This window comes from Zingiber officinale, chromosome 9A (assembly GCF_018446385.1).
Source record: "Zingiber officinale cultivar Zhangliang chromosome 9A, Zo_v1.1, whole genome shotgun sequence".
NCBI lineage: Eukaryota > Viridiplantae > Streptophyta > Magnoliopsida > Zingiberales > Zingiberaceae > Zingiber > Zingiber officinale.
Genome location: NC_056002.1, coordinates 1,885,291 through 1,957,379, shown reverse-complemented (window position 1 = coordinate 1,957,379; position 72,089 = coordinate 1,885,291). Strand labels below are relative to the sequence as shown.

General features: G+C 37.6%; 5 protein-coding genes and 1 long non-coding RNA gene across 7 annotated transcripts; 5 read left to right on the top strand and 1 right to left on the bottom strand.

The window, feature by feature from the left end:
• Positions 1–13,241: 13,241 nt before the first annotated feature.
• Positions 13,242–14,600, top strand: LOC122020564 (24-methylenesterol C-methyltransferase 2-like). Its single transcript, XM_042578541.1, has one exon. It carries the CDS (start codon positions 13,303–13,305, stop codon positions 14,392–14,394), a length of 1,092 nt encoding a protein of 363 aa, XP_042434475.1. The 5' UTR covers positions 13,242–13,302; the 3' UTR covers positions 14,395–14,600.
• A 525-nt stretch (positions 14,601–15,125) lies between these two features.
• LOC122020565 (uncharacterized protein At4g08330, chloroplastic-like) lies at positions 15,126–16,094 on the top strand. The gene is made up of 2 exons (XM_042578542.1): positions 15,126–15,320; positions 15,410–16,094. The coding sequence occupies exons 1-2, from the start codon at positions 15,307–15,309 to the stop codon at positions 15,747–15,749; spliced, it is 354 nt and encodes a 117-aa protein (XP_042434476.1). The 5' UTR covers positions 15,126–15,306; the 3' UTR covers positions 15,750–16,094.
• A 3,893-nt stretch (positions 16,095–19,987) lies between these two features.
• LOC122020563 lies at positions 19,988–20,876 on the top strand. The gene is made up of 3 exons (XR_006122260.1): positions 19,988–20,064; positions 20,145–20,222; positions 20,316–20,876. It is a non-coding gene; the product is annotated as an uncharacterized LOC122020563 (long non-coding RNA).
• Positions 20,877–26,651: 5,775 nt separating this feature from the next.
• On the top strand, positions 26,652–28,206 carry LOC122020603 (GDSL esterase/lipase EXL3-like). Its single transcript, XM_042578600.1, has 5 exons — positions 26,652–26,933; positions 27,013–27,143; positions 27,225–27,458; positions 27,528–27,783; positions 27,854–28,206. Exons 1-5 carry the CDS (start codon positions 26,672–26,674, stop codon positions 28,045–28,047), a joined length of 1,077 nt encoding a protein of 358 aa, XP_042434534.1. The 5' UTR covers positions 26,652–26,671; the 3' UTR covers positions 28,048–28,206.
• An 11,768-nt stretch (positions 28,207–39,974) lies between these two features.
• On the top strand, positions 39,975–56,572 carry LOC122018984 (E3 ubiquitin-protein ligase UPL3-like). The gene is made up of 17 exons (XM_042576489.1): positions 39,975–41,140; positions 41,490–41,600; positions 41,740–41,856; positions 42,386–42,553; positions 42,630–42,791; positions 46,601–46,846; positions 46,922–47,043; positions 47,887–49,297; positions 51,936–52,028; positions 52,257–53,843; positions 53,935–54,165; positions 54,250–54,354; positions 55,530–55,610; positions 55,705–55,773; positions 55,855–55,983; positions 56,088–56,210; positions 56,291–56,572. The coding sequence occupies exons 1-17, from the start codon at positions 40,238–40,240 to the stop codon at positions 56,354–56,356; spliced, it is 5,724 nt and encodes a 1,907-aa protein (XP_042432423.1). The 5' UTR covers positions 39,975–40,237; the 3' UTR covers positions 56,357–56,572.
• Positions 56,573–57,107: 535 nt separating this feature from the next.
• On the bottom strand, positions 57,108–60,729 carry LOC122021396 (receptor homology region, transmembrane domain- and RING domain-containing protein 1-like). Of its 2 annotated transcripts, XR_006122545.1 has the most exons (5): positions 60,365–60,729; positions 60,036–60,275; positions 58,516–58,911; positions 57,814–57,918; positions 57,108–57,571 (listed from the first exon to the last, which is right to left on the bottom strand). XR_006122545.1 is itself a non-coding variant. In XM_042579518.1 (4 exons), exons 1-4 carry the CDS (start codon positions 60,564–60,566, stop codon positions 57,489–57,491), a joined length of 921 nt encoding a protein of 306 aa, XP_042435452.1. In that variant the 5' UTR covers positions 60,567–60,729; the 3' UTR covers positions 57,108–57,488. The 2 variants fall into 2 exon arrangements, 1 of the variants encoding a protein (XP_042435452.1); XM_042579518.1 differs by lacking the exon at positions 57,814–57,918.
• Positions 60,730–72,089: the final 11,360 nt, after the last annotated feature.

Genomic DNA, 72,089 nt, shown 5'->3' with positions numbered 1-72,089 from the left:
TGGATTAACAACCACATCGGTTGTAACCAAGTAAATCCTCGTGCCTCGCTTTTTCTTTATGTTTTTAATTTATCAGCTTACTTTATATATACAAGTGTTAGCTTAAAGAGTTGGAAGAAGGTTGTTGTTTTATTTTTTATTTTACAGGACTATCCAACAACCCCCCTTCCAGCCGGCCCAACGGTCCTACAGGAATCAATAATGTTAAGTTTTGTTTGTAATTCCGAATTTAATTTTTAAAGAACACAATAGGTTGTTAGGAAAGGTTCGGCACTTGTACAAAATTTTTGTACAGTGGAACCGGTACGATCTTCCTAGGACCAACCAATAGACCAAACAACAAGCATGGGTGAAGTGGTGGATGAGTTTGTGGACTATTTTCATGACTTACTTAGGCAAACGGTGTTGTGCACCCCTATGGACAACAATGATTTCATTGGAAGGAGAACAACAAGTACCCAAGTTAGAGACTTGATCGAGCCAGTAGGGGTGGAGGAACTCAAAGTAGCACTACACGACATAGGGCATGATAAGGCATCGAGCTCAGATGATTTTGGGATAAAGTTCTTTACCTCTGCTTAGGATATTAGTGGTCACAATTTTATTGTTGTTGTCCAAGAGTTCTTTCAAGAAAGGAGATTGCTTAAACAATAGAATCATTCTTTAATCACTCTAGTGACAAAGATGAATCATACTCCGAGGGTTGCGGATTATAGACACATCTCTTGTTGTAACGTCTTCTATAAGGTGATTGTCAAAGTGTTGGCCGGATGTTTATCATTAGTGTTGGGATATTTATTAGACTCCATCCAAGCGGCTTTTGTTCAAGGGTGGTCTATCGGAGATAATGTTAATATCTCCCAAGAGCTACTAAGGAAATATACAAGGAAAAGAATCTCACCAAGGTGTATTCTTAAGGTGGGCTTGCAGAAGGTGTTTGATACGGTTGATTGGGAGTTTCTAATGATATCCCTTGTTGGTTTTGGATTTCTCCAATAATATTATGGATGGATTAAAGAGTGTGTCACCACGGTTTTTTACTCCATATATCTAAATGGTGACATTCATGGCTTCTTTAACAAGCGTCGCAGATTAAGGCAAAGTGACCCCTTATCACGCCCTTGCTCTTCAATTTATGTATTGAAATCTTGTCAAGAAGATTGCAAGAGGCTTCTTTGAAGCCCTCTTTTCACTTCCATCCCATGTGCAAAGAGGTTGATATTACACACTTAGCATACGTCGATGACTTAATGATATTTGCTCGGGCAGATGAGTCCTCTATCAAGGTGCTAGCGGATTGTTTGGAGTTTTTTGGTGAGGAGTCTAGGCTGAAGGCAAACTCACGGAAATCACACATATATATGGCAAGGGTTGATGATAGTATGAAGGCTTAATTGCTTTATATTATTGGTTCCAAAAGGGTATGTTCCCCTTTTAGTATTTAGAAATTCGACTTGCGGTGAAGAAGTTGAGAATAACTAACTATAGGTCTTTGCTTGATGTCATTGCTAGAAGGATAAGTGTTTGGCCAAAGCACTCCCTAATCTATGCGGACCGGTTCGAGTTGATAAGAATAGTGCTTCAAGGAATAGAGTGTTATTGGCTCACTATGCTTCCTATTCCTGGTGGAGTTATTGAGAAGATAAAGAGACTGTGTCAGACATTTGTGTGGACTTCGAAACTTCTCTCGATATTATGGGATACCGTTTGCTTTTTTAAAGAAGACGGTGGATATGGACTTCGGGATCTTTATGCATGGAATGAAACCTTGCTAAGCAAAATGTTATGGGAGATTCAATCATAGAAAGACTCAGTATGGGTGAGATGGATTCACCAACACTACATCAAGGTGTGAATTTTTGGCAATGAAAAGTAAGGCCTTTGGACTCACCTCTTATTAAAAGATTTTTGGATATACGATGCAAAATTCAAAGGGATTCACGAGATATTGGGGAGACAAATATGAAGATGATTGAATGGTTTTATGGGTGAAAAGAAAAGGGTTGCTAATGTCTATGACTTCTTCAAACCAAGGGGGCCAGCGGTTGGGTCTTGGTGGTATGGAGGTCGGAGATTATGCCAAAGCAGCGGTTCATTGCGTGGCTACTAGCACCTGAAAAGTTAAGGATGACAAATAGAATGTCATATGAGGAGAATAAGACTTAACTTGCATGCTTTGCTAATGTCAAAATGAGTCGAATGATCACTTGTTCTTTGAGTATTCTATCACATGTGTTCTTTGGAACAAGGTGAGGAGATGGTTAAAGATAAGTTATGAAGTTAACTCAGTGGCGAAGTTATTTCACATTCTGGATCAATGCTATAAAGGTGCAAGTCGGCGAATGAAAGTCCAACATCTTGGAGTTTCTAGTATGATCTATATTTTATGGGAAGCTCGCAACATGTGTCACTACGATGAGATGATTCCTGATGTCAACAGAATATTTCTCAAGATTCAAACCTATATTTATTATTTCGTGGACTTATGTTGAAATTGAAATGGTTAACTTCAACTTGGGTGGGGTTCTGGTGACAAAGGCGTGGCTAGAGCAGATAGTGCGGATTATGCGGCAAATGGGGTATTTCTATGTAATTTAACGTTGGTGGCACGTGCGGGATTTGTGCAGACCGTTTGTTGCATGTACCTAGTACTAAAGCTTGTGCAGACTGTTTGGAGGTTATGTACTTCTTACTTATCCAACCCAACCATGTGGCATGAGTATTGTAGCTTGGGATGTAAAAGGTATCTTAATGGACCGGTTTAGTGGTATAAAATTGAAAATTGTAGGTAATTAATGGATTGTTATAGCAATAGTTCAACAAATTGAAGTTGAAGTAATCAATTTGAAGATTATGCATGAAAGTAGTGGCCAGTTGAATAAGAGAAGATCAGGTGCAAACAGTATTTTGATAAACTCGATCGTAGCAATAAGAGGCAGTAGGGATGATACTGGAATTACAAATTTACAATTGAGAGGAACTCTAAGTTTTTAATATGGAAGGATGAGCTTTATGGATTAAATAAAAAAAATTATATAAGTAATAAAAAATGATTGGACTGGATTAAAGCCCAAGATAAGATAGCCTTTTTAAGATTCGTCTCAAGATGAACTAGGGACGATTTTAGAAATTTGAGATGGGGGCTTGAACTTAGAGTTGGACTGAGCTTTGGGCTGAATAAAAAATAATATATATATAAGTAATAAAAAAATGGATTGGATTAAATTTATTTATTTATTATTTTTTAATTCAGATATTTAATTTTTTTTTCTAATCGATTAATTTTGGAGGTGATTTATCCGGTCCCATAAAAATTTTTCATCGACTATTAAGATAAATTGAAAAATACTCGTACAATAAAATTCATATAGCAAGTTTGGTACATCAATATGGGAATGTGGAATTGGATTCATTCTCAAACTTTGTTTTGATTGATGGAAATTGAATCAAGAATTTGGAATGAAATCCAAAAATATGGATATTGATGGGAATGAGAACTAAGCTTTGGACGAAAATATCCTTAATATATTTGTTCAAATTTTCTTTCATATCACTTTCTCTTTTATCGTATTTTCTTTCTCCTCATTTTCTCGTCATACTCTCTCTCATCACACTTTCTTTATCATTTTCTCTCTTATCACATATTCTTTCCCATCACGCATTCTCTCCTCATTTTCTCTTATCACACTTTCTCTTCTTCATTATCTTCCATACACTTTCTCACTGATCATACTTTCTCTCTCATTACACACTTTTTTCTCATTGTTTCTCATTATACTTTCTCTCTTATCATTCTCTCTCATCATACTTTCTTTCTTCTTAATCTCTCTCATCATACTTTCTTTTTTCCTAATCTCTCTCATCACTCTCTCTTCTCATTTTCTCTCATCACACATTTTCTCTCTTCATTCTCTCCCATTACACTCACTCTCCTCATTTTCTTTTATCACACTTTCTCGCTTTTTCATTTTTTTTCTATTATACTTTTTCTCTCGGCATATTTTCTCTCTCATCATATTTTTCTCCCACATTCAACTTTCTTTAACATCTCTTTTTTTTCTCTTATTTTGTTCTAGGGGTAAAAAAGTAAATTTAGATTTATTCCGATATAAAATATTTAACTAATCAAATAGAGTGATATCTATATTTATACTCATTCTTATTTTATAATACTATAATTTTTATTTCCTTGGAAACAGTCTTTTGTAAAAAGCAGGATAAGACTGCATACAATGTGTAGTAATTATAATAGAACTAATTACACTAATGCAGTAATCTATAATTGCACCAATAAATGACGAGCATGCAATAAACGTTAATAACAGTAAGGGTTAAGAAATTGTGTATCTCCGGTCGAAGCGTTGGACGTGCCGACTGTCTTTAGAGAATTGATTGCCGCCCACGGTGCAGAGGCTCTCCGGCAAAATCCTCCCAAGATCCGACAACCGCTCGCGTCGCTCGTAGGTGCACTCCAAAACGAGCGGCGCACTCGGACTCAACCTCAGATCGCGAACCAAGCCTCAGAACTCAGAAAGAAGGAAGAAGAAGTAGAAAGCAAGGGAGAAGGGATGCTTTGCTTTCTGGAGTGAGTTGAGAAGGAAGTGTATTTATACACTTGAAGCAGTGCAGAGGAAGGGACGCACACTTTGCTTCTGCTTCCTCTTCTCACGCGCGGATGCATTGTTTCGCATCCTCACGCGACGCGGACAGTACCGAAGCGCTGCTTCGCTTCCTCACGCGCGGAACCAAACTCTGGTTTGGTTCAGACTGAACCAAACTAGCAAAAACAAACCGGGCCGCCCTGGGGATTTGCACCCCCCCTTGCGCGCGTTAATCGAGCACGTGACGCCCGGTTTATGGATTTCCGGCTCGAACCCCCCAAATCCACTCGATTTAGGCTTGGCCCGCGCATGCGTGTAGGTCCTCTTATCATTGCTAAGCAAGGATGGAAGGGCTTCCTATATAAGCCCTTCCAAGCTTCTCCACTTAGCAATGTGGGACTAAAAACACTACAAAAAATGCTTTGAATTGAAAAACAAAATTCAACAATCCCCCACAAATTCAAATCATTTTAGTCAAAAACAAAAATATGTTCTGAGGCTTGGTTGCAATGAGCTTTCAGTGAAAATACCTTCCGGTTTGAATTTTCACCTAAGTACACCAATCTTATTCACATAGGTTTGAAGAGAACAGAGTCTTGATCTTAAACCTTTTATATGTGAAGATCAATTGGTAACAACTCATCACTGGCGACGGTTGAATCCTTCTGGGTTGGTGCATTACGACCATGCCACCGAATCTTGTTTCATAAGTGCTAAGGAGGGTTGCCTAGACCCCCCACACTGCGGCCTCACAGTTACACTTACATAGGTGAGTTCTCCAAGGATGTACTGCAAGCATCCTGTCATTAAGACCTTGAACTCATTAAGAGCTCCTAAGCTCATCCTTACTAGCAGTCAAGCATCTATCCAGGGAAGAGACTATGAGATTACATCTCAATCAATTTGATGCTTACGTTTCACCCTTATAGTTTGTTTGTACCACATTGAACCTACTTTTTGGGATCTCCAATCAGATAGGTTGGGTTGCCGCTATAGATGAAACCAGGACAGTCTCATTCCCTTCTTGGATCTCTTGATTTTCTCAGAATCAAGTCCTTTAGTGAGTGGATCAGCAATATTGTCTTTTGAACTTACAAAGTCCAATGACACCACTCCAAGATATACTAGCTCATGAATAGATTTCAATCTTATTCATGCATGTCTCTTCTGTTTCTGGTTATACTTGGAGCTTCTAATCTGAGCTATTGTTGTTTGATTATCACAGTGCACTGAAATAGAAGGTATTAGCTTCATCATTAAGGGAATTTCAGAAAGAAGACCCTTAAGCCAATCAGCTTCAGTTACTGTGGTATCCAAAGCACACAATTCTGCCTCAGATGTAGAACGGGTTATAATCGTCTGTTTAACAGACCTCCAAGCAACTGCACCGCCTCCAAGTGTAAAGACATAACTAGTAACGCCTTTACACTCAGCAGTGTCAGCTATCCAACTGGCATCACTATATCCCTCCAGGACTGCAGGGAATCTCCCATACCACAAGCCCAAGGATATAGTGCCTTTCAGATATCTGAGTACTCTATCTAATGCATCTCAATGCGTTCTGTCCGGACAGCTGGTAAACCTGCTCAATTTCGATATAGCAAAAGAAATATCAGGTCTAGAACAATTTGCTAAATACATTAGACTACTTATTATTTGTGAGTATCTTAATTGAGACACTGCCACACCACTCTTATTCTTGTGGAGAGTTTTTGAAGGATTATAGGGTGTTACTACAGATTTAACTTGGCTATAGCCATATTTCTCTAATACTCTCTCAATATAGAGTGATTGAGAAATTGCTATTCCATCAGTTGAACGAGTCAACTTCAGCCCTAAAATCATATCAGCACAACTCATATCCTTCATATCAAACTTACCACTTAAGAGGGTCTTAGTCTCATTAATAATAGAAATGTTAGAACCAAACAGTAGAATATAATCTACATACAAACATAAGATAATACAATTATCACCTTTCATTTTAGCATACACACATTTATCAGAGTCATTCATTTCAAAGCCAAATGATAACATAGCTCTATCAAATTTTTCGTGTCACTGCTTTGGGGCTTGCTTCAAACCATAAAGAGATTTGACTAACCTACAAACTTTGTTCTCATTTCCAGAAACTACATATCCCTCAGGTCGATCCATATATATCTCTTCTTCAAGATCTCCATTAAGGAATGCCGTTTTGACATCCATTTGATGGACCTCAAGATGATATATGGACGCCAATGCTATTAACACTCGGATTGTAGTAATTCTGGTAACAGGAGAATAAGTGTCAAAATAGTCAATTCCTTCTTTCTGTTTGAATCCCTTAGCAACTAGGCGGGCTTTGAATTTATCTACTGACCCACCAGGTTTTAGTTTTCTTTTAAACACCCATTTACATCCTATAGTGTTACACCCAGGAGGTAAATCTACCAACTCCCAAGTGGCATTAGAGATAATAGAGTCTATTTCACTTTTAATGGTCTCTTTCCAGTGTTTAGCTTCAGGAGAAGCTATAGCATCTCTATATGTCACAGGATCACCTTCTATATTATAGGTGATAAAGTCCTGGCCTAAATCCGTAGACACACGTTGCCTCTTGCTCCTTCTTGGTTCTGTATACTCACTAGATTCATCTAGTCTAGAGTGACTTGAGGAAGGTGTACCCACTACGGATAGTGGGACCTCTACGGAAGAAGGCTCATTTCTAGTAGGAATACTAGATTGAGGTGTTCTCGTCTTCATAGGAAATATATCCTCAAAAAATATAGCATCGTGAAGTTCTACAATAGTATTTGCATCTATTCCAGGAATTTCTGATTTAATAATCAGGAATCTATATGCAATACTATTTTGAGCATAACCCAAGAAGATACCATCTACGGTCTTTGGACCAAGTTTTTTCCTTCTGTGTTCAGGTACTAGTTCCTTTGCCAGGCACCCCCACACTTTAAGGTATATCAAACTTGTCATTCGGCCTTTCCAAAGCTCATATGGGGTTTTATCCCTTGACTTCATTGGGACTCTATTTAGCACATGACATGCAGTGTATAGAGCCTCCCCCCACATTAAGTTGGGTGACCCAGAACTGCCTAACATGGAATTAATCATATCTTCAAGGGTTTGATTTTTCCGTTCTGCTATACCGTTGGATTGAGGACTATATGGAGCAGTTACCTCATGGATTATACCTGTATCTTGACAAAATTTTTGAAACAGGTTCGAGGTAAATTCTCCACCCCTATCAGACCTTAACCTTTTAATAGTTTTATCGGTTTGATTCTCAGCTTCAGATTTAAAAATCATAAATTTATCTAAAGCTTCATCCTTGGTTTTTAGCAAATAAACATAACAATAACGAGAGTAATCATCAATGAAGGTAATGAAATACCTTTTATGATCTCTCGTTATTACACCGTTAAACTCACAACAGTCAGTATGAATCAATTCTAAAATATCAGAATTTCTATCAACTGATTTGAAGGGTTTACGGGGTTGTTTATATTGCACACAAATTTCACATTTTTTCTTATCATTTATAGCATGCTTAGGGATCATGTCAAGATTCATCATCCTTTTTACAGTATTAAAATTGACATGTCCTAATCTATCATGCCACAGATCATAAGACTCAATGTTATATGAACAACTAATATCAGAAGATTTATTTAAAGTAGCATTTTCTACATTAAGTTTAAATAAACCTTCATTAAGGTAACCTTTTCCAATAAAGGTTCCTAAATGTAATATTACAACTTTATTACATTTAAAGTTCAACTCATAACCAGCACGGACTAACTTTGATCCGCTAATCAAATTCCGACGGACCGCTGGAACGTGATGCACCTCATGCAGTGACAGGACTTTTCCAGAGGTGAACCTCAGGTCAACTTGTCCTATCCCAAACACCCTGGCTGCAGAATGGTTCCCTATGGTCACGGAAGTGTCTTCAATTACCTGATAAGTAAGGAAGGCTGAGCGATCAGCACAACAGTGTACATTAGCATCTGTATCAACTAACCATTCATTGAGTTAATAGATCAAGTTTAGTTCGGGTTTGAAGGTAACAAACCTATCGCTGGTGTCGTCACTAGCAGTCACGACATTTACTTGTGCCTTGGACGTATTGCTTTGGTTTTTCTCCTTGTCCTTTCACTTAGGGCAGAATTTGGCATAATGTCCAACCTGTCCACATGCCCAGCAAGGCTTAGGTTTGGTTCCAGTTTTCTTTTGAACCTTTGGGTTGGGTTTCATCTTGTTTTTCATTTTCTGTTTTTTGAATTTCTTCTTGTCAGATGAGACTACTACATTCGCCTTTGGAATAAAATCCATAGGCATTCTTGTATCATCATTTTTATGTTGCTTCCGATGTTCTTCTTTGATATTTAAGGCAATCATCAAATCTTCGAGAGAGATGTTACCTCTCCGATGTTTAAGAGTCATGCCAAAATCTTCCCAACTCGGAGGCAATTTTTCGATGATTGACAAGACCTGAAATTTTTCAGGTAATGGCATATCTCCTTCAGCAATACCATGAATTTGGACTTGGAATTCATGTGTCTGCTCTATCACAGATTTGCCTTCAACCATTTTGAAATTTAGGAATTTTGCCACAGTGTACTTTTCTAAACCAGAATCTTCAGAGTTGTATTTTTTATCCAAAGATTTCCACAGCTCTTTAGCTGAAGCGGTTGAACAGTACACATCAAATAGTGCGTCTGAGAGGGCAGATAGGATTCTCTCATGGCAGAGATAATCTCTTTGCTTAAACCTCTCTAAAGCAGCACTATGGGCAGGTTCCTCTTCATTGGGTGAAGGAGGGTCTGTTTCTATAACGGAGAATAGCCCTAGCGTAGTAAGCCAAAATTTCATTCGTTGTTGCCAACGTCTGAAGTTTTGCCCAAAAAATCTTTCGGGTCGGGCGCTAGCCTCATCAGACCCCGTTACCCTATCGTTCATCATGTTTATTGATGCTACAATCAATTCTCTAAAACTGCAGTAATTGTAATAGAACTAATTACACTAATGTTGTAATCTATAATTGCACCAATAAATGACGAGCATGCAATAAACGTTAATAACAGTAAGAGTTAAGAAATTGTGTATCTCCGGTCGAAGCGTCGGACGTGCCGACTGTCTTTAGAGAATTGATTGCCGCCCACGGTGCAAAGGCTCTCCGGCAAAATCCTCCCAAGATCCGACAACCGCTCGCGTCGCTCGTAGGTGCACTCCAAAACGAGCGGCGCACTCGAACTCAACCTCAGATCGCGAACCAAGCCTCAGAACTCAGAAAGAAGGAAGAAGAAGTAGAAAGCAAGGGAGAAGGGATGCTTTGCTTTCTGGAGTGAGTTGAGAAGGAATTGTATTTATACACTTGAAGCAGTGCTGAGGAAGGGACGCACACTTTGCTTCCTCTTCTCACGCGACGCGGACAACCAAACTCTGGTTTGGTTTTGGTTCAGATCGAACCAGAACCGGAAACCAAACTGGTTTGGTTCAGACTGAACCAAACCAGCAAAAACAGACCGGGCCGCCCGTGAGCGCAAGACCCACGGGCTGGGGATTTGCACCCCCCCTGCGCGCGTTAATCGCGCACGTAACGCCCAGTTTATGGATTTCCGGCTCGAACCCCCCAAATCCACTCGATTTGGGCTTGGCCCGTGCATGCGTGTAGGTCCTCTTATCATTGCTAAGCAAGGATGGAAGGGCTTCCTATATAAACCCTTCCAAGCTTCTCCACTTAGTAATGTGCGACTAAAAACACTACAAAAAATGCTTTGAATTGAAAAACAAAATTCAACACAATGGATCTTTCATCGGGACCTTGTATAGCGGGAGCTTCATGCACCGGTTTGTCTTTATAATTTTTATTTCCATTTTGATTTTTGGAGGAGAACCAAACGCCATCTGATCATTTAAATATATGATTAGTCCCCAGGATATAACACAGCTAAAGACGCATGATTTCATGACTGAGATATTTAGGGCTCAATCTTCAGGATACTATTATCTTAGGTTAGTGTCCCAATCATGTACTTTCAATTATGTACATATATTTATCTTTTTTTATATTCGTAGGGTCGGTAGGTCGGTAGGGGTTAAATATATGACTAATTATTTAAAAGAACTCACCGCTGGACGATTGGATTATAATTTACGACTCTGAGATCATCGTTTGGACGAAGGATATTTAAAATTGGGTTTGTGTGTTGTGTGGGTGAGACGGACAATGGGTTGACAGCGATGCACAAAATAAAATCGGAGGGGTGAGAGTGAATGAAACAAGTATATGGCCCACGACGTCCACGTTATTCACCTAAACAAACAGCTAGGTAAATCATAAAGTAAAGTTATTTTTATTCTTTTTTAATTTATCACTGGTAACACGTCTCTATCGAGAAAAATAGATTGGATTTTTTTAAACCACGAAAATAAAAACTCTCTTTTAATTTTTAAAGCCTATTTTGTTATTTAAATATTGTTTATCTATGCGGGAATCACCCTAAACTGAAAAGATTTACTGCTCTTCAATTCGTACATCAGGCAAAATTTATTCTCATGTAAATACTTCTTTGCTTCGACTCTCTAATTCATAACTATTTATGTAATTATTTTTTTTAATATAAAAAATTCAAAATAAAATATAGTTTCGTATAAATTTAACATCTTTTAATTAACATCTAATATAATTTTTATTAATTAGATAGCTTCAATCAATTATGAACAAAAGATATTAAAAATCTAAAATGAGCTATAACTCAATATACTTTAACTAAAATCATGTATATTTTATCGATTAGGAATCAATCGATTTATTGTGAGGAAACAATAAAGTGAACATCATTTAATTAGATTGTACCTCATTTTAAACTTTTTTATTCAAAAAAATGAGAGACTTTGGCTTTCAAGGTCTGATGGTTTAGGGTAGAAATCGACATTAGGAATTAGGTGGGAAAGAATGAGTATTAATGGACGATCCTATCCAAAATGGTGAATACGGCTGGTTAGGGATGTGGCTTCTCAATTGACTATGTGAAGACTCCGTTTCGCTCTGCAATACAAAGAACGTCAATATGGGCCAGAGAAGAAGTCTCGGCGTTAGCCCTCCAATACTTAAGTCAATCACCGAAATAGTAGAAAAAATGACAAACAACTGTAGCAGCAACAAGAGTTCTAGCACAAATAACACATACTTCCACCGGTGTATGGACCCCTTTATATAATGTTCTAATAATAGACGTGCACACTTCTCAAGGCATATATATATTTTCTCAATTGTCATACGAAAAGATATATCAGGAAAGTGTCTCTGTTACCATTCCTAAATAGGGCGTGCAAATCCTTGAAATTACAGTAGAAACTTCTGTCATACTATTTTGCCTGTTGACCATGTCTTATTGTCAGCGGCACTAATTCCCATAAGGATATAATGAGATGTCTCATTGTTGGACAGAGTGGGGGAGCCGCTCGGCCAATATTCCTCGCCCTGTTGCTCAAGGTTATTCTTTTCCATGATCGCTTGGGCTCAGTAGGTCGTTCTTCGCCCAACCGGACAAGTGATCCTGTCAAACTAGTCTTTGTTTAGTCATAGTTATGAACATCTGATGTCCTCTATATAGCTGTCCCGACTGGATGAACAATCTTCTCAGATAAGCTTCCGTACCGAGCAAGATCTTTCATGCCCGATCGACACATTGCCTCCTGCTCAAGCGACTTTGGTTAGCCAACACTTTTCTTCCTTCGATCGTCTTGACTTTGACCTTCATATTGATTACTGTGTTTCTCCTTTGATTTATGTTTGGTGGGCTCCTTTTATCACCGTATTAGTGTATTTTAATTAAAACTCATTACATTATGATAAATTATTATCTATTGGAGCCAAAGCAAATAAATGTCTCATGAGATAGCTAAAATAATTTTTTTCTCACATAAGGACACAGGACAAATTTCAATTGTGGTCGGAATATTTTAGACAATTTACCATTATACAGTAGCGAGTGAGTAATTTAGAAAATAATTTAAATGAAAAAAATAGAATTATTATTTAGATAAAAAGTATTGGGAAAAAAAGTTTATTTTATTATTATAAAAAAGGTAAAATATATTTTTTTTTAAATTGAAAAATATCCTTCTTTGCTTTAAAAAATGTTGTATCAGTTTAGGCTAAGACGGTAGTTACTAAAACTTATAGTAATTTTAATTAGTAAAAAATATTTTTTTAAAATAAAATGGAGCATCTTTTATATTTTTTTAACATAGTGTCTTTTTCTTTGATGATAATGGAAATAAAAAAAGTTGCCCAAAAAAAGTATTATGAAATCAATGAAAAACAGGGACTGTGTAAACAATCGGATATGTTAGGGGGTGTTTTATAAAAAGTAAAAAAAAAAACATGTGAGGTCCTGAGAATCCAAGGCAAGGTGATCTAACTGGTCCCCCTCCTCGGTCGCTATCCCATATCCAATGCAGCAGCATCCCTCACCGTCCAACAACGATTCCGTCCTATCTCACCGTCGATTACGCGCGATCAGACCCGTGATCCCCGTTAACCTCGAGAGCATGTTTTCTTGTCTGCTCCTCAAAGTGTTCTGGCGGACTTTCTTACCGCGCTCTTCTTTTTTGGGCTTCTCCTCGCCCACCATAAATCGAAACCCTAATCCTCCGCATCCTCTTTTAAGTGTTACCATTCGAAAGACGAGCAATGGATCTCTCGACGGCGATGTGGACGGCGGCGGTCGTCGGCGCTGTCGCGGTCTACTGGTTCGTGTGGGTGATGGGCTCGGCGGAAGTGAAAGGCAAGCGGGCAATGAACCTTAAGATGGGATCGATCACGCGGGATAAGGTGCAGGACAAGTACAAGCAGTACTGGTCCTTCTTTCTCCGCTCCAAGGAGGACATTGCCGCCGCGTCCGACGACGACAACGTCCCTGCCTTCGTCGACACCTTCTACAACCTCGTCACAGACATCTACGAGTGGGGATGGGGGCAGTCCTTCCACTTCTCGCCCTCACTTCCCGGCCGCTCCCACCGGGAAGCCACACGCATCCACGAGGAGCGCGCCGCTGATCTCATCGCCGCTCGGCCGGGCCAACGGATCGTCGACGTGGGATGCGGCGTCGGCGGCCCGATGCGCGCCATTGCTGCCCACTCCGGCGCCGACGTCGTCGGCATCACCATCAACGAGTACCAGGTCGCCCGCGCCCGCGCGCACAACCGCAAGGCCGGCCTCGACGGGCGCTGCGAAGTCGTCTGCGGCAACTTCCTCGAGATGCCCTTCCCGGAAGGCACCTTCGACGGCGCTTACTCCATCGAGGCCACCTGCCACGCTCCCCGCCTGGAGGACGTCTACCGCGAGGTCTTCCGCGTGCTCAAGCCCGGCGCCCTCTACGTGTCCTACGAATGGGTCACCACCGCGCTGTACCGGCCGGACGATCCGCGCCACGTCGAGACCATCCGCGGGATCGAGCGCGGCGACGCGCTGCCAGGCCTCCGCGAGCAGCACGAGGTGGCAGCGATCGCGCGCCAAGTGGGCTTCGAGGTCGTGGAGGAGCGCGATCTGGCGCTACCCCCTGCGGAGCCGTGGTGGACGCGTCTCAAGATGGGCCGCTTCGCCTACTGGCGCAACCACCTGCTGGTCTCCGTCCTCGCCGCGCTGCGCATCGCCCCGAAGGGCGTCGTCGACGTCCACGAGATGCTCTACGAGACCGCCCGCCACCTGAGCGACGGCGGCGATACTGGCATCTTCACCCCCATGCACATGATCCTCTGCCGGAAACCTCCCATCAATCAGTAATCTCTCCATCAAACAAGCTACTCCAGAACCAATATACAAATCTTCCAACTTCAACTAATTAGTTCCAAGTGTCAGGTTTCCAGTTCAGGTTTTTTTTTTCTTTACTGGGTTTCTTCATCATCCCTGTTTTAGCGTTCATGATATGATGTCTGCAATTGTGCTTCCTAATTTAATGGCAGAACTTTCAAAAACCCCCCATTTTCTCATTCGATTCCAAAGGCTCATTTCTGATCCCTTTGGGTAAGATACCTGTGGAGATTGTTGTGCTGCAGGCTTGTCAGAGTCGCTTAGTTGGCAACGCCGTCCATACGCCTCGCCGTTCTTTTGTTAAAGCCAAAAGCTTCGAAGTGTTGTGGTGGGGACGATGGCGGTGGAGCGCACTATATTCGATCTCCTTTCTTTGCACAACTAAAAGTTATGCATTTTTTTTTCTTTTAAAACTATAATTTTGCCTTTACAAAGCGCCAAATCTGCGTCTTTCTCTATTCACTATGCGTCTGTCAGTTCCTGCACACCCTGCGCCAATGTGCCGGCGATTAATGCTAGAAATTTCCAAGTTGTTGGATTGATAATTGTATGTTTTAAAAGTTTTATTATTATTATTATTATTATTATTTATTAAATTAGCGACCTTGCTGTTAAAGTTATGGGCCCCACGAGACCAACAGCCGAACAAACCATCGATGCTAGTTCGCGGACCCACGTCGTTACCTATCTCGTCGTCGAAAGCTATTTGTGGGGTCTCCTTCCGTGGAAAAGTGGCTTTGGGTGGGCCACCTTCTGCCTCCTCCTATCTGTTCGTAGCTTACCTCCGTTCGTCGTCCACCTGGTCTTCTCCTCCGCCGCCGTCCCTAACCGGACTCCGGCATCGCCGCCCAGGCAGAGCAGCGAAGCCGCCCGAAGGAACCAATCATGGCTGTATACCGGTAACCGGATTCTCCTTTTCTGCATCTCGATCGATGCTGAGCTTTTAGGATTATGTGATCTGACGGCGTCCGGTCCGCTTATTCATCAGGTGCTCTGGCTGCGGCGCGGATCTCAACCTCAGCGCCGCCCACCTGTACCCGACGGACGCCCCGTTCGAGGCCGGCAACAAGGGCACGCTCTCCTTCTCCTGGGTCGACGACGCCCTGCTCCGCTTCGATAAGGAGGACCGGATCAAGCCCTTCTTCGAGACCCCCAACTACTGGGGCATCCTGCGCCGGCGCACCCGCCTCCACTGCGACGCCTGCGGCCACCTCCTCGGCCACGTCTACGAGGACGGCCTGCCGGCGATACACGGCCCCGGCCAGGACTTCCCGCGCCCCGCCAGGTACCGATTCAAGATCAAGGCCCTCAATATCTCTTCCTATTGAATTCCTCGAGACTTTTTTTCCCACGCACAAAAATGGAATTCCCAAAATAAAAGCCTATCGGGAATCTGCTGATTCGTGATTATGTTGAAGTAGGATTCGAGTTTGTTCGATCTGGTTCATGATTATTTTGGATTTGGGTGTGCATATAGTGATTTTTTAGGGTAGAAATTGATGGTGATTTCTTCGTTTTTTCCTCTTATTTCTGCGTCTGAGTTTTACTTTCCATATCGTGCTCGTTCAAAGAGAGCCCCTATCGTATCATGTACTCTTAACATATTATGATTGATTCGTGTACTTTTGCATGACAATTGATAAATTTCTTCAGTTATTTTCGTCTCTTGGTTAGATATTGTTTCTTTCATAAAAAGAATTTGAAGCAATCAATCGAAGACATCAATTTAAAAAAAAGGGATACAATGCAAAAGATAATTTTCTTGTCATCCTGCCGTTCATCTTTCCATTTTCATATCTATCCCTTTAATTGATCATCCTTATAAGAGAACGAGGTCTTTAGGTGTTTGCATTTGAAAGAATTAAGTGAAAGTATGATAAGTAAAAAAATCAATTCAAAAATCAGAATGGGCAAATGATTGCTTATCCTTCATTTTTTTTTTATCTTCTCAAATTGAGTTTTTTCATAAGATTTCATTCTTGATCTTATTTCTCCAGGTTCATAATCTACTTTGAGTGAAATCTGATCTATCTTTTTCTCTACTGCTCTCTCATATTCACACCCCTCCCCTTTCTCATGCACAGTTTTAAAATTATTCATGCTTTGTATCTTTCCTCTAATCGCATGTTCTCCCCCACTTTCTATCCTTTCTCTCATTTCTTCATCAGTAACTGATGCTCCAACAAGTTTTTGACGTTTCAATCCCTCTTTTTTTTTCCAACAAAAAATTCTGGAATCGACTAAAACTCAGTTAATCATCTCTCTGTTACAATCTGCTTAGTGGAGTATAATGGAGATTAGTAGTGGTCATTGCTATCTTTTCTTTAATTTTGATTAATAATCCTTCCACTTATCATCTCAACTAAATTTTCCTTTCATCCATTTGTATAAATATATACCAATGAAAAGATAAATTAAACCATTTTTATCTGTCCACTTGTCTATCCATCCATTTTCATTCATGTGTAATTTATAAAACTCAATGGCATTGAAATATACTTTGAGATCACAATTCCTTCATTTTTTTCATCATCATGTTCACTTGTTACCATTTAACTCATTCCTTTAAGAGTTAGCCGATCAAGTGAAAACTAAGATGCTGTTCTTGTCTTGTTCTTATATCGTTCTTGCTTTTAGTTAAAAGTTAAGATACCAACTAAGATGCTGTTCTTGTCTTGTTCTTATATCGTTCTTGCTTTTAGTTAAAAGCTGAGGTATCTTATTCGTAGGTGCATTTTATCACTGAAAACTCGTATGATCATACTGTTGGGAATGATATGTGAAAGAAATGCTCGATTCTAGTTGTGATATTGATCCAACACTAGGAATGAGGAAGAATTGTCCACGGTGAGATTCTGAAAAATGTCTCATTTTGCACTGGAAGGATAAGATACATGTAGAATAAAAAAGCAAATAACAAACTGGAAATTAATTAACACAATAATTAAAGAATTAACTTGGCATCTACTTGGATAAGCTGTAAAGATTGCATCTGATATCATCAACTAGCACACCAGATTCCCTCTGTACCAGCATGTGTTTGGCTCATGCTACTGAGCCAAACTTAATCATATGATTATTAAATGACTTGTTCTGATTGCTCTATCATAAAGGATATAACTAACCCTTGTTTTTTCTGATTATGGTATGTAAATGTCACGCTGAGCATGTGGATATAATGGACAAACTCGGACTCATTCATTAATTTAATCAAGAATTAATTACTTGTTCAATATTGCTTCAGAAAAACAAGAATCTTTGAATAATTAAACATCAACATGTGGATATGTCACTAATCTTTTCACTCTGACTTCTTCAGTCAATAATGATAATAATTCGAGTTATGACTTCTATTAAGATTGTTTTGTTAATTATGATGCTGTTTTGTGATTACGATTGACAAGGCAGGTTAACTCTAGTTGAAATAGGTTGTAAATAAGCCGAGCTAAGTTTTATGTTATTTAAAAGTTTCATCAACCTTGGATATTAAAAAAAACCTTATTAAGCCATTTCATAATTAGAGCATACAAATCAATATGAACGTGTTATAACATCCACATGATGTTCAATTCTTTGAACGCAATTAATGAGTAAATTTTATATTAAAAAATTTAAAAATTAAGAAAATAAAGTTTAGATATAAAAATAAAAATTAATAAGTGGATAGTGGGATTCATATATAATTAATACTAGTGATCGTGCATGTTTTGAAAATCTGAATTATTTGGGTCTTTGAAAATCCGAATTGTTTGAATTTTTTAGTGTCACCCTTACGGCTTCCCTATGAAAACAATTAATTTAATTTAATATTATACTTATCTTAGTAAAAAAAACTAAGAAAAGTATATTTTTTAACATTGTCGGCATAAAATATTTATAGAAATTTCTTTGATTATAATGTTGTCAATTCTAAGATGTGCGACTAAAGAAAACTATATTTTTTTTATATAAAACAATCAGAGAAAATTAATGATGAGAAAATTCATAATAATATACCGCAGTTGAGTTTCGAATTTTATGTCACTAATTGTTTCGCTTGTGGAATTATTAATAAACCTTGGAATTATTTTTAGTATAAATAAAAAAAAGGATATTAACGTAAATTTATTTTAGGCTTTATCAAAGTTAGTTAGTAAAAAGGGAAGATTTTTAATAAAATAATAAGATTAATGTTAAAATGAATATGAGTGTGTTAATAAAAGAGAGACGTTAATATAATAAATATATGATATGTTATTTAAAAAGATGATATATATTAATGTTTAAATTAATACGGATGTCCATAGTAATATAATTGTCATTGTAATTTAGTCAAATCATTAAGCTTTTAAAAAATATATACATGAACATTAAAGTATGTGCTCAGTTGGCTAAAGGATGACAGACGATTGTGATTTATCTTTCTTCATATAACTTAAGGACGGATTGTGAAAGATGTTACATAATCACCTTTTTCTGGCTACAATTAAAGTAAATATCATGGAGATGTTATTTATGTCTTTGTTTCTTCTTCTCCTGCGCTTGAGCACAACTATCGTTTAAGGTTTGGTGTCACTTGTCCTAACACATTTAGAAATTGCGAGAAACTTTGAGGTGAGTTTAAGAACCCTAAAATTGAAATCCGATCCACCACATCGCTGCATTTTCCCCTTTGATCGACAAGCTCACTCGGCAGTGTCATGTTGCTACTTCACATGCAGTGATCACGACTATGAATTGCAGCCGTGAGCTGGCGACTTGGGTGGGAATCGCAGCTATGCCTAAATTGCAACTGTGAACTTGGGCTGAAAGGGAGATCATGGCATGGTCGAAATATTTCAGACGTAGATTTATTATTTCACAAATAAATATTTACATCGTAGATATTGTTTTATTAAATATTTTAAATTATATTATGAATAAATAATTATTTTAATATTTTTACGGTAGAAAAAAAAAATATCTACTGCTCTGGACCTGTTCCCTTTGCATCTTTCGTACACAAACCCATAAAGACTTCACTGCTGCTTTCTCTTCCACCACCGCCGTTGCTGCCTCTTTCTCTCTCGTTGCCATGATTGACAACCACAGGCCGTCGCCGCAGGATTCGAACAAGAACGGCAACCACCATGACGTCTCCGACCACCCCGCCAACACCCGAGCGGTCTCTTCCTCCTCCCGTGCCTCCCCTTCCTTTGCCGCCACCTCCTCTGCGCAACCCACCGCCCCCAAGGGCCACACTATCGAGGATGTGTGGAACGACATCAGCCTCCACCACGACGACAGCCACTGGCGTCGCACCCACCCGCTCCCCCATCGCTCCCTCCGCACCATGATCCTGCAGGACTTCCTCTCCGGCCCCCTCATCCGCCCTCCTTCCGCGGCCGCCGCATTCGACTGCCCTCCCTCCGCTGCCGTCCACCCCACCGCACTCAGCCTCGAGATCCACCTCATCCCGCCCGATTCCATCCACTCCGGTTCCGCCGCCGCCGCCTCCCCCTCGTTCGTCTTCCCTGCTTTCTCCGACACCAACCCGCCCCCGTCCCCCATCGGCCTCTTCTCCCTCCTGTCCAAGAAACACCCTCCGACTACGGCGTGGTCCGCCGCCACAACCGCATGATGAAGAACCGCGAGTCCGCCTCCCGCTCGCGCGCCAGGAAGCAGGTCCCGTTCGACCCACCACCCGTTCGACGAAATGCCTCCCCGAGTTACAATTAACTTAATTCGGCAATTGCCCCCTGCAGGCCTACGTCAACGAGCTCGAAGTGGAAATCTCGCAGCTTCAGGAGGAGAATTCCCGGCTAAAGAAGGAACTCAAGAAGGTCATTTCGTTATCACTCATCATCAATCTCAATGCCGGCCACTCACCAACTTCACTCTGTAATTAATTCCCCTCTTTCTTTCTTTCTTTGCAGCTACACAAGGTGATGGCCTCCAAGCAACAATTCCCCTCAAAGAACAAGCTGCAGAGGAGCTCAACTGCATCATTCTGAACAACTCTGCAACCATTCCCAAATGTTAGATATTTTAATCATCACTCGTTCCGATCGAAGAAGAACTCGCCCAATGTGAATGTGAATGTGAATGTGAATATGAACACGCAGAGCACCTAAATATATATATATATATATATATATATATATGTTTGTATAATGATTAATGATTGAAGCCCTGGTCTGGTCCGGAGGAGGAAGAGCTTGTGTGTTTGAAGATATGTTGCAGGAATGGCAACGGCCGGGCCATGGGAGGCTGCCGATGACGGTACGTAGCCTGAGAAAAGGCAAGCTGATAATGCGTATATGGAGTGATGGGACGTGACGTGACGTAGTTACATGGATTCTAGTACTGTTCCTCTTTGTAGGGTTCTTGCTTTGTCTCTCGGTTATTTAGGCATTATGATCTCTATAATTATATTATAATATGCTTCGATGGTCGGAATAATTACTTTATTTCTATTTATCATTTTTATTGCAGTATTTACGGAACAGCCTAGTAAAACTTTTGAAATATTTAAAGGGAAAAATGCATATATATGATTTATATATTTATAAAAAAAATACATAATTATTTCTTATCGTACGCCCATAGTCGGCCGGACTAAGTTGATTCTTGAATTTATTATATTTGTTGTTAATTTCTTTGAGTAATCATAGATTTAGATCATCCATTGTTGTAAATTTAATATTTCAATTAGTGTTTGAGGGTATTATATATATTTTTTTAATTAATATTAAATATTTAATTTTTGAATCATTGATTTTAATAGTAATTAATTTAGTCTTATGAAAAAATTTTACTGACTATAATTTAAAAAAGGACATGATTATATTTGATTGTATTTAAGATGAGGTAAGGAGTGCAATAAATTAAATTTAAAATGTTTTGAGGTACCTAGAATAAATAGCAAGTCTTGACCCAAATTAATTGATAATCTTAGGTACTTTAAAATTACTTCAAATTAGAATTATTACACTTTAGAGAATTTCTTAAGTATAATCATGTCCTTGGATACTTTATCACGGGTTCATTAGAAGACCTAGGTTTGTCATATCATCTATCAATACCATTAAAAGATTCTTACAACTCTTTTACTTCACATCATGTCAAGATTTTAAAATTTAAGACAATTTTAATAAAAATCTATAAAACTTTACTGATGACATTAAGTATCTCAAAAATATTTTAAATTAAGTTCATTTAACTCTTACATTCTCTTAAATGTAATTATGACTTCAGCTATAAATTTCACAACTTAGATTGAATGTTTGACCATGAGCTCATTAATATTGACTTAAACATCATTAAAGGGTAATTTTAAATGTTATATGACTATCAATCAATTTCGATCAAAATTTATTAATAAATAAATTTAGACATCTTAGAAATACTTTAAATTAATTTCATTATGCTTCTTGTCTTATTCTTAGGGGGTGTTTGGTTGATGGATTTGGGAATGAGGGAATGGAATTATAGTAAAAGATAGTGTTTGGATTGTGGGTTTGGAAATGACATTTTGGGAATGATTACTAGATTTATGGGAATCAACCAAACTCATATAACTTGATGGGTTTCATTTCCATTCCTATTCCCATTCCACCCTATTATCAAACCCATACCCATAGTCATTCCCATCATTTAACCAAACACCCCCTTAGTGTATCTTTGGAGTTATGGTATCATAGTAGGACATCTAGATTGTCATCCAAGTGTCGTAGTTTGAACTCTAACTACGACGTATTTATAAGAATTTTTTCTCTAAATAAGGGCGTAACCAAAGGATGTTGGACTTCTTGGCTAGCCGCCGCGTGGACTTCCCGATTTATCTTGATGATCGGTGGGAAACTTCCATGAAACTATCAATGAGGCTAACTGGATTATCATTTTTTTTTATCTTATCCTTAGTGTCATCCAGACATCCATAGTTTGATTCACATTATAGTATATTTATAGGAATTTTTCCTTCAAATAATGTGTAACCAAAAGATGTTAACTTTTGAACTGTCTGTCATGAGTATTTTTTGATTTATCCGGATGACTGATAAAAAAAATTGACTAATTTAATCATGTCAGGACTAGTTAAGTTAATTATTTTTTAATTTATCCGGATGACTGATAAAAAAAATTGACTAATTTAATCATGTCAGGACTAGTTAATTTAGTTAACTGAATTTATTTATTTATTTATTTTTATTGTAATCATGTCTCGTGTATGAATTGAGAAATTAAAATTAAGGTATCAAATTTATAGCAGTCGACAGATGTATATGTATTAGGATAACTCGATTGATGATTTAGATTTATAATAGCTCAGAGAAATTAACAATTAAGTGGTTCGGTCACATCCATAAAATGATCAAAAAGAGATGGATGCAATTAATAGTTTAATAAACTATAGGTTAATTGTGTTAGGAATTTAGGATGCTAATAAATTGAAAATAATTTATATATTAGAGAAACAATAAATTGACTAAATACCATAAATTGCAAACAAGTTTGGAATGATTCTCATTGAATTTATCATATTAGAGAGAAGACATGGCTACCTTTTTAAGATGAAACAAAACAACAAAAAATTAAACCCCATGAGGCCATCTTTTTTGTGAAGCCTTTTTGTGGAATGCATTCGCTGTACCATTCCTTTAAATCCAAGGGAAATAATATGAACCAGATAATATTAAATACTTGAATAATAACTTAACGTTTGTGCCATAGTGCCGGACTAAAATATATTTAAAATGTTTAATATATATATATATATATATATATATATATATATATATATATATTATTTTGTCCATTTCAGTATTCACTATGGAAAACTCGAAAGGCTGCATTTATTTATTTAATAATTTATAAAATGTTTTTAATTAATTAAACTGAGTCAGGAGATGCCACGAGAAAACGACAAGAAAGGTCAAACTTACTTTTACGGCGATCCAACGTGTAAAGATCTCAGTATCTTCAATCTTGCATTAGATTCCTTAGACAAAAGGAAGTGGTGGTCCACTTTAACAAACTACGTGCCGATTGCTGGCTGCTTCATTGAAATTATGCTTGCTCTAAAATTGGACTTCATAATCAATTTCCATACCCATAGAAACATCGTTATTTAGCGAGGGCCGAAAGTAAAATCCTTATCACCAAAAAAAACGTATTCTATTTTTTTTTTTTTCTAAAATACCAATTGTTTTAGATAATTTTAATATCGATTAAAAAAGTATTTAAATAATAGTTAAAACTATTTTAATTTAATCATTTTTTTTAGTAGTTTGGATTAAAGTTATATATGTGATGGGCTTCAATAATACTACAATAAAAAAGATATTTTTAAAATATAAAAAATAGGATGAACAGCGTATATGAATAGAGCTATGAGATGGGCTGATTTCTAGTAGGATGGTGGGACAGGTTAACCTACAGTGGGCCGACCATTTAATGAGATGGGTTGGGTTAATCAGTTATCTCGACGGATTAAGAAATTTCTAATCAATTCAAGATCAGTTACAGATTAACATGGTCAATCCATGAGTTTACTGAAAAAAATTTATAGAAAAAATTAAAAATTTTAAATTTGATTATGGATTTGATCATATACTTTGAAAATAGAGATACGCTTATATTTTTCTGGTATCTTAGTCAATTTGATTATGGATTTGATCATATCATAGCCTTAACTTTCATGAGGCTAGAGAGACAACTGTCTCAGGGCTCAGCCTAATGAAGGACCTATTTTTTTAATTATATTAAAAAAATGAGAGACATGGACCCTAAATGGTCGTTAAACCTATTCTCATGACTCCGAGGCATACACCGATGCATGACTCTTCTTTGCACGCAATTGCTTCTCCGGTGTTGCTCTTCTTTGCACACGATTTCTTCTTCGGCGTTCTTTCTACCAAGGCACAGATCCAGGAACAAGAGGTAATCATAATCTTCTTCTTCGACCATCTTCTTCGTCTTGCAACACGTGACACTAATTGTAACCTAATCATGCAACAAGGATCGTTTGTGCGACCTAATCGCGTCGATTCTCGCAGTGGCACACTCGACGCAAGCTGGCGGTTGGTCTTTGCTCGCTTGACTTAATTGCGTAGCATGGGGCTGTCGCACGCTACTTCAGTCGCTTGTGCGAACTATGACCTAATTGCATAGTGGTTACTATTTGTCGCCTTACTAATGCCTACGGGCACCGCATTAGTCTCAGTGTTATAGGATACACTAAATGGGCTATTAATGTTATAGATTGAGAAAGAAAGAGTTCGACAATTGAATTATGCAGATTTGATAAATGTTTTTATCTCTAAAACAACTAGACGAGTAGGGTTTATATAATTATTTTAAATATTTATTAATTTTTTTATTAATTTAATATATTTATTTTTAGTTTATTTATATATTTAGTATATATGCTATTTGTAAATTAAATTTTATTATTATTGATCGTAGCAAAAGAATCACTTTTTAATATGCGCTTCAGGTCCCGTCAAACACAGGTACGACTCTAGATCATATACTTTGAAAAGAAAGATATGTTTAGATGCACCATTTGCACCATGGCGTGCTCAATGTTTGTAACAAATTAAACTTTGCAGCAGTATCAAATTTTCAACTTATTTATTATTACGATATGTATGTTTTCGTAAATATGCTCTAGGATAATAAAAACGTTGTTAGTTAATTTTTAGCTGAATTATATAATTGTAACGTCCCGGCTCGGGCGGGCCCCACCTGAACCGAACCGGGAACGCTACCTGAATTACCCATCGGGTTGATGACTAGCTCCACAGACCACCGGAGGTCCTTTCAGCGTGCTTTGTCCTCACTCGCACGCACCCTGGAAAACTTCCCAGGAGGTCACTCATCCTCAGATTTCTCCAAGCCAAGCACGCTTAACTTTGGAGTTCTTTGAGTTTGGGCTTCCGAAAAGGAAGGTGCACCTTGGTGATATGGATAGTACCATCTAACCTTTAAGCCATACCTTAACCAGAATCTTTAGAACCGGGGTATTACAATCACCCCCACTTAAAGACACAACGTTCTCGTTGTGTAACCACGAATCACAACACAGACAAATCCCAGAATCTCCCTTGCTAGGTGGTGCCCTGGGTGCTCCTGCCACAGGCGCACTCACGGTCGCAAGGTTGCTCTGATACCATCTGTAACGCCCCGGCTCGGGCCGAACCGGGAACGCCACCAGAATTGCCCATCGGGTTGATGACTAGCTCCACAGACCACCGGAGGTCCTTTCAGCGTGCTTTGTCCTCACTCGCACGCACCCTGGAAAACTTCCCAGGAGGTCACCCATCCTCAGATTTCTCCAAGCCAAGCACGCTTAACTTTGGAGTTCTTTGAGTTTGGGCTTCCGAAAAGGAAGGTGCACCTTGGTGATATGGATAGTACCATCTAACCTTTAAGTCATACTTAATCAGAATCTTTAGAACCGGGGTATTACAATAGTATTCTTAATATTAGATATCATATCGAAAGATGATGAAGTTGTTTTCAAACCTACTTGCTATCAAACTCATAAGTCCATTAAAATTTTAATTTTAGAGGTTTTTTTTTCCCTCAACCGGCAAGCTAATACAAGCTCGTCCCTAGATGGTCGCTAATCCACGTGGTTCAATCTATTTGGATCCGTCTTTAAATAAATTGATAAAATTTTAACATAACTCGTTTAAATTATTTGACGGGGTAAGATCAACCCGATTGATCCAACTCAAATAAGGGATGATATGTTACACGATCATCTACGAGCAACTAGTCATCGGGCAGGTCAATTCAATGAATCCAACTCAAATGCTGCATCGTAAAAGATGAGTTTTTGTTTTTTTACCCTTAACAGAAGAATTAAATTGTGCTATAAAAATGAAAAAGGTAAATAAAAATCTATTAGGTATTAAATGCCAATAGGTAAATTAGGTAGGAAAAAAGACATTCTGAAGACTGAAATGAGATATTTTACAGCGAGAAAGTACATTTTAGAAGTAAAATGAACATTTTAAAGGCCAACATGTAAATTGTTTAATAATAATAAAGTATTAAACATAAACACACAAGCAATTGAGTTTGAGCTATCGTTTTCTTCCGTCGCACATTACCTTCCACCCACAAGTTTCACAAAACACACTGTTTTTTTATATTTTATATCCGTCAAGAATGTTTCCTTCAAGAAAAGTAAATGAATAAACACAATTTATTTCATAGATCAAAATATAAATAAGGAACAGGCAGTGCCACCGATTACACACTACAAACTGAAACAGGAATCATGAAGGGAGCAAGGACTACATCGATCTCTATTTGCTGTATGCTCATCCTTTTGCTAGAGAACTCTCAAGCCGAGACTAAGTGGCAAAACAAAACAAGAACTCCGGCGATTATCGTTTTCGGTGACTCAATAGTCGACCCGGGCAACAACAATGCGATCGTCACTATGGTCAAGTGCAACTTCGCGCCGTACGGGAAGGACTTCCCCAGGGGTCAAGCCACCGGCAGGTTCAGCAATGGCAAGATCCCCTCAGACATCATGGGTATGCCAAAATCTAGCCTCCATGATAAGTAACAACTAATCATTACCTATAATCACTCATCAATCGTATCTTGTTACAGCTTCTAATCTAGGAATCAAGCAATACGTGCCGGCGTATCTCGGAACTGAGCTCAGCGCGTTCGATATCCTCACCGGCGTAAGCTTCGCCTCCGGTGGCTCGGGATACGACCCCCTCACCAGTGAACTAGTGGTAATTGATCACATCTCTATCTTGAATTGTATGTCCTCGTAAGACCTTGTACGCTACTTACTTCATGTACACTTGATTCAGCAAGCCATATCGATGACTCAGCAACTGAATTTGTTCAAGGAGTACAAGCAAAAGCTGAAAGAGATTGCAGGAGAGAAAAGGGCAAATGCCATAATCTCCAAGAGCCTCTACTCTGTGATCACGGGGACTGATGACCTAGCCAACACATATTTTTCAACCCCTGTTCGAAGCGTAGAGTATGATCTACCTTCCTATATCAAATTTGTGGTGCAATGTGCTTCGAGTTTCTTGCAGGTGATGACTATGTTTATGCTTTTCGGGTTTATGCTTGAATGATACTAAAGAACAACCAATCGACTCTAGGAACTTTACCACTTGGGGGCTCGAAAGGTGGCCGTTACCGGAGTTTCTCCGATTGGATGTCTACCGTCACAAAGGAGCTTAGCCGGAGGAATCGAAAGAGAATGCGTCACTCGCTACAACGAAGCTGTCCTCATGTTCAACTCTGTTCTAGCAAAAGAGATCCAGAGGCTGAATTATACTCTGCCGGGATCAGAGTTTCTTTTCGTCGATATGTATGACATTTTTCTCGATATGATACAGCACCCAAATGCTTACGGTAAATTCGATCGATCTGTGCCTGCTACTGCATTCATTGATCAGCTCTTACAATTTTTCATTTGGTGCAGGATTCGAAGAGGTAGCGAAGGGATGCTGTGGCACAGGGATCTTTGAGGTCACGAAGACTTGCAACAGATTCACAGCGGGAGTCTGTGAAGATGTTTCAAAGTACCTATTCTGGGATGTCTATCATCCAACAGAAAGAGGCTACAAGATCATGATACAAAAACTTCAAACAAAGTATAGTCCATTCTTTAACTGAAAGCCAGTGATTAGTCATGCATGGACACAATTATACAAATGTATCATCTTTACTACAAAAATATTATGATGGCAATCTTCTCTGTCTCTCCCTCCCCCTCTCTCCATGATTTTGTTGGATGCTCTGAGATGATTTAAAATCCAGGTAACTTTTAATGAATATGTATGATTTGTTGGGTTTTTCGGGTCACGAAAATCGTTTTTTCGCGTCGCGGAAATCCCGAAACCCTCTAGCCATTGGATCCGTGCGAAAAAAACTTTCGAAAATACGAGTATGAGTTTCAAACTATGATCTACAGTAGATCTACAAAGGAAAACCATTTTATACCTTCGATGCGTGCCCTCGCAAATCCCGCAAGTCCAAGGTACGCCGGATCTCGAAGTTGTCAACGTAGACAACTCTCTAGTAGTATCCACACGAACAAGATGTGTTCTCTAACACACAAGGATGGAGAAGAGAGCACCACAAGTGTGCTAGCACTCTCTAGGGCTCTCGGGTAGGATTGGAAGAAGAAGAAAGGAATAGAAGAGAACACACTCCTCTAAAATCTCTATATGACTTTCACTAACCTTTCTTCTTGGATTAGATTCACTCTCCTTTCTTCTCCCTTGCTTGAAACCCACGACCAAGAGAAGAGAAGGAGCAAGAAGAGAGCTTAGGAGGAGGAAGATCACTTGAATGAGAGTTACACTTGCAAAATGAAACTCTTTTCATCTAATTAAGTGGTTTGTAACCTCCATGTGATACCAAGAGTCACAACTCTTGGTAACTCCCATGAGGTGACACTTCACTTAAGTAACCATGATGATGTGGAGCATCATCATTGGTCCACTTAATGCCAACTCACCAATGAGGTGGCATAAAGTCAAGTCAAACTTGACTCTTCATCTTCCTCTCAAGTCAAGTCAAACTTGACTTAATCTCTCTCATGGTTGATCTAATCTAACCATTTAATTCAAGCCAATTTAATATAATGAATCTAATTCATTTAATTAAATTGATTCAATAAGTCATAATCTAAATTAGACTCATTGAACACATGAATCAACTTGAGTCCAACTCAATTAGCCCAATTAGGATTACTCTTAATCCAATTTGATTCATCAAATGAATCTAATCCTCTTGGTTCATCATATGAACCTAATCTCCATCCACTTGTTCTTTGTGTGTGACCCAATAGGTTCTTGTAACGTTGGCAATGCCCCTAAACTCATTTAGAAACATAAGTAATGAGCGGTATCTAGCAATACATCATTACTACCCAAGTTACAAGAATGTTGAGATCCAACATCACCTTGTGACTACTAATTGTGACTCCTCACAATATATGACAAGTGTCCTTCTATCCTAGATATCTAGATTGATCAATGTGAGGCATAGACCGTGTCATCCTCTAATCAATCTAAATCTTGAACTCCAAGTAGACTCACTCAATCAAATGAGCTCAATATCTCATATTGACTCAGTTGGGCATGGACATGCACTTCGTGGTCTCACTCTATCAAGAATACCGATGTCTCTCCCGTCATATAGGAGGGATAGATCCCATCTGCATCACTCACATCCCTCCGCATAATTTGTTACATACCCAGTAATCGCCTTTATAGTCCACCCAGTTACGGGTGACGTTTGACGAAACCAAAGTACATAACTCCTTATGTAGGGAACCATGGTGACTTCAGGTCTAAGGACTAGTAGTCATACTAATAGCCACATGAGAAAGTATATGACACTCATATAACGATCCATGATATTTTCTCATGACGGGTCATTCAGTATACATTCTCCAATGCATACCCATGTGTCAACTTGATATCTCTATATCCATGACTTATGAGATCAAGTCATCGAGTTGATCTACATGCTAGTCTTATTGCATTAACATTGTCCCTGAATGTTAATACTCGACTAGGAATGGATTAAGAGTAGTGTTCCCTATATCATCTCACTATCGGTTCAACTAACCGATTGATATAGGTGAGAACCTTCTACTCAAGGACGTTAGTATACTTAGTTTATTTGGCACCAATACAAGTAAGTATAATAACCAAAAATCAAATGCCTTTATTTATATAGAATATGATACAACAAGTCTAAAATACAATCATCAAATGATTGGCTCTAGGGTTCTAGCTAACATGATTCTGCTTGAAATTGGGAAAGATGGCGCGCTGATTAGCTGGTCCCGATGTTGATTGCAAGAAGACTTTGGGAAGAAGAAATCTGGTGCTGGATCGATCCTGCATGTCAAAAAGAAGAATTGGGAGAAGAAAATGTCAGTAATCGGGCCAGGGAGAGATCCCAATGCGCTGACACTCCGACGTTCAAGTCTGACAGAAAGAAAAGGATGAAGAACAGTGGTGACGAATAGTGAACTCTGATAGCGAAGCATACTTGTGCTTTTGGAAGAAGACCCCTTATACAATGCTATTTGCCCTATCCACATGAATATTATTGCATTACTAAAATAGGATCCATCAAATTGACACACTATTGTCTTTGCCAAATAAGACCTATCACTTCTGTACTTTACAAGGTAGAAGCTTCCGTCGTATGGATTGCACAGGGAATATTCTCTTGATGCTCTGACAACGATTATACAAGTTACTAAAAAGGAATATTAGGTCATCGGTTAATGGACTATTAATACGCTTTGATGGTAGACTGACTGAGTCCCCTATAACATCCTGTCGAACCCTGTTCTCGAACAGGATCGGGACGACTAAGGAATATTGATCATCTCGAGGACTTGACCTTTCTAAGGATTCGACTTTCTTGAGGACTCGACTTTTCTGAGGATTCGGCTTTCTTAGAAATTGACCTTTTTAGGACTCGACCTTTCTTGAGGACTCGACCTCTCTGAGGAATCGACTTTCTGAGAACTCGGTCTCTCTGAGGACTCGATCTTTTTGAGGACTTGGTGGGCCTCCATTGAGCCGGGAGCCTTTGGGATCCAATCGGACAAGAGATCCGATTAGTTAGACTATTTGGTTGAGTTGTATGACCACGTTAGTCCTGAGTGTTGACCCTTCCTTAGTTTTGACTGCCACCTCAGCCAGCTTTCTTGATTTCGACCTTGACCTTGGGGGCCCTACTTCATTCACCATTTCAATGTAAACGCATAGTTTGTAATGTAAACCTGCATCAGTAAAAAAGTAATGGTAGAATAAATAATAAATCAAGTAGAAAATCATTTAATTAAACGGATTCAATTAGTATTGATATTATTCAATCTATTTAATAATTAAAAGTTTATGATAATTGATATGGGAGGAAATCAGAGGGTGTCACATGTTAAGGAAAAGTCAATAGTTTTGCTAGGGTGATAGCCAAAGTTAACTTAAGGTAGTTCCTTGACAGCAGGCCGTTCCTAACTTCATATCACTCCTAGCTCCATGTTGTTCTCAACTCTATATCATCCTTGACTCCACGCCACGCTCAGTTTTGTGTAATCTTTGTATCTGTATTGTTGCTCGCGGAAGATACATATAATGTAGACATTTGCTCCAGAAGAGGTGGGCAACGTAGCCATTAATTTCAGGAAATGTAGGTAACGCAAGTGTGGATCTCGGAGTAGGTGAAGAACGTGAGAGCATAAGTAAGATCGCGCGCTCCTACGAGGTACACGGGCATGCATCTAGACTTCCAGAAATCCTAAACCACACCATTCTTCTTCTTCATTCTCCCCGACCCAAAACTTACTTGAGCATTAGAGTCGTTGGGAACCCCCGACCATCATTCTAACTATCTCTTTCTTGTTTTCTTTCATTTAGACTTCGGCTAATCTCTTCATCGGTCCCTGTTGTTCCTTGGTGAATGACGATAAGTCAACATCAACGCCAACTCATCGACAATTCATTCGTCAGTGGTCTCAAGCAGGATCAAATTGACACCGTTTGTATGAAAACTGAGTTAAGACACGAACTGAGACGTTGAGATGGATGACACCAGAAGACCAAATGTCGTCACCATGGTAACAGATGATTTCAACAAGCTAGTGGCTGCCATAGTTGCGGCGATGTTGCAAGGCAATCCCAATAGTCAGCACTGCTAGTACCTAACCCTCCACCATTCAAGATGTTGACTCGAACAATTAAAGCGCCACAAGCGTCTCATCAAATGTTGACTCGACCAACTGGAATACTCCAGGTTGTGATCCCCACTCCTGTCGAGAGATCAGCCTTGAGGGCATCACCCTTGGAATTCTCTGGCAAAAACCCCACATCGAGATCCTTCGAGGGGAAATGTGTTGGTGCAATCGACCTAGGATTAATCAGGGTTCGATCATTATTTTGATGTGTGTGTCAAAGAATTTAAGTTAGATTTCATATTGGTGGAAGGAAGCTGAAGGAAGCGGACTTCAAGGTAACATGAAGGATGACACGGAAAGGAGTCGCGGGCTCTGGTGCATCTGAGGGACGAAGGTCGAGGAAGAGGGCTTCAAGGGTGACTCCGGAGAAGATGAGTGTGAGTGTGTAACCGGGACCAGTTGGCTGTTGGAAGTGATAGTCGACCGGGGAGCGAACTTCTGCATTCTATTCGCTCAGCCAACAGCGACCAGTCGACTGGTACTTTTATTAGTCAACTAATAAGTAGCCATTGACAAACCGTTGGCACTGCTAAGTAGCCGTTGGCTACCTCCAACGGTAGCACCAGTAGACTAATGGAAGTGTCAGTCGACTGGTGACGAGATGAGTTGATATGATGATCAACTCTCTTCTCTTATTTATAGGTAGCTTTGGGGCATGAAGGAGGTTACTGATTATTATTGAATCACTCCTTTGTCATTGTCCAAAGCTTCCAAGTCATTGCTTTAGTTTTTGTATTTCCGCTTGCACACTAACATTTTGTAGATAAGCAATCGAGTTGGATGTGACCTAGCTATCCAACCCCTCTTCTAGCCAGCCATCGATCTCCTACAAGTGGTATCAAAGCGAGGACACTCTTCAACGGACTAATTATCGAGAAGAGCACTTCATCAAAATAGTCGGTTCAAGCATCCATCTACCCAAATTCGAAGGAGACTTCTCTTGGTGGAAGAAGAGAATAGAGATATTCTTCGAAACCGATTTTGATATAATGCTAATTATAAAAAATGGTTTTGAGATGCCTATGGATCAAGACAATAAGTTAATTGAGAAAATAAGGTGGAACAAGAAGCAAAGAGAAGAACATGTAGCAAACTCAAGAGCATTGCATCATCTTCTAAGTGTTCTTCCCCAACAAGAAATAACAAGGATTGGAAACTATACAAGTGCCAAAGACTTGTGGAAAAAGCTAGTGGAGCTTCATGAGGGGCCATCAGAAGTAAAATTGGCAAAAAGAGACCTTCCCTAATCTCAACTCAACAACATTAAGCTTGAGAAAGGAGAAAATGTATCAATTTTACATTCTAGAATTAAGGAAATTATTAATGGACTAACAAGTGTAGGTGAGTCACTTTCAAATCAAGACATGATGATGAAAGCTCTTAATGCCTTCCCAAGAACCATAAATTGGATGTCAATAATAGACTTATTCTACATTTCAAAGGATATAGAGAAGTGCACTCTAGATGTGTTCTTCTCAATAATGGAGCTTTACGAGACTCGAGTTGAAGGGTTAGATGGAGAAACTTATAGATCAAGAGAAGTAGCCCTTGTGACAAACAAGGGAAAGGATAAGAAGAAGAAGTCTTCATCCCCACCATCCTCCGACTCCGAAGAATTAAACACCTCAACGGATAGTGATCAAGAGGTGAATATGGTAATAAAAATGAGAAGGATATTTAAAAAGTTTTCAACTAACAAATCTCATGCTAGGAAGAGATCAAGAAGTAAAAGTAAAACAAGGAGGGTCATTTGCTATAATTGTCAAGGAGAATGACACATTAGGGATGAATGCCCCCTCTTAAAGAAGAAAGAAGAAAAGAAGAAGGAAGAGAAGAAGAAGACAAAAGAAAAGGGGAAGAAAGTAAAAAATCTAAAGGCTTGACATGGGATGATCTATCATCATCGGAGGGAGAAGAACACCATGTCTACCATTTTGCCTTGATGGGAATAGAAGATATAGTCTCCACTTCATCCAAAAAAGAGGAGGAAAAGAGCTCAAGTGAAGAAGAAGGGAGCTCAAGTGAAGGGGGAGGACAAATTTTGGAATCAGACATCTCGATAAATGAGATATACAATCTTCCCCCTTATGTTTAAATTAAAATTATTAAAAGTATAAATGAGAATTTGTTCAAGGCAAAAAGGAAAAATAAGTCCTTGAAAAATGATATTTGCATGCTTAAGGAAAAAATTAGAATCCATGCCTATTAGGGATAATGATATGCATGCTTCTTCTACTAATTCGAATAATTCATGTTTAGAAGAAGAAAAATAGGAAATTGAGGGAAAAAGTAGAATACCTTACCAATGCTCTTATAAAATTTAAAATTGGATCCAAAACCTTAAATATGATCATTGGGAGTCAAATGGCAAGTTTTAAGAAAAATGAGTTAAGATACAATGAACTTAACAATGAAAAGACCTATCATTGTCTACTTATTAGGGGCAATAAAAAACTAAGACCATAGATAGAAAATGAATCTCCAAGGAATATTTGGTTAATCCAATTAGAAAGAATTTCTATTGGGTGCAAAGTCAATCCTTAAAGGTTGATTTTGGGTTAGTCAACCATTGAAATCATAATTTAAATCTTTGAAAAATTATTGACTTGAGATCTTAAGGGGGAGCAATTAGGCTTGATAGAAATTCATGATAAAGAGGGCTAAGTAGAGGTTAACTTTATTTCATCTCACAATGACTTTGTATTATTTTCTAAACATAGATGTGAGATGATAGGATGATATAAATAATTCACTTATGCTTATGACATTTTGATGAGTTATGAAATGTATCAATTTTTAGTGATCATAGGCCAATTATGGGGAAAACAAATGTTTAATTAATGGACATCTTGCCCATAGATCATAGTTGGACATTTTAAATATTTTAAAAATAATTCTATGTTTTACTTACTGTGGTATAGTTATTTTGAAACATATTAATTCAAAACAAGTTTTCAAATTGATACAAACTTGAGTGACTTTCAAGGTGTTTGAGTTTTTATCAAAACTTCAAAAATATGATGAATTTTCCTGGAAGCATATTTTTCCTTATTAAAGAACATTATAAAAAATATGTGTTCAAAATTTCATGATTTTTCAAATTTTCTAAAATTTTCTATGCATTTCTGAAGTTGACTTTAGAAGGCTGAAATTTGGATTGGTAATGTGTTAGTCAACTGAAATAGATGGTAGTCGACTGGTAGCAATTTTCCAGCACTGTCAAGAGTTGGTTTTGGTTAACTTAGAAAACTTTGATGCCATGGTATGCATGATTGTTTAGTGCAATCTTTTGATGGTGTCAAAGGGAGAGAAATTGAAAAGTTTAAGTTAGAAACTTAATTCTCCATATTTGGTAAAACTTAAAAATTAAGTGATATAGCATATGTTAAGGGGGAGCTTGGATTTATACTTCATGTTTACATTTATGCTGGTAATTTTTAAGTTGTTTTTATGTCTAACTTAAACATATTGTCATACAACAAAAAGAGGGAGATTGTTGGTGCAATCGACCTAGGATTGATCGGGGTTCGATCATTGTTTTGATATGTGTGTCAAAGAGTTTAAGTTAGATTTTATATTGGTTTGATATGTGTTTGAGTCATGCAGGACTTGGTGAAACACACATAAGGAGTTTGGTGTGGCTAAGCTTGGGAAGCTCATCCTATGACTCGGCTCCATGAGATCGATGAAGGATTGTGCATCTTAGGGATTGCGGATGAGGAGCAACAGAATGAAGCCAAAGGAAGAAGACTTCAAGGTAACGTGAAGGATGACACAGAAAGGAGCCGCGGGCTCGGGTGCATCTGAGGGATGAAGGCCGAGGAAGAGGGCTTCAAGGGTGACTCCGGAGAGGATGAGAGTGAGTGTGTAATCGGGACCAGTCGACTGTAGAAAGTGACAGTCGACTGGGAGCAAACAGAAGCATTCTATTCGCTCAGCCAGCAGTGACCAGTCGACTGGTAAGTAGTCATTGGCAAACCGTTGTCACTGCAAAGTAGTCGTTGGCTACATCAAATGATAGCACAAGTCGACTGATGGAAGTACCAGTCGACTGGTGCCGAGATGAGTTGATATGATGATCAGCTCTCTTCTCTTATTTATAGGTAGCTTTGGGGCATGAAGGAGATTACTAATTATTGTTGAATCACTCCTTTGTCATTGTCCAAAACTTCCAAGCCATACTCTTCTTCCTACTCTTAATCTCCATCTTGCAAAAGAAAAAGAGTGTTTTGTGAGAGGTTGTACTCCATCGAGAAGGAGTAATCTCTAACCGGAGATTGTCGGTGGTTGATCCGCCGAAGGATCAAGGGTTCGTCCATCTCAAGGACACACCGTGGAATAGGAGCAAGTAATATCTGAACCACGTAAAGGAATCGTGTTAGCATTTGTATTATTGTTTACCTTCATTGCTTTATTTTTTTTATTTTCGCTTACACACTAACGTTTTGTAGAGAATCAATCGAGTTGGAGGTGACCTAGCTATCCAACCCCTATTCTAGCCGACCACTGATCTCCTACGAAATGTTCTCGTCCCTAGTGGAACGGAGGGCCTTCAGGGCCCTCCATTTTAAAAGAATATCATTTAGATGAATTACCACGATATTTCTGAGATATAAACCTCCTCGTATTGCAAGGGTCGAACGCATATCATGTATGTCTCCACCGACAGACATCCGTTTACGGGTCTGAACTTCCCTGACTTAGAACATAGTTGAGATCAATATCCAATGCTAGATGTCAACCTCCCCCTCAGTCGAGGTAGGACACATAAGATGGGCACATCACATTAATGAGACACAACCTTAAAAAAATACTAGCGCACTTCAGACTCGAGGACTAAGACAGATTGGCCATTGTGTGCATTTAATAGGTGTAGTCATATTTAATGCGCAAATGCTATTTTAAAACACGTTTGGGGATTTACCATGTGGTTGTTATAGTCGGGACAAAAAGAACCACCATATTTGACTACACAACAATCCATCAAGTCAGACTTTCACCTCCTTCGATTAAACTTGAAGGGAGAGACTAGTGATATAGTGTTAGATTTTGAGGGATGTCCTAAGACAATCGCTTTATGATTTTACTATTTATTTGATAAATATAAATTTACTATTTAAGTGCATATTATATATTTGAATATTTTTAAATTTATTTACTAAATGTTCACAATACAATTTATAGCATGAGAGAATTTGTGATTGGATCACAACTTGTGATTATATCTACATGTGTAATTATGAATATATTGAAATTTTCCTAGTTATCGAATTGGTACATTCGGACATCATCAATTCTATAAGATTAACACAGGTTATACTTCTTGGTTCGACCAAACAACTATTTCTCACTAGCCGAAGACATTAGGATGTCGAGAGTTAAACGTTGATATTAGTTATGGTAACTAGTTCATTGGAATGACTTGCTGTAAAACTTCATATGATTCTCTACATATATGGATATGTTTGTGAAGTTCTTACTATAGTTCGAGTGCAAGTTTCCTTCAAATTAAGGTATATAAGTAATCTTGGTTATGAAGACTTATACTTTGACATTTTAAATAAACATCTCTTGAAGGTGTGGATCCGAGATGATTAAGTATAAGTTGAAGTATCCAAAAGTATTTGGATATCCCACAGAGGCTTTATCGCTCTTTGTGAGAAGACGTATATCCTATGGTCATTCGTTAGAATTATTACTCAAAATCTTTGACTAAAATATCACATATTAAGAGTATGAGAATCTTGTACACATGTATGAGTAATTTGAATTCTCATAACGATGAAATATTACTTGGGCTAGGTGTGACGTAGTCAGCTTAATGGGAGTAGATACGTTGACCATGTTCTGAACCAAGTAGATATAAGACGAGTGAAAAGAAACGAAACACGACTCACTATAGTTGCTGAAGGGTTCAGAATTAGTTTTGAGATTAACTGTGATTTTCCAGTTAATTGGAGATCATGATATACTAGGTGTCACTCATGACTATTTCATAATTAAGTAGTTAATTATAGATGGTTAAGATAAATCGAAAACTTATTGAGTCACACACACTACGAGTCTCTAAAAGATGTAAAATAAGTTAGAGAATAAATTTCTCAGATGAAGAGATAAATATTTGGTTGGACCATACATAAGATAAATATGAAAATATTTGTCGAAATCGAAGCACAGATGAGCCACATCTCTTATGAAATAATTGGACCCTATTTGGTTTAGTCATGAACTAATTTAGTTTAGCCATGAACTAATTTAATTTAGTTGTGAATCAAACCAAGGGGTTAATGTGTTAATTTTTGATTAAGATATAATTGATTGGATTTGGACTTTCTAATCCAACTCATTAAAGAACATTATATATTGATATAGTTAAAAAAGAATTAACACACAATTCATTATTAGCTTGATTAAGTTTTGAAAACCTAAACCCAATACTTTTCTCTCCCTCTCCCTCTCTCTTGCTGTCAACCACAACAAGAAGGTCTCCTTTTGTTGTCATGAGCCACCCAAAGAAAGAAGATCTTCCTTTTGCTTCTTCTTTCTCTTCTTGATCTTTCTCTTTTGCTCGTGGTTAGTACATTCCGAAGGTGAAACTTGTTCTCTTTGAGTTGCCTTGAAGAGCTTGGCGTGGATACGAATAAAGGCGAGGTTCATAATGTCGCAAATGGTTAATGTCATTCTCGTTATAGGTCATCCGTAAAGTATATCTAGAATAATTGTTATTCGATTTCATTTTATTTTATGATCTTGTCTGCGCGATTGTATCTTGTATGCGAGTGGTGTGCGTGATGTAATAAATTAGTTTATTTATCGTTAAGTCTTTCGCTGTGCATGTTTATGAAACGTGTTTTTAGCATGTACCGCATCAGACATATCCCAACATATAAGGTGTAATTAGAGGATGTCACGTGTTAAGAAGTGAATAATCCTACTGAAGTGGTGGTCAAATTTAATACAAGGTATCTCCTCGACTCCAGGTAATTCCCATCTTTGGATCATCCCTAACTTCATGCCACTCCTTGCTCTATGTTGTTCTCAACTCCGCGTTGCTCTTGATTCCGTGCGATCTCAGTATCCATACCATTGTTCGTGGAAATAAGGACAACATAGCTATTTTCTTTGAAAGAGATGAGCAACATAGTCATTTATTTCAAGAAACGTGGGTAACACAGCATGAATCTTAGAATACGTGGAGAATATAAGAGCTTAACCATAACTCTATAAAAGTTCATCCACTTCTACGAGCATAGGAATGTAGACACATATCTAGATTTTTAGAAAACCTAAATTATCATTGTTTTTCTTCATTCTTCCGGGTCGATGATTTACTTAAGCGTTCTGTAAACTTCAGTTAATTTCTTCATTGGTTTCTATTGTTCCGTTGTGAACAACAATAAAACTGACATTAATGCCAACTCACTCCTGATTTTTTCCTCCGCGGTCTCAGACATATCAATAATTAAATATATAAATATTGTTTTTCCATAATTTGTATATTATAAAATCAGAAATAATGACCTGAGCACTAGTACTTTGTTGTGCATCTTAGGGCATCCGTAGTCGTAAACCTCTTAAAGAGGTTTAGATTTTGATATAGGTTTATAAAAAAATTATAAACTCTACTTATATAGTGATGGAAGGATTCATATTAAGAGATTTATAGCATAAATTATATGCTATAAATTTTTCATTGCAATGTCCTTAGCACATGAGCGGCTGCAAAATAAGTGGGTTGGTCGGCCCACTAAGAGCCCGCGGAGTAGCAACGCGAGCTCGGAATGAGTGGATGCGAGGCGTCTGCGAGCTTTTTAATCTCCCTTCCTCTCTCGCTGACGCTTCTCGACCCAACGACCGAATCGGGCTCGGCCCTTGAAATCGATCCGCTGTTTCGCCTCGCCTACTGGGCGAACCACCCCAGAAACCTACTCTCCATCGCGTCAAAGATCTCCGCCGATCTCCGTCGATTTGTGGGATTCCGATCGATCGCTCTCGCAAAGCCTCACCTTTCACTTTCCTTTTAGCGTTAGATCGCAGATGACCGCGGCCGAATCTTGATCGGCACCGCCGCCTTGCGGCGAGGGAGGTTTTCTTCTTTGTATGGAAACGCGCAGCCGGAAGCGGGCGGAGGCCTCATCGTCGGCGCCTTCTTCTCAGACCTCTCCTGTTACCCGCCGCGCCAAACGCTCCCGCACCACTGTCGCTTCCTCTCAGGCTCCCCCTGCCCTGTCTACGCGATCCCGCCGTTCACAGAACCTGCCATCATCTCCCCCCTCGTTGTCGTCCTCTGCTGCCGCTGCCACTGCCACTGCCTCTTCCGCTGCTGCTGCCGCTGCCCTACCCATGGACACCTCGGCTGGAGACTCCGTCGGTCGTCGCCGCCGCAGCTCTGGCAAGAGCCATCAGTCTGGTGACCGCGATCGGGATGCTGCCGACAGGGGAAAGGAGGCGGGAGCGTCAAGGTCGAGAGAGAGGGATAGGGACGCCGAGAGGATGTTAGGGTTGAATTTTGATGGCGGAGCCGATGATGATATTGATGGTGAGGGTAGTCTAGGTATCCACCATCAGAACCCGACATCAACTAGCAGCGCCCTTCAGGGGCTTCTTAGGAAATTGGGTGCTGGCCTTGATGATCTATTGCCGTCGTCTGCCCTGTCAGCCTCTTCTTCGCAGCAGAGCGGGCGTCTGAAAAAGATTTTGGCGGGTCTTCGTGCTGATGGCGAAGAGGATAAGCAATTTGAGGCACTGAACCAGCTCTGCGAGATGCTGTCCATTGGAACTGAGGATTCTCTTGGGTCGCTAGCGATGGACTCATTTGTGCCAGTGCTTGTGGGACTTCTCAACCATGAAAGCAATCCCGACATAATGTTACTCGCTGCCAGGGCCCTCACCTACTTATGTGATGTCCTGCCTTCATCATGTGCGTCTGTTGTTCGATATGGTGCTATTCCTTGTTTCTGTGCTCGCCTTCTCACTATAGAGTACATGGACTTAGCAGAACAGGTGAGTTTGTATGTTCCATTTAGTATATGATAATAGTTGATTAGGCCATCACTTATTTGCTTGATTGCTTGGAAATATAAGATAGATATACCCAATTTGATTTGCCTGGAGCATCAAAGCACAGGAATGATGCTTAACATGGTTCTGAAATTTTCCTAGGCACTCCTTTTTAATTTTACTAATGAGTTGGTTTTGTGATGTGAATCATCTTCTTTGTACATCTGTAGTGCTGTGCATTGGCCTGTATTCTTTGAAATGTTGGAAACATAAATTTGGTAGGATGAAGAACATGTGCTATGAACCAGATGATGATAACTTCTTTCATCTAAGTTACTTGTATATTTTGCAGTCACTTCAAGCTCTCAAGAAGATATCACAAGAACACCCAACAGCTTGCTTACGTGCTGGTGCACTTATGGCAGTTCTATCTTACCTAGACTTTTTCTCCACAGGAGTTCAGGTAAAATAAGATCTGTCTATTTCAGACATTGACTATTATTTTATTCAATTGCTGGCAGGTTGTATTGTATCAGTTTTTTGAAGTGGCTGTATTTATCTTACTTTTGTGTTCTATCTATCTTGTTGATTCCACATTTTAGAGAGTGGCTCTCTCGACTGCAGCAAATATGTGCAAGAAACTCCCATCTGATGCAGCTGATTTTGTCATGGAAGCAATCCCATTGTTGACCAACCTCCTCAACTATCATGATGCAAAGGTAACATGAATGTTTAATTTATCATCACAAAAGAAGATAGAATGTTGGTGTTGGGATTGTTATGGCTTATTGATGTTGATGTCAAAAGGGTGTCAGGGCTTATTTTGTTTGTGATTTTCTTTTTCCAGTTTGTCATTTCAGTAAATTAAGTTTAGTTGTTTTGTGATTTATCCCCCAGTTTTTCATTTCAGTTAAATAGAGAATCTTAGAAACTCTACTCCCGTTTTTACAGCTAAGAAAATTCAAAAAACTGTCGGCGTATCAAAACAGAAACTATATGTACACAATTCTGTGGATTTGGTTGAAAAATGATTAATATTGTTAGTCAATTAACATTTAATAAGAAAATGCTCGACAAATTAATACATATAATATATAAAGCACATTAGAATGTTATTTTGTACTTATCTTCTCATATTTAAAGATATCATTTAAAAAAATTTAACCTGCAAATTGTGTTCTCAATATTTTTTCCCACTTGATGAATGTTTATTTACTGCTACTGAATGATTGCTAATTCTGATGGAAGGTTGTAGAACATGCTTCTGCGTGCCTGACAAGAATTGCAGAAGCATTTGCATTATGTCCTGATAAATTAGATGAGTTGTGTAATCATGGATTGCTTACACAAGCAGCAGGACTGATCTCTCCCAGTAATTCAGGAGGACAAGCATCTCTTAGTACTTCTACATATACGGTAGGCATATTGCTTTGAATTACCAATGAAGACTGATTCAAGTTTATTTCACTGGTACATATATTGTCTATTTCAGGGTTTAATTCGTCTACTTTCAACTTGTGCTAGTGGATCTCCTCTAGCAGCTAAAAATCTTCTTCTTTTAGGAATTAGTGGCACACTTAAAGATATTCTTCTCAGTTCTGCACTTGTTTCTGGTTCTTCTGTTACATCTGCCATGACTAGGCCACCTGAACAGGTATCTCTCTTTCATTCTACCTAACTGAAAGCATTGTATTCAGTGTTTCAAACATGGCCAACAATTTCCTATTTACTTTACAAAATTAAATTATTAAAAACATGGATGGAGTGAAGAATATCATCTATCAATGCTAAATGATTTCTCCATGTAAGACTTTTCATAGAATACTATATTAGTTAACTTTTGTGTGCAAATAGATCTGAGATCACAATTGCTACTTTAATTTTTAATGTACTTCTATGATTTTGCCAATCATCTCTTCTTTGTTTTGATACCCCCCTCTTAAGTTGTTGACTTGTATTGGGGAAGCTTGCTAAAAGCTGCTTATTTGCACACTTGGTGTTTACGGTTAGGATTGAGTTTTGGAAAATTATTCCCTGCTTGAAAGGGAGCCTTGTGCACTGAGGAACCAAATTTTATAATTGTATCTGTCTATAAATTTGCAATAATATCAGTATTTTGTGGGAGTTCAATCACATTAGACCCTTTCAATTTAATTTTAGAGTACCTGAGACTGAGAATTGACAATTTATTACTATGTTGATCTAAATATTTATTTGAAATGATCTATTCATCTAAGCAGAAGATGAGAGTTGCAGAGATAAGAATGTTAAGGTGGATGTGTGGACATACGAGGATGGACAAAATAAGAAATGAGAGCATTAGAGAGAGTCGAAGTTGCATCTATTGAGGAAAAACTCCGAGAGATACATTTAAGATGGTACGAACATATACTTAGACGACCAATAAATGCTCCAGTTAGGCGATGTGAAACTATGATAAATATGCATATCAAACGAGGAAGAGGAAGACAAAAAAAGACTTAGTTAGTAACAATAAAATAAGATAAAATTTATTTAAATATAGATGATGATATAATAGGAGATAGAGCTCAATGACGTAAAAGGATTCATACAGCCGACCCCACCTAGTGGGAAAATGTTTGGTTGTTGTTGTTGATCTATTCATCTAAGCATGATTGACCAATAAACATTACTTATCAATTGGATTCTCTTACAATGGTCTTCTCTTTTAAGGGGAAAAGATCTATGTAGAAGAAGAGGGAAGCAATAGTGTGCTTTTGATGTGTTATCAAATCTTGTTGTGACTTTGAATGCAAACACTTTGATGCATGGATTGAAATATCGTGTCGAGCTAGTCGAAACATTTCGTTCCGCCTGTCGATCGACATCGGTATGACCCAACACCAGCCCAGAGGCAGTCGCGGAGAAGTCGCGCGACCCTCGTGACTGCTCCAGAATGGTTGTGCGACCCCAGTGGCCATTCTGGAGGGATTGCTCCACCCCAGGGGTCATGCCCGAGGGGTTGTGCGACCCTCGCGGCCGCACTGAGGTCGCAATGTGTTGGATTTTTTTTAATTAAAATGGAGAGTTTTTTTAAAAAGTAAAACTGAACTTTACGTTGATTATCTCAATCAACTCATAACTATGATAGGATAATCCAAAGAGGCTTAATTAAATTCTAATAAAATTATCTAATAAATTATATATTTTATTTATTTTAATTCTAAAAATATATAATAAAATTTTTATTTATTTATTTATTTATCTCCTAACTATGTTATTATTTTTTTAATGGACCCACTCAACCCCTAACTTAAATAAATAGCAAAATATATTTCCTAAAATTGTATCCCATTAAAATATATAAAAATTTCTAAGAAAATTTTATATGTATCTAAAATCCTCCGTCGGGGTAGCAGTGCTCGTGGGTCACCACAGCCATGATTTTTTTTTTTTGGTTTAGTTAATTTTTTATTTTTTAAATATGTATTTTTAATAAATAAACTATTATTAATAATAGTTATAAAATATTAAAAATTATTTCAAAATTTTTAATTAGTTTTAAAAAATTAAAAATATTTTATAAAATAATTTAAGATTTTCAAATAATTTTATAATTTTTTTTAGCTTTTTAAATGCTTTTATAATTTTTTTTAGCTTTTTAAATGATTTTATAATTTTAAATTTAGTTTTGAATTTTGAGAATTACTTATTTTTTAAAATATTTTTTATAAAAATTTAATAGCCATTATCTTATGAGAAAATATTGAAATATAAATTCAATATCTCAAAATATACAGTATATTTAATAATCAAATATTAATAAAATTAATATATATTTATATTTAAAATTTAAAAAAATATTGAAATTATATTGGCACAGCACGAGATACCAAAATTATTGAAACCTCGGGATGGATCGAGATTTTAAACCTTGCTTTAATGTGGAATATAAATGAGACTTTCAACATACAAAAATACATGGTAAACTAAAAGAACATGTGGTAGACCACTTGTTGGATCTTTCTAAAAATTTTGATTGAAAAATATGTTTGCACTATGTGGAATTGGAGAAAGGAAATTATATTGCTTCATTGTAATTAACCATTACACGAGGATATATACACTCATAATAAAAATCTAAACTTAGAAGTACTAATCTGGGACTAAACTTACTACATTACATCTATTAACTGAATGACATTAATACTTCCCTCAAATGGATGAACAAATACTATGTATCTCTAGCCTATTACATACACTAGAGGAACTCTAAAACTTGAAGATGAACTAGACACAACAATAATGAAACCAGAGCATATTACTCACACATAGGTGAAACAAAATTTTGGCATGCAACCAATGATCCTTTACCTAGAAGTTGTGAAACTCTAGAGATAGTTGGAGCATGCAAGTTATGATCCCTTTGCCCTCAGACCAACAGACACATTGATTTGATAGAACCGAAAGATGAAGAGAATAAAGTGCAGCTCAGTGCATGAATTTCCAGCCAATGCGGTGACAGATGAAGAGAGAATATCAATAATGTTTTGACTGGGCTTCTTCCTGAAGTGTTGATTACATCTACATGCAATAAACTAAGGGAAAAGCAAAACACTTGAAGTTCCTAGAAGGAAGATGGACATTACAATCCCTTTGCTAGACAGCAAAATGTGAATAAGACATTTTCTTTGATTAGGTCTTCACTGGAGGTGGATAGCATAGTTCAATAACCAAATGAGAACAAAACATTTTCTTTATTCAAATCGTTGATGGCTCTGAGGTGGCACATATGCCACATGTAAACATAATGAAATTGAATATGTCGAAAGAATGAAAAAAGAAAGTAAGAACAATGTTTTGAAGTGCTGGAAGGATTCCCTCTTATGGCATGACCATATCTGATCAATGGACAGGCTGCTTGACTTGATGAAGGACATCGTCTAAGGGTGTTGTCTCCTTGCACATTGTAAATAAACTGAAGCCCAATTTTCTACGAGGATATTGGATGAATTTAACCTTTGATGTTCCAAGAACTTCTATGTGATGAGATGAGGTTTATATTAAAGTTTATCAGAGAGTTTGGTAGATTTCTATAGAACAGTTAACTATGATTAGTATCACTTTATAGAGAGAACATGTTGTTCACTACTCTCTACTGATTACTTTGTTTATCTTTGGACTTGCTATGTATTCAAATGTAAACTAACATATACAGTTTAGTTTTTTCTATGTTTTCTAAAAAACTCCTTGATCTATTGCTTTCCTACTAGATCTTTATCTGTTGGTTTCATTTTTTTTAGAAGAGTTAAGTGATCACCTAGCATCACAATGTAGATGTTCTCTCTCTCTCTCTCTCTCTCTCTCTCTCTCTCTCTCTCTCTCTCTCTCTCTCTTTTGATTTAACCTTTGGTTGTAATTTCTTTCCACCGTTTGCCTCCCTTGCTAAGGCCTCCATTCTAGACATTTTGGATATTAACTTAAACTAGTGAAATTATTTAGGTTTATGTGACAGTGAACCTTGTGGATGAACTTCTGCCATCCTTGCCAAGTGGAACAGTTTCTTTGCCAATGCTCGCTAATGTACTTGTGAAAGGAACAACTATGAAACATTCTGCTAGCACTTCTAGCAAGCATGATGGTTCTAGTGAAACTACTACTGAAGTATCAGCTCATGGGAAATTATTGCAAGAGCAACCTGAACTTTTGCAGCAGTTTGGAATGGACCTACTTCCTGTTATAATACAAGTACTGCTATTGTTTTGTGTGAACATTTTTTTAAAAGCCTTTTTGTTCCGCACATCTACAACTTTTGTTGTGCAGGTGTATTCTTCCAGTATAAGTGGTCCTGTTCGTCATAAATGTTTGTCTATTATTGCAAAGTTGATGTATTTTGGCTCAGCAGATATGATCCAGACCTTGCTCAGTGTTGCAAACATATCTAGGTATCAGTGTTCTTAAATGCATTATGATTTAATGTGAATTGTTGTATATACCTGGGATTTTTGAAGCTTCTCTCAATTATAGCCTAACCTTTATTTATCTAATCAATTGTACATATACTTTTCATCTTGTTTCAATCATCGCCAAAAGTTGAGTGACATGTTAATTTTGCTTCCCTGTCGTGTGACAATTTTGCGCTGTAAACAAGTAGATGGCTTGGCTACCTGTCATCTGAAGTTAGAATGTATATGTTCTTCTCAAACATAGCACAGCTTTTAATTTCTAAGTATTTGTACATATACCTCTCATCATGTTTCAGTTATGGACAAGTGCTGAATGCCACTTTAATTCTGCTTTTGCCTGTTATGAGAAGCTTATTTGCACTAGGTAAGCAGATGGAGTGCCACCTCCTATTCCCACATGTCGTGATAGATTTGCACAACTTATATAAATAATCTTAGGCGTGGAACGCTATCCATTTGTTTACAGTGAAAGAATTACCACATGGCAAGTCCCCGTTGACAAAATTCAAGTGACAATTTTTAGCTATAATTTCTAAGGCACCACTAATGCAATTTCCTTTCCTCACTGGTCATGCTAGATGGCAAGTCCACAGGCAAAAATAAGTGCACACTGAACGAATTTCCCCATAATTGAAATAAGATGAGAACTATATTTATCCAAGCGAAATCATATGTCAACTTATATTTGAAAGGAGCTTGAAAGTTCACATCATACAAAGTAGTTACTACTATAATTTATGCTTAAACCTTCTTTGTTGACTAGGTTTCAAATTTGGTAACTTGGCTTGAAAGCATAACAAATTTCGTTCTACTCAATTGCAGTTTCTTAGCTGGCATTTTAGCATGTAAAGACCCACAACTCTTGATTCCTGCTATTCAGATTGCAGAGATTCTTATGGATAAGCTTCCTGGAACATTTTCCAAGATTTTTGTGAGGGAGGGGGTTGTTCATGCTGTTGATGTACTAATATCATCAGAATCTTTAAGTGCGGTTCCTTCTCTTCCGCCTATCTCTGAAAAGGACTGTGATCCTTCACTTGGAATATCTTGGCGTTCTCGTCGTAATCAACGACGTAATGGTGCTTCAAACATTGAAAACATCTCACCCAATGATCCAAAAGGATCTATACCAGAAGTTTCTAGTGCAACTTCAGGCGAATCACTAATGGAAAATACGAATTTTTGTGGTACAGTTAGTTCTCTAGCCAAGTCTTTCAAAGATAAATATTTTCCAGCAGACCCAGGTGCAACTGAAGCTGGACTCACAGAGGATCTCATTCATTTGAAAAATCTTTGCTCTAAGTTAAACTCCATCATTGAAAATGCAAAGAGAAAGACCAAAGGTAAAGGTAAAGCCTCTGGGGTGTCCTCCTTTGACTTATCTGCTAGTAATGAGGAACAACTAAATGAAGTGATAATGGAGATACTGACCGAACTTCAAAAAGGTGATGGTGTATCTACTTTTGAGTTTATTGGCAGCGGTGTTGTTTTGGCATTGTTAGACTATTTTACTTGTGGCACATTTGGAAAAGAGAGAGTTTCTGAAGCTAATTTGCCAAAGTTTCGGCAGCAAGCTCTTCGAAGGTACAAGTATTTTGTTGCGACTGCACTTCCTTTGGAACTTAAGGATGGTAGCAAAGTTCATATGAGTATTTTGGTCCAAAAGCTTCAAAATGCTTTATCTTCTTTAGAACATTTTCCCGTTGCAATAAGTCCATTGGCTAGGTCTAGCTATGGAAGTGTACGCTTCTCCTCTGGTCTAGGGGCCTTATGTCAACCTTTTAAGCTGCGTTTATGCCGTGCACAAGGTGAAAAATCTCTTCGTGATTATTCATCAAATGTTGTGCTTATTGATCCATTAGCCAGTCTAGCTGCTGTTGAAGATTTCCTCTGGCCAAGAGTTCAGCGAAGTGACTCAGCACATAAGTCATCATCATCAGCTGGCAATTCTGATCCTGGAGCTGCTGCTACTACTGGATCTGCTGCTCCTACACCATCAACTCCTGGACACCGTCCTTCAACCAGGTCTAGATCATCAGTTATGACTGGAGTTCCAGCTACAAAAGATGGTTCAGAAGTAAGTGCAAGTTCTTCCAAAGGGAAGGGTAAGGCTGTCGTGAAATGTAGTGCAGATGAATCAAGAGGACCACAAACAAGAAATGTTGCCCGCAGAAGAGCTGCCTCAGACAAAGACACAGAAATGAAAACTGCACATGGCGAATCTACCTCTGAGGTCGGTGTATTCTATCAGAAATTGGATTTTATTTTTAGGGTATCTCACTTATGGCAATTCAGATTATATCACACATTTTACCCCTAAGAATTCCACGCCAGAGAAAGAGACATAAATGTTAATAATGGCAAACCTGTTTGTTTATTATTGGGTTTCTTTGGTTTAATAGAAAGTACAATTGAATACGTCAGTAGACTCCTAAGAGGAGGGATCGATAGCATTGACATATAAACTTTCTTAAAGAAGAAACAGAAAATGCTGAACAAACAAAATAAAAGTGATAATTTAATAAATAAAATCAAGTTTTGCCCTCGTGCACAGTACTTGTCCAAGTTTTCACCCACAATAGATGAGCTGCGTATATCAACCCTCTCCAAGCTTTCACCCACAAAATACACAAGATCCTACAACAAGAAGGAACCATTTAATGGACCTATAAAGTAAATTAACCTCTAATAACTAATATAATACCAGAACAGACATCTACCAAATTAAAAGAATGCTCACCTCCATCATTGCTGATCCAAAAGGAAAGAATCAACGAATCTGAATCTCCGTAAACTCATGAAAGGGAACTATGTGGGGAGAAACTTGCAATCATACACGGAAAATTGTGTGATGAATAAAAGTGACTGATCACAAGGTGATGCACAATTGAACATGTAGGAGAGACATGATTGAGAGCAGGCATCATGAGGAGCTCATGGTGATGAGATTGTGATTTGAGCTGCTGGTGAAGATGATATCACTATCAGGAGGGGGAGAGGTTGACTGATGGGAGAGATTGGAAGAGGGTACCCAGAACAAAGTAAGGGTTAAAACCCAAATTTATTCTAAACACAACCAGCTGGTCTGATTCTGGCTAACCTAACCCATCTGGGTGCAACTGCAGTTAAGCCAAACTGAACCGCACACTACAACCTCCTTTGCAAACCCAAAATTCAATCTAATTCCATCCTAGTAGAGCCCTCCAAGACAAAATTTGATGAGAACTATCCCTATTTGAATCCCAAATTAAGAAAGAAAATTCCTAATACCTAGGTTAGCAGGAGAAAGGCTTAACCTTCCACTATGCATTTCAACTTAATTTTCATTTTCATTATCAGAATTATATAGCATGGTGGTCTGACTAAGAGACAGGATCACATTCACAGGTGTGGATCGCTAACATTTAAGATTTTCTTGGATTCATTTTATCTTTTTATAAGAGGATATGAGAAAACTTGGAATAAAAGAGAAAGGAATTATTTTGAGATAAAAACTTGCTAGATACCTTTGCTGTCAGTATGCTGCTAATATCCTTGCTTGATGCTGTATGATATTGTCACTATGTCACTTGTTGTAGCATGGTGGAAAGAGACGCACATGATCAAAGCAATGAATGATGATAATTAACGTTCGTCAAGGATGAAGAGATCCCTTGATCTCCTTACTTTCAATGAGTGGAGTATAAATTGTTTGGGAAAAGGTAGTGAGAAAATAAAATAAAAGAGAAAAGGATTATTAGGAAATGAAACTGGCCTGATATCATTGTTTTGAATCATTACATACATAGTCATAAGAACCAAATTGAAGATTGAACCAGCCAAGATGCATGCGTTCTGTTTCTATGGTTGAACCACTGGATCAACTAATTGGACTGCACATTGATCTGAGAATTTATTTGGTCGGGCATGTTAGTTGGTTCAATGAGTTGCAGTTTTTACCAAAGGAGACTTGGACATTTATTCTTTAAGAAAGAGAATACCATTTTTGTTGGTATATAGGGTCAAATTTCACATTTATCATTATATATTTTAAAGTTTTTATAGATGACAATGGTTGAATGTTTTGAATGAACTTAATTAATCTTTAATAATTTTGTAATAGAGAATACATTTTCAACACAAAATATAGGTCAATTTTTCATGAAACTAAAAATTTATTGTGCAATGTATTTTCATTAATTTTTTTTATAAAAAATATTAGTTTAAAAATACAAATAAAAAAGTTTATGATATTTTATATGCTTCATTATAGAAAAATTCACCTCTATAATGGTAGAGAGAAACAAGGGTGGTCACTAAGAATATTTTTTTGAACTGTGTAGAAAAGGTGATTAATTTTTAGCTATGATAATAGTTGAGATTTTGCCAATGTCTCTCTTATTGGTATATTTTATGGATCCTCCTGATTAGTGCTGTTACTATCTAATGGGATATGCATAAACAACATGGATGTAAAAGTTAATCAGGTAATAAAGGATGGGTTTAGAATGCATCCTTTTAACTTTCTGTGTGCAATTGCTCTCTATTTTCTGAGTTATGTTTAGCTTACACTTTTCTGCGCACTTCATTTAATTTATTATTCTCTGTTTGGCATTAAAAATCTTAAATAAAAGTATTATTGGATGTACTAAAAGTGCCTGTCAAAAATAGCATCCTTGAGGAATCGTGATACTAATTGCTTAAGCGGTTGCTCAACTAATTACTCCCTTAGATATTTATATTTTGCTTCAATCCCATGATTATTGATTGCTTATCTTTGTTACAATTCTTTGGCATCTCTTAGAGTGTTATCCTGTGGTGACTCTAGTTACTTCTTTTCTCTTCAATTCTACTGAATTATTTTTTAATAAAAGTAGTGGTGGTATATACAGGATGAGGAGTTTGATATGTCTCCTGTTGAGATGGACGACACACTTATGCTTGTTGATGATGACATCTCTGATGAGGAAGATGATCATGAAGAGGTATTTCTAAGATATTTATTTCTATTTCATCATTTTATGAAGTAATTTCCCTCATTTGTACTGATTTGAAGTCTATATATTTTTGCATCTCTAGGCATAACAAGTATCAACATAAAGAATTGAAGCTGTTATAGTCTGAATAGAATATCTGTGGATTTCTATATGTTGTACTTTCATGTCTTGTTATGTAGTTAAATTATAATGATGCTGGAAATTGTTACCTTTCAGGTATTGAGAGATGACTCTCTTCCTGTCTGCATACCTGAGAAGGTACATGATGTCAAGCTTGGAGATGCCTCCGATGAAGGTGTGGCAGATGGTTCAGCAACACATAATCAGGTAAAAACAATATCCACTTTGAGTGACAGGTCTTCCACAGAAAGAGCCACTGAATCTTCTGAGTTCCGAAGGGGAAGTGTGTTTGGTTCAAAGGGGGCAATGTCATTTGCTGCTGCTGCAATGGCAGGGCTTGCTTCAATAGGTGGAAGAGGTATCAGAGTTGGCCGAGATTATCGTGGACTTGCATCTGGTACCAGTTCAAGTGACCATCAGAATAAACTGATCTTCACAGTCGGGGGAAAACAGCTCAGCAAGAACCTGACCATTTATCAAGCTTTCCAGCGCCATCTTAATCTTGAAGAGGAAGATGAGAAACTCAATGGATCTGAATTTCACAGTGATGACAATGGCTTCTGGAGTGATATATTTACAATAACATACCAGAAAACTGTTGGGCAGATTGACAAGACTTCCCAAGGATGTTCAAATTCTTCAAAATCTTTAAAAGCTGCATCTACTTTGGATTTCATTAGTAATAATAATTGTCAAGGAATGTCCCTGCTCAATAGCATCTTGCAAGGGGAGCTTCCTTGTGATCTTGAAAAATCCAATCCTTCATATAATGTATTAGCATTATTCCGTATCCTCAATGTTTTAAATCACTTGTCAACCTGTCTGAGAACTCAGTCCACTATTGATGATTTTGCAGAAGCAAAAATCTCTAATTTAGATGAACTTTATAGAATTGGTCCAAAGGTGTCACCTGAGGAATTTGTGAATAGAAAGCTAACTCCAAAGCTTGCTCGGCAAATGCAGGACGCGCTAGCCCTTTGTAGTGGTAGCCTTCCTCCATGGTGTTGTCAGTTAACAAAAGCGTGCCCTTTTCTTTTTCCATTTGACACCAGGAGGCAATATTTCTATTCAACAGCTTTTGGTCTATCTCGAGCATTGCATCGACTTCAGCAACAACAGAATTCTGATAATCAGAATTCAACAAGTGAAAGAGAGGTTCGAGTTGGTAGGCTGCAAAGGCAAAAGGTTCGTGTAGCCCGGAATCGTATCTTGGACTCTGCCGTAAAGGTTATGACAATGTATGCTAGTCAGAAAGCTGTCCTTGAAGTGGAATATTTTGGTGAGGTAGGCACTGGATTGGGCCCAACATTGGAGTTCTATACCCTTTTAAGTCATGACTTGCAAAGGGTTGAATTGAGTTTATGGAGGTCTAACACTACATCGGAGAGTTCTGCAATGCTAGTTGATGGAAATGGAACAGATAGTAGAGAGAGTGATGATAGTTTACGAGCAAAGAAAGCAGTCAAGGATTTGCCTATTGGAGGACGCGATATTATACAAGCTCCTCTTGGTTTATTCCCTCGTCCTTGGCCGCCTAGTGTGGATGCTTCTGATGGTAGTCAGTTTTCAATGGTTATTGAGTATTTTCGTCTGATTGGTCAGACTATGGCAAAAGCTCTACAAGATGGTCGGCTGCTGGACTTGCCGCTTTCAATGGCATTCTACAAACTTGTATTGGGCCAAGTAAGTCACTAAGTTGAAACCTTATATCTCAGTTATATTACATGCAAATCATTCATTAGTTTGGTTAAGATGAACTTACTCTTTAATACAGGAGCTTGAATTGCATGACATCCTCTTATTTGATGCTGAGTTTGGAAAGATATTACAAGAATTGCAAGCCCTTGTACTCCGCAAACAATTTCTGGATTCAAATCCTGGTAATAACCAAATGGCAATTGCTGATGTCTGTTTCCAAGGTGCCTCAATTGAAGATCTGTGCTTAAATTTCACCCTTCCTGGTTATCCTGAATACATTCTTAAAGATGGAGGGGAAAATATAATGGTACTAACTAGAAGGATAGAGTTAATTTCTCCTGTTTCAATGTTTGGCACCATTAGATGAATTATTAATCATTGTTGCTTTTAGGTTGATGCTAACAACTTGGAAGAGTATGTTACTCTAGTAGTTGATGCAACTATTAAGGCAGGCATTATAAGACAGATGGAGGCGTTTAGAGCGGGTTTCAACCAGGTAATAGCTTTTGAATACTCATTTCTTCGTGTTATTTTCCATTTTAATTCACCAAAAGGTCTTTACCTGATCAAATTGGTTGAGCAAAATAAGATCATACCTAAAAACAGTGAGGGTTTCAAAGATCAGATCATAAGATAAAGTGTTGGACTATAAGATCCTAAACTTATAATTGTTTTTGGAAAATATATTTGGCATTTATAATATAATTAAACATTGCATCATTATAGTATCTCAAAGCATGATTATTCATAAAGTGGATAGATGAACAATGTAATCTAATTATTACTTTGTTGTATTTTATTATATTTCACACGCATTAATTTTGAATATTTAGATTTATTATGAACATGTCAAACATTGCTTTATTGTGATTTCAAGAAGCATAATAAAAATTTATAGGCAAAAATCAAAGCTGTATCAAAAACATCAAAAGGACCCCTCTTGAAAATTATCAATTTTTTATATCACTTGAAGCTTTTTGCATTGTTGATAGTTCTACATATTTTCCTATCAGTTACTCATTCCATTATAGAAACAGAGGCATGTTTTGCATTTTTTGTATCTTTGATCGTGGTGGATTTCCATCACGGATTTAAGATTGCGTTTTGTCAAAATCCAGATGGTAGATTTTAAAAATGTTATGGTGGAATGGTGAACTGCATCAATATTGGCGAAAGCAAAAATAGTGAATCAATGAGTTTTGGTTATCACTCACCAATTATAGCAAAAAGGTGATTATACTCATCCTAGACGCCCCTCACGGCCCATCTACTGGTTATGTAAAGGGAGGTAAATCACGGGGTCATCTTATAGCCGACCATTAAGTTGGCTAGGTTTATTTTTCCTGAGGGCATGTGTTCCTCGGAAATTGATCCCTTGTCCCATTGTAGCAAATAGAAGTAATGACTCACCAATGCAAATATTGAATAAAGTAGAAGTAATGAAACAATGAGTTTTAGTTATCACTCGTTAGGTTCTGCCACGCTATCGTTGGATCCTTCAAAAGACCTATGAGAAATACGATGCTTCCTCGTGAATTACTAGTCTTTTATGTTTTTCACTGAAACAGCAGTCAGTAATAGCAAACTTTCAAAAATATATTTATGGTTTTTATTTTAAATTTGGTTAAGGTAATCGTTTCTATTCGTACCACTTTGTTCCTATTTTTTCAGGTCTTTGACATCTCCTCTTTACAAATATTTTCGTCACATGAGCTCGACATTCTAACCTGTGGTCGTACAGAATTGTGGGAGGTAACTTGTCCTTGTATAACGAGTAGATGACCAAGTTTGCTATTTTTTTATTCAAATTGTTAGGAACTAATGGAATACCAACTGCATTCTGCAGCCTGACACTCTAGCTGACAATATAAAGTTCGACCATGGTTACACTGCCAAAAGCCCTTCAATTATTCATGTAACTGAATTGTAACTAATTTTCTCATAGTTGACTTTAATCATTGATTTATTTATTATTTTAAATTATTGTATCATGCAGCTGCTTGATATAATGGGAGAATTCACAGCAGAGCAGCAACATGCTTTTTGCCAATTTGTAACCGGTGCTCCAAGGCTTCCACCTGGTGGTTTAGCTGCATTAAATCCAAAGCTGACCATAGTTAGGAAGGTAATTCCGAATCATCAAAACACATTGTGGATCTTAGGCGTGATGATTTTTAACATTCCGATTTTCTTGCTGTGGTTCATCATCTAAAAATTCATCTATGCCAGCTTTCTTCGGCGGTAGCAAACTCTACAGCAAATGAGAATGGGGTCTCTGAATCAGTGGATGACGACTTGCCTAGCGTTATGACATGCGCAAACTACCTTAAACTCCCACCCTACTCAACTAAGGTTTCTTTTCCATAATTTAATCATCTAACTGCCAAGTAATACTCCTTATCTATCACTTCCCTGATGGAATCTCTTTGCAGGAAATCATGCACAAAAGAATCCTTTATGCCATCAGCGAAGGCCAGGGTTCCTTTGATCTCTCGTGAGCTTGAAAAAGATCCATGAGCGAAAGATTCAGCTTCATCAGGAGTCTGTTAACTGCTGAATTCGGTGAATGTGACCAAATGCCAGATGATTTATTACCTGACCGAATCAATTATATCTTTATTTTCAGCCTTTCAATATTTGTATATTCTCATCTATAGATGTAATTACCCAACGATACCCTTTTATTAGTGAGGATACCATTTTTTTGCGTTTTATTCTTTCTGAAAATGCTAGTTTTTTCACAGCTATGAAGTGAATTCAGTTCTTCAAGAATGACTGCAGATAGAGCATGCAAATAGAGAGGCTTGTTTTCCCTTTACATGGCGGTGAGCACTTGCCTGTATATATATGAATATCCAAGAATTTTAGAGGCCAAAATGTAATTGATTGTAGTCAAATGTCGAGATTGACATCTCTCTGGAGAATGTGTTCACTATTCTATAGTCTAAGATAAGAGGGAACTCATGTAATTAAAAAATATGTTGAAGAACAGAAAACCATTATCTTTTGCCTTAGTGCTTTTATTTATCACAATAATAATAAATTGTTTCTTTTGCTATCGAATCCTCAAATATTTAAAATCATCAAGAAGATTAGAAATAGAATAAATTAGACAAGTAAAATTTAATACTGCATCAATGGTTATCTATCAAAAGCCAAAAAGGGATATTTTTATATCTTAAAACTCGGCCTCAGAGCAAAAAGTGAAACTGCATAAACAAGAAACTCCAAGGCCTTCAATACCCACGCTAAGAGGTCTCAACTGCTTGCCTTTGTTTCATCAAAGAATATATTTCCAATCCAGCGTCTACGAAGTCATTACAAGCAAAAAAAAAAAAAAAAAACAGGTTGCAAAGAGAACAATATCCGCATTATTCCTCATCCTTCCAGTAATTCACACAAACAACAACTGGATGCGAGATGCTCAACTCCATGGCGAAAACATTTGCCCACTTAACTTAGTAAGTTAGGTGAACAATCAGGTGTCAACTCTGTGCCTCTGCTGCTCTCCTTTACAGTAAGAGGCCTGAGACGGTTTAACCAGCATCATCTTTAGGATCACAAACCTTATCCGCTTATAGTCTTGATATACACACGGAAAGTTATTTTTACTCGAGTGGAAAACCATTATCATGAGCGCATATCATGTTTACAGACTGGGCAAAATGTTCCCCACTTGGTTAACCATGAATCCACACACACCAAATGGAAGTCTGCAAAAGTGTGCTTAACAATGTTACTGAGCAACGAGTGTTTATGATAATAAAAAGCAGGTGTAGATTTGCAAACTAAAACGATAGAATTGATTTCTGAGATAAAATTAAGAAAGCAAGTAGAGAAATGAAGAGAAAGATTAAATTAATCAAACGCATAATGCAAGAAAGCAAAGCATTCAGTAAACATAGTTGAAAAAGACCAAAAATAGAAATTGAACCGGATGAGTGATGTGTCTCACCGGTTCAGTGGTCAGAACAAGGATCAATTGGTCGAACTGCATACCGACTCTGACATTGACCCAGCCAAGTCAATTGGTAAGACCGACCTAGGTCAATTCATTAATCTGCAAATTTATTGATTTTATTTATAAATTCATCATTTAAATAACAAAAATAGTTTGATTCTAAACATCAAATGACTCAAGGCATGAGTAAAGGATCAAAACATGGAGGACTAACAACATAGAGCTTAAGAAGATACGAAATGAGACGTATACCATTTCATAAAAATTTAAGAAACTAATTAATTTATTTTAGCAAATGGTTTAATGTACCCTTCATGCCATTACTTCACAAAGGGGCATATTTGACATTTTGATTCCGTGATAAAACCAGGATGATTTTTGAAAAATCATCTGATTTTTTTTTTTTTTGTTTAAAAAAATCATTCAAACCATTTTCCCCCAATTTTTTTACCTAACCAATCTATAAGCAAAACCAACCTGGAGCGCAACTTGGTTCCACTTTTTTCTGATTCAACCATCAGGTTAACCCAGTTCTATCACTATGGTAGTAAAAGCCAATAAGGATCAATATTGAAAGACATTTTTGAATGGTTCCAGCGTGCAAAGTAAAGCCGAACAGAAAAAGATAAATCTCTATTTGCCAAAGAAGGAAAACTTATAAGCAATTTGTATCGAAGGCTAATTACAAAAGTTTACCGTGTTGACAAGGAAGAACTCTCAGAGACTCTCCATCTTTGTAATCTTCAAGGCAAATAGCACAGGTCTCGGCTGTTCGTTTGCTACTTAAGAATGCAGTTCTAAATGTGAGGCAGGGAAGTAGCTCGACTGCTTCTTGTTTCATGCTTGCAGGTGGGTTTTGTATTCGATGCCGAAGAAGCTGACAGTTTCTAGCCAACATAAATGCAGCAAGTACTATTATTATGAATACCAGAGATGCAAAAGATATAACCAGGATGGTTCCAGTAGCTTCATCCATGGAGGATCCTATGCAACATTCCCCTTCTTCCCCACGGGCATGCTTCATCAGAGTGTCACCTGCGATCTTTGAAACAAAAACTGCATGTATATGTATGCCAGCTGAATCTCCAACCACTGCAGCACAGAAACAAGAAAATGCATAAAAATTAGAGGATAGTATAACTGTATAAACGGATAAGACATAGAAACTGCATAAAGGATACATCTAGGCAAAGTAACATTTTAAAAACAGGGTTGTGTTTATGCCATCCATCGTGAGACAAGGAACCACATTGCATATTCTATGCAGTCCCCCTCCTGCAATTGCTTTGGAAGGAAGGGTCAAGCAATTTCAAATGTTGCCAGCATCAGAGGGCACCTAAAAATTGAAACTGTGGTTGATTCCAACCAGTTTATATTGAACCAAATCAAACAAACCCACTAATAATCACTTGCCTTAAAGAAGCACCGCATATGCAGGACAATGAGTCAACTGCATGCCACCTATATGTGTTTTTTTTATTATAAAAAAAAACATATTTGGTGTATTGAAATTCAAATGACTTAGAAATTGATTGTTCATTCTTAATATCACATATCAAGTTGTGAATCCCTACACATTGAAGGAATACTAGCAATTTGAAACTGAAGCTATGACCATATCAATCAGCTTAAACATACAATCATGCAACTGTATAGTAGATCACACTCATGTACTTACGATTACCATGAACAAGGGAAAAAACATCAGACACTTATAATTAACTATCATGCAACATTAACACAAAATGAATTCAGCAAATAATCAATTGTTACTAGAACAATAATATCAACCTAAATATTTCCTCACACTAGGCTTCATACCCACCAGTTTTCTAGAGTTTCTGAATTAGAGAGTTAACTCAAAAGAACACAAGGAATGTCTTAGAATCTAGACCACCATTATTCTCCAAAGTAACTGATTACACAATGGGTGATTCTTCCATCTCCTTGTTATTTATCTCAACAACTTGAGAATGCACCTGAAGGTACTAGATTATAGAGTTTCTAAGAACCTTGGAAGTTGTCGGTCACAGGTTACAAATCCATCCTCATTTAAGCAGTGCGTGCTTCTGTACGCATGAGCAGGCATCATATACACTTCAGATGCATCCGACATATACAATCGATACGATACACACTTAGACATCTTTGATGCGAAACCACAGAAGATCCATCAAAGAAAAAATGGGAAAGAAACAGGAACATTGGGCACTTACTGGCGTACAAGCTGTTCTTCTCCTGGTCATCGAATATTATGGCAGCCCCAAATCCAGCACCCTGTGCGTTCCTGACCTTCTCCTCGAAGCTGCACACCCCCCTGGAGATCAGAACGAACCTCGAATCTCCACCCCTACCGTCGCCGAGGGCCGTCCAGTTATTCCTGAGACCAGAGCAAGCGTCGAGGGGTTCCGCAACGTGCAGAGAGCCGCAGATCCCGAATCCATCGACCGGAACAGCTGCAGAAGCCGCCTGCTGTTAGAGAATTCTCCGCGTTGCCCTAACCCTAGCATGGAGAGAAAGGGAGAGAGAGGGGATGAAGGATCACCGAAACGTGCAGGGGCGTCGAGGAAGGTGAAGGAGAAGGGCTTGGAGCGGAGGTGGACGAGGGCTTCAGAGGATCGGAGGAGGGATGAGAAGCAGCAGAAGAGGAATAGGAGGGAGCAGGGGGAGAAACTGGCGGCGGCGGCGGCGGCGGCGGCTGGGAAGGAGGACGTCGGGCCACGGTTAGGGCGACGGTGAAGAGTCATCGGCGGCGAATCAATGTGGGATTTACACTGCGTCTCGTGTCGCCGTACTGTCACCGCCGGCGAGCTCGACGCGCCGCCATCGGAGGGAGTACAGTTGGTGGTGTCGGAGAACGCTAAAAATTTCGAGGGGTCGATCGGGTTGGATTACGAAAATAGTATTAATAAACCCACTGGATTACGAAAATAGTACTACTTAAATCAATAACTTCCAATTTTATAAATTAAAATCTGATTATTTTTTTAAAAATAATTTATTAATATGATTTTTATTTATAATATAATTAAAATTATTAATTTTATTTTGAATATATACGTGTGGTAAAATAGGTGACTCATTCTGTCCATGGGGAAATGAATGGAGTAAACATAATTATCCTCTTCATAAACAATGAAAATGACAAGCTGGGGATGTAACTTCGAAGTTGACGTGATGAAGACAACATAAAAGCGTTAGTACTGGGTCAGGAAAGGGTTCTTGACATTGACCCTCCGAACCTCAAGTCAGTCTCTGACGATCTCAAGAAATTGAGAATTGAAGCTAAGAGATGTAGAGAATGAAGTTGCGCAAACATTTCCCTGTAAATAGGAATCTCCTTTTATAGTGTCAACATGATGTTCGTGCACACCTCTCAAGGCATAGACACGTCCTCCTTGATGTCCTAGGAAGAGATAAGTCAAAAAGTATCTCTGACTCAATTCTTTAAGTAGTCATGCAATCCTCTGAGTCTGGAAGCTTCTAAAGTATGATTGTCTGCTGGACATTGTAGAAATTAATAGAAGGAAAAATTAACCATATTATTAAATCCAAAATTGATTGAGAAATAAAGAGTACAAGGTCTTTATATAGTTAATTATAAGAAAAAATCTAAATCCTAAATTGAAAAGGTAAAAGATTAAATCTAAACCCTAAATTGAAAAGGTAAAAGACTAAATTACCCTCAAGACTATAAACAAATAATTCTAATAGATTATATAATATAAATTATATAATCTAACATCCCTCTCAAACTCACGGTGATACAGCCAAAAACATTGAGAGTTTATCAGATAAAAACCGGAAGCGTGAAGTGGAATGAGCCTTGATAAGCATATCAGCAATCTGTAGTTTTGAAGGAACAAAAGGCAATGTGATGGTGTCAATCTGAAGATGGTGACGAGTAATGTGACAATCAATTTCAATATGTTTCATCCGTTCATGAAAAACTAAATTGCGCGTAATTTGAATAGCACTCTGATTATCACAATATAATGGAGTAGGTTGATGAATAGAGATACTCATATCTGCAAGCAACCAACGCAACCAAACTATCTCACAAGTAGTTAAGGTCATGCCACAATACTCAGCTACTGTGGAAGATCTAAAAATAACATCTTACTTTTTACTCTTCCAAGAAATGAGGGAGTCACCAAGAAAAGTGCAGAAGCCAGTGGTAGATTTGCAATCCGTAGGATTACCAACCCAATCCGCATCAGAGTATGTACGCAGCTCAAGAGATGAAGTAGAAGGAAATAAAAGACTTTGAAATTGAGTGCCCCGAAGATACTTGAGAATACGAAGAACAACATCTTACTTTTTATTGTAGTTGGTGCAGTGACAAATTCACTAACCACATGAATAGCATATGTAATATCTGGACGAGTCACGGTGAGATAAACTAAGCTTCCGATAATAGTTCTGTACAAACTAGGATCCGACAAAGGTGAGCCATTAGATGGAGAATATCGAGCATTAGTCTCAATAGGAGTATCAACAACCCTATTATCAGTAAGACGAGCACACTCAAACAAATCAAATATATACTTTGACTGAGATCAAAAATAACCTTTCGGGGAATAATCAACCTCAATGCCCAAAAAGTAGCGTAGTATACCTAAGTCTTTCATAGCAAAACAATGAGCCAACTCAGACTTCAAGGAAGCAATTCCATCAGAACCATCACCAGTAATAATCATGTCATCAACATATAATGATAAAAGAATACGACATGCACTCGTACATCTGACAAACAATGCTAAATCATGATTACTAGGATGAAAACCAAACGAAGTAATTACTGTAGAGAATTTCTGAAACCAAGCACGAGATGCTTATTTGAGACCATAAAGCGCTTTACGAAGCAGAACAGGTGAGTTTATAAATTAAAATCTGATTATTTTTAAAAAAATAATTTATTAATATGATTTTTATTTATAATATAATTAAAATTATTAATTTTATTTTGAATATATACTGTGGTAAAATAGGTGACTCATTCTCCTTATGGGGAAATTAATGGAGTAAACATAATTATCCTCTTTATAAACATTGAAGATGACAAGCTAAGGATGTGACTTCGAAGTGTGAAGATAACATAAAAGCACCAATATCAGATCGGGAAGGGGTTTCGGCGTCCGAAGTTCAAATCAGTCTATGGCGATCTCAAGAAATAGAGAATTGCAGCTAAGAGAGTAGAGAATGAAGTTGTGCATACTTTCCCCTGTATATAGGAATCCCCTTTTATAGTGTCAACATGATGCTCATGCACGCCTCTCAAAGCATAGACACGCCCTCCTAGGTGTCCTAGGAAGAGATAGGTCAAAAATTGTCTTTGACTCTATTCCTTAGGTAGTCATGCAATTCTATGAGCCTGGAAGCTTCTAAAGTACGGTTACCTGTTGGACATGTCCTGTTGTCAGCGGTACAAACTTCCAAAAGGATACGATAATATATTTAGAGGGGTGATGTGCGGTCGGACAGAGTCCGCTCGGCCGGGTTGCTCCACTCAGCAATGCCCATCAAAGCTACCGACTCGTCTCCTTGCTCCCTGTCTGTCGTTAGTTATTTCTGTCTGACTGAACGCGGAGCCCGGCCAGCGAGACCAGCTGCTACTTAGCTCTCTTTGCAGTCAGAAGACTTTTTACTTGTTCGGGAAATATCCAACTTGTTTGTCTCAAAACTTGCAATGTCTGCTTGGCCATACTTGGTCCGCTCGGCCTTACCTGGTCCGCTCGGTCCTACCTGGTCCGTTCGGCCAACTTTGATATCCCGCTTGACTTTATTTTCCACGTCACCTGTTCCTCCTTACTCTAACCCTTCTTCGGTGGGACCCCTCGTCATTACCGGATCACATAATAATTGAGACATTTTAATTATTCTTAAGAGATTGTTATTTTAATAAATTATCCTAAAACTCCTAATAGCAATCCCTGCGTCAGAAAAAATTTATTCTCACTTCCTACATGTAAATTTTTTTTTGTTTCAACTCCCTAATGTATACCGATTTTCCTAATTATCTTTATTTATTTTAGGTAAAAAAAAGTCTAAAATTAAATATAATTTCTTAGCGCATTTAAAATAAAATTTAATATATTTTCTATCAACTTGAGCACAACTCTTTTTCTGCCTAACTAATCGATTGATATACTTGATTCTAATTAAATGATGCTGAATTTAGGAGGAATTATACTTCATTTTAGACTTTGTGTACCTATAAAAAATAATGAGGGATTATGTTATATAGAAATAATAGTATAATTCCTCCTAAATTCAACACTATTTAACTAGAATCGAATATATCAATTAATTAGTCAGGCAAAAAAAAAGTCGAACTCAACTTGATGAAAAATATAATAAATTCTAGTTTAAATGTACTGAATTTAGGAAAAATTATATTTCATTTTAAACTTTCTGTACTTAAAAAAATAAGGATAATTAGATAAATCAATGTGTATCAGGGAGTTGAAACAAAGAAAAATTTATATGCAAGGATTGAAAATAATTTTTTTTTACACACACGAACTGAGGAGAAAATTGAGTTTGCATGAAAGGAATTTAGGATAATTTATCCTTATTCTTTTAAGGAAATATGTGGGGGTAAAGAAGAATTAATGGGTGTATTGAAGCATTACTTGCACATCTCCACCAAAGCCCACGTTGGAGTTGCTCGTTAATAGTTTATTAAGCTTAATGGATTTATCTTCTAAAATAAGAAGTGTTCTGGTTGTAGAAGTACAATATCAACAAACAATCTGATGTTCATCTAAGTTTTTATTGGAAGTATGATCCAAATATTAATTTTTAGCATATTTCTATAATCAAATCTAATTTTGATTCTTAATATCCTCTTTTAAATTTTGAAAAACTTATTCACATGTAACAACTCCAACACCATGAAAAGTTGCTCCTCAAGTAGTTCCAACTTCCAATTGGGGTTTCGATGAGCAGATTCTGATATCTTTAGATGGCAACTTTGCTGGTGGTGCTTAACTATGCACTAGCTAGAGACTTGGTGTTCCTCAAGAAAGAAGTCCTGATAAGACAAGGATAGATTATTTCAGGCAGCACAAGTTGTCATCGAACAATCCACACAAATCGACTAGGCTCAACTAGTTGGGGTTGGCATTTCCACTCCGAAAGAGAATAATTGATCATGTGGGATCTGAACATGATATCTCTTGCTAATCCTCCCAGAGTGTGAGCCCACTGCAAAAGTAGAAAAATATGCTTCGTTTCTGTACCTGTCATGAGCATTAATTGTTGGATCTAGAGGTAGTAGTAGTAATGCCTTTGGATGCATAATTGGTGGGGTTTGATTATGTAAATCATCTACTCGATTTTATATATCGTTCGTTGGATATATGTGAATAGAGATGAGGTAGAAGAGGGAAGAAGTTCCATTATAAATGAAAATTTAGTTCTAGTAGTTTTAAGGTATTTTTGTTATTTTATATTGATTCATATGCTTTGATGATGTGAACAAATGCATGAGGAGAAACTTTCTTTTACGCATGGGTGAATAAGATGGATATAAATCCAAAGTCCGGATTGCATTGAACCAAGTTGACTCATGTGCGAGCACGATCTGTGTGCGTCAAATGCCGGGCCGGTCTGGGTAAAATTTACCCAAGTGGAACAACTAACATTATATGGCAGTTGGGTACCTCTCAGTTCGCCATGACCATTAGTGCTTGGTGAGGATCACGGTAGGGCGATTTTATTTCAAGGCAACTGTGTTCATTGCAGGCCAGCCTCAGGCTCACTCGGTCGTTCAGCTCGACTTCGGATCAGACGGTCTCACACTCGACCGATCGCCCATTAGTTCGCGTCGAATGTCGGACCGGTCTGAGTAAAATTTACCCAAGTGGAACAACTAACATTAACTGGCAGTTGGGTACCTCTCAGTTCGCTATGACCATCAGTGCTTCATGGGGATCACGATGAGGCGATTTTGTTTCAAGGAAACTGCGTTCATTGCAGGCCAGCCTCAGGCTCACTCGGTCATTCAGCTCGACTTCGGATCAGACGGTCTCACACTCGACCGGTCGCCCATTAGTTCAGTCGCCCTTTCGCTCGTTCAGTTGCTTTGCTCCTCTGCCTGATCAACCACTCACTCGCCATGTCTGCTCGCCTATAGTTTGCAAAATCGCGGTCCAGATCGTACGATCCGGAAGCCCAAAATCGATTCAGAATCGTGCAGAATCATTTTTGCAGTAGGATCGCAGCAGGATCAATAGGATCGGAACAGAATCGGTAGGATCAGAATAGGATCGGAGCAGAATCGGAGCAGGATCGGTGGAAGCTTTGAGAGGTCATAACTTTTGACTCGGATTGAACCACGGGGCCTATAATATATCAAATCAAAGCTCGTTCAGAGATCTTTAATAAATTTCAAAGTTTTCAAACCCAAAAAATATCATTTAAATCCTTTTCGGATGTCTAGAAGATTTTATATTTTTTTATTATCTTTTTTTCATCTTATTAGGGTTTCAAATTATTTAAACATATGTTTAATTATATTTAAGTTAGTTTTCTATCAATAATATTCCGTCATTTCTTTTATCCAAAATAATGAGTTTTTGGATATCTATTGTTTAGTATTATGTGACATCAACTAGTCTTTAGAAGATTATTTCCAGCATTCATATTTGAATCAAAGGATTCAATAGCTTCTGTTATATACGTTAGGTGCTTTGTTGACTTTTAAATTGAATTATCTTATAAATTAAGGAAATATTTTTGACATTGAATATGTTATTATTATTGTATTAATAAAAATTTTATATTCTTTCATTTTATAATATGAAAATATAAATATTATTACTATGTGAGAATGACAGTTGAATTACAAGTTAATTTAAATTTATACATGTAGTAATGTAATTTGAGGTGTTGAGTATAAATGATTGTATATATATACAAAATTAGTTATTTATTTATATGTAAATGAGTTTTTAGGTATTTTTTTCTAATTATTAACCATGTATGATAAGATTTTAAGGGTTTTTGGTAGGATCGTACGATTATACGATTCAATCCTGACCGATCCGATCCTGACCCTAAATCGATTCTGCGTAGGATCGCGATTCTACAAACTATGTGCTCGCCTGACGACCCTGACCGGCCTCTCTCCTGATCAGCTGCTCTATCCAGTCAAATTTGCTCGGTCTTACTACTCGGTCGGCCTATCTTCCGTGCGACTGGGACGTGGGATTGGTCGCTCACCCGCTCGGCCTAACTGCCGCACGACCACTCTGCACTCTTCCCGATCGACCAATCTATTGCTTGTCCGCATGACCCGTCAGTCCGCTCTGATTTTGTTGTTCGAAGTTGGAGCTCAATCTATACTCAATAATTAGTAGAAATCATCTCCCGTTAATAATATGAAATTAATTATCAATTCAGGTCACCAACATCTTTTGTATCATGTCTTAGACCGGCCTTCTGAGTTTGGGTCTTTATATGAAATATCGAAGAGACGTATTCTGGTGTAAATATGCATTGTAAGAGATTTTCGATCATATATGAATTACAAAGATCTATAAAAGTTAAAAGCTTACAGGACCAAACCTACTACGATCTTGCACATGTGTCACTCGAGTTCATTCGACAACGAACTCAACTTGCTTAACCTGTCTGCTAGTTAGACATGTAGCGATTTGAGATCTCACGATCAAAAGCGTGATATCGTAAGCAAATAACTTTGTGTATATTTGGATGCAACAAGAAAAGAAAAGGGCGAAAAGTAAAGTAAGTTCTACAAAACTAAAGGGGTTCTTGTTATCATGGCCAGCTCAAATTTTCAAATGCTGTTGGAGGATAAGGAATTAATCATCTGCTACCTCAAAAGTTTGGCTTGCATGGGTAAGACTTACTCGTAAAGCAACCGCGAAAAAAAAAAAGGGAGAAGAAAAAGAAAAAAGAAAATTTTAAATTTGATCGAATGATCCCCACTCAGAGTTTCGTATCCATAGATCTACTTTAACATAATGGGCGCGACTCTACTTGATTTCCCTCCCTTGCTAGGAAGACAAATTTGATAGTAAAGATAATTACATTTAAAATGTTTTTTAAAAATAATATATTACTTTGTAAAAAAGTTAAATTTTTAAAAAATTATTTTTGGTAATAAATAACATGTGAATCTATGGATTAGTAAGTAAAATAATTTTTTCCTTTTTTTAAGATTTCTTTTCAAATAGTATATATTGCCAAAAAAGGTACGTAAATATAAAGAATATTTTCTATATAAAAAAAACTGACCCTTGACCTTTTACATAGGCGAAGAGAAATGTGACAACAATGCTCCTTTTAATTTTTAATATCTCTTTCAAATAACAAAATTACAGATTTGATTTTATCATTTTTCTATTAATTTTTTCACCGCTCCCTTTCTCTTTCTTCTTCATTTCATTTCAGTGTTCCTCGTGTAACTTGTTCTCATATTTAATTATTTCTTTTCCTTTTTTTTTTCTGTTTTTTGTTTTTAATTTAGGTATCTAAATCTTGGATGTAATTAATCTTGAGCTAGACAACTCAACTCGACAGACCCACTACTAAATATATTAAGCGTAAGTGGAGTTTGACATGGCACCCCTAAGCTACTAGCAGAGATGGAACAAGAAAAAAAATTTCCGGGGGTGAATTTAGACAGATACTTTTTTTATGCGGATAAATACTAAAGAATTTTTATTTTAATTTTGTTTAAGTAAAATAAAAGCCAAAAAATAATAAAAAACAAAACAAAAGGGAGTTGAGTTGTATCGCACAACACAACCTTCTTCTCCAACAGCCTTGAATTGTATCAAAGGATGTAATCTTCTTCTAAGACTACTGGAGAATGAGTTGTGTGGTATGTGCCCTTGTAGGCTAGGCAAAGTAATTATTTTTGAAAAATTATTAGATATTTTTATTTGAAAACTAGTTGTAAATATTTTTAAATTATTTTTAGAGAAATTCTTTGAAATCACTTTCATATTTATTTTGAAATAATAAATTGCAAAGTAATTTCAATTTCTATCTTAAAACTAATTTGTAAAATTTAGTTTTACAAATAGTTTAGGTTGCAAAATCATTTTTAAAATATTCAAAATCTTTTTGAATAGTCAAAATTTCTTTTTTAAAAAATTTTACTAACTCCTTCCTCCAATCTACCTGCAAGTTTTTTTTTACTTTGCACAAATTATTACTTGTCTATTTATAATTTATCTTACCTATCTATATTATTTTTGATGTCAAAAAGGGAGGATAAGAGTGAAGTAAGAAAAAGATAAATCTATTGATAATCTTAACCCTAAAATGGTCAAGAGAATAAAGTAAATTTACTTGATTTTAAGTTCTCTTGAATCATGTTTATTTCATTTTTACATATCTTTTACTAATTTTTAAAGTAAGTTGTCATTGCATCAAAAAAGGGAAAATTATTGATGCAATTTGCACTAATAATCTAACTCAAATTTTGATGAATGACAAGTGAGTTAAGTTAGGTATTATTGTAATCTAACCTTGTTACCGAGTGTGCAGGGTTGAGTAATTTGACAGGTCAAGAGGACCTGACACCGGGCAGGAAGTCCAGTCAGGATGTTTGATTCCCAAGTGGTGAAGTCTGGATGTGCGATTCCAATAGGAGATCGAGATGTACGATTCCCGAGTAGTGAAATTCGGATGTGTGATTCAGACAGAAAGACCTAGTGGGTTTGATTGACGTCAAGGAGGTAACTTGACACATGGTAAGTAAAGGTAAGTCACTAGAGAAGAGTAACTAAATGAAGGCGCGTCCCGATTAAGAGGACAGTAGGTGTCGATCAAATTTAGGTCCATTTCGGAAACCTAAATTGAGACCCTAACTAGGTCCTGGTCTAGAAGATAGAGTTTAAGTCATAAATTAATCTTATTATTAATGTTTTAATGTCATTTTGCAGGTTAGATATTGTCATGTTGGACTAACCTAACTTGTAGGGTAAAAGGAGCAAAAAGGCCTCGAGTGAATAGTACCCGAGGTGCCTTTAAGCATTGGAAGACGCTTTCGTACTGTTCATGGAAGGCTCCTTCTGTGCTATGGAAGGCACCTTCCAAGGGATAAAATTCAAACTTAGTCACAAATAAGGAGCAACGAGTTTGGGATTAGATTTGACACGTTAGAGGCGCCTTTAAGGTTATGGAACGCGCTTTCCACACTCTTTATAATGGTATCTCGAGGAGCTTTCAACACACAACTTCTATACAAGCTTCTACACGTCTGATTGGCTTTCAGACTGCTTTGGCTTCCTGCTGCTGCTCTACTACGACTCTACTACACTCGACTGCTACCAAAAAGCCATCCAAACACCAAGCTCGAGACGACCATCTACAAAAGTGTTTGGTAATACAATTTAATTCCTATACTTAATTTTTGTAAATGGAAAGTGTAGCCTGTTATATTCTTTCGATTCTTGTGTATTCAATCCCTTCTTCAAGCTGTTCTAGAAGAAATTTTTAGTGGATTATCCGTTGATAGGTCCCTAGAACTTGAGTCTTGGAGTAGGAGTTGCCGAAGGCTCCAAACTAAGTAAAAAACCGATCTCATACTTGTGTTTTTTTCTTGCTTTCTTGTTTCTTTCTTTTCCGCTGTGCATACTTTGTTTTTTTTTAAAAAATGAATAAAAGAATTTTTTTTGAAAACCACGTGATTCACCCCCTCTCACGTTCATCTCGATCCAACTCTTACATAACTTACCACTATGGATATGCATGAAAGATGAATTTATGTTCCTTACTATACTTATTCTAGGTCAAATGAATCTGAAAGAAAAGATAGATGTTTTCTTATAACCTCTGATTGTTAAACTGAATAAATTATGGAATGTAAGCTCAAAGACTTATGATGTTGCATGTAAAATTAATTTTATATTGCATGCTATCTTATTCTGGATGATAAGTGATTTTTCAGTATACTCAATGTTGTCGGGATGAAGCATGACTAGCAAATTAGGATGCTCATATTGCATGAAAGAGTGATACTTTTCATTATCGTGTAATGGAAAGGTATCTTGGTTTGATAATCATCGTAAATTTTTACCTTCTCAGGTGAAATAAGAAAATTTTCACTAAGAATGTTGTAGTCAGAAAACTTTCACCAACAATCAAGTCAGGTGAAGAATTCATTAACCAAATAAACAATTATAGATTTCTACCAGTATTTTAGCCTAATTTTGATAAGATAAATAATTACATTGTTAGGTAATACAAGTGTGGTTGGAAGAAAAGAATCATTTTCTGGGTACTGATATATTGAAAGTATCTACTCATTCGACATAATTTAGATATGATGCATGTTGAAATTTTTTTTTCAGATAATATATGTTCAACACTATGATGAATGTGCTTGGAAGAATTAAAGATATTGCAAAATCATGTGAAGAATTAAAAGAACTAGTCAGTAGAACAGAATTGCATCAGGATGAAACAACCAATAAATTTTCAAATGTTTGTTATACATTGGATAAAGATGGTAAGCAAGCTTTATAGAGTTGGTTGAAAGAAATCAAATTTCCAAATAAGTATGCCTCAAATATGGTTCAATGGGCGGATATGAATAGGTTAAACATATTTGGAATAGAGAGTTATGATTGTCATATATTTATGCAAAGACTTATTCCAGTAGCTTTTGTTGGGACCTTGACGTTCGCTAGAGGGGAGAGGGAGGGGGGGTGAATAGCGTCTCACTCAAATCGTCGCTTCCTACGCTTGTTAGTGCACAGCGGAAACAAAAATACTAACAAACAAAAGCAAAGCTAACCCTAGAAAACCATAAACAAGAAGCAAACCCAATGGCACGTTGTTTAACGTGGTTCGGAGATGAAGCTCCTACTCCACGGCTGTCCGTAAGGTGGACGATCCCGATCTGTCGATGGATGACTCCCCGGAAAGCCTCCGGCTAACTCGTGTAGCTCCTTGTGGGTGGAGAAACCTCGCCACAAACTCTCACCAAGGACTCTTGAGAAGCTAGGGCACTGGTAGACTACTAATAAGGGTTAACCACCTCTATTTCGTCAACCTTAACGAAGCTTCCAATGCTTGGTTATATAGGCCACAAGTTAGAAAACCCCGCCTACCAGTCGACAGTCAAAACATGCAGTCGACTGCCCTTCGTGAAAATTTGACCGTTGCAGCCCAACGGCTCGATACCAACTTTCTGTTCGCTCCGAGTCGACTGCCCCAGTCGACTGCACCAGTCGACTGATGAAACCACCAGTCGACTGCTACAGTACTGCTACATTAACGCTACA

Excerpts from the sequence above, each read along its gene's own strand:
- LOC122020564 (XM_042578541.1), top strand. The coding sequence starts at position 13,303 with ATGGATCTCTCGACGGCGATGTGGACGGCGGCGGTCGTCGGCGCTGTC.
- LOC122020603 (XM_042578600.1), top strand. The coding sequence starts at position 26,672 with ATGAAGGGAGCAAGGACTACATCGATCTCTATTTGCTGTATGCTCATC. Across the intron at positions 26,934-27,012 it reads GATCCCCTCAGACATCATGG|CTTCTAATCTAGGAATCAAG; the intron begins GTATGCCAAAAT and ends ATCTTGTTACAG. Across the intron at positions 27,459-27,527 it reads GTGCTTCGAGTTTCTTGCAG|GAACTTTACCACTTGGGGGC; the intron begins GTGATGACTATG and ends AATCGACTCTAG.
- LOC122018984 (XM_042576489.1), top strand. The coding sequence starts at position 40,238 with ATGGAAACGCGCAGCCGGAAGCGGGCGGAGGCCTCATCGTCGGCGCCT. Across the intron at positions 54,355-55,529 it reads TTAGAGCGGGTTTCAACCAG|GTCTTTGACATCTCCTCTTT; the intron begins GTAATAGCTTTT and ends CTATTTTTTCAG. Across the intron at positions 55,774-55,854 it reads AAAGCCCTTCAATTATTCAT|CTGCTTGATATAATGGGAGA; the intron begins GTAACTGAATTG and ends TGTATCATGCAG.
- LOC122021396 (XM_042579518.1), bottom strand. The coding sequence starts at position 60,566 with ATGACTCTTCACCGTCGCCCTAACCGTGGCCCGACGTCCTCCTTCCCA. Across the intron at positions 60,276-60,364 it reads CGACGCCCCTGCACGTTTCG|CTGTTCCGGTCGATGGATTC; the intron begins GTGATCCTTCAT and ends CGGCTTCTGCAG. Across the intron at positions 57,572-58,515 it reads AGTTCTTCCTTGTCAACACG|ACTTCCATTTGGTGTGTGTG; the intron begins GTAAACTTTTGT and ends ACACTTTTGCAG.